Here is a 72,089-nt window from a genome sequence, read left to right on the forward strand (position 1 = left end):
CACGATTCCTGGGGATTCGTTTTGAAGGAGGACGTCTGAAGGGGGTCTGCACCACACAGGGATGAAGCTGGCAGCAGCGACAACGACAAAGATGTGCTCATTAAAAACAGGAGAGGCTTAGCAGGTGGCTATCCGAACCACTACAGCAGCGTGCAGCGATTTCGACCACGGCGGAGATCTCTGGCTGAAGAAGATGAGCTGGTTATCCCCACCAGGCTCAAGGGAAGAAGACTCCGGACTGGATCTTCTCTTAGTCGTCGAAGGGTAGATAGCTCAGGACTGCAGCATGTCTTCACTGGGACGGGGTAGTTGAGGCAGCCGTTGTTCTCTCCGCTTCTCTTTGGTTCCTTGTAGTTCCAGAGGCGACTCTGACTTCTAGCCCAAGAGACCTGCCTTTTATGCGCAAACCCCCATTCACACAGCCTGGCTGTCAATCACGCAGCAGGGGGGTTGTCCGGCCGGGACAACCACCTCTGCCAATCATGGCAAAGTGCGACTTGGGTTTCTTAGGATACCCTGTGCAGGGGTGACTACACCCCTTCCCCACATTCAGTCTACCTAGACACCCAGGCGTCAAGAAGAGGGCTTCTCTGCAGAAGCCCGCCAAAAGACGGTGAACAAAGAAGGTGAACCTAGTTTGCTGCGCAAAGTAAAACACAAGAAGGACTTTAACAAAAAAGAAATGGCGAATAAACCCAACCGGAAACAAAAGAAAGACGATTTGGTCAAGCGGGTTTATGTTCGAGGCTAATATAATAGCCAAGAACAGTACCACGTTTATCTAATATAATTGCGGTAGAAAAGTTAGGGTAGATACCACTGCCACCAGCCAAGTCTAAATGTTAAAAGAGCAAAACGATGCTCAGGGAGGCACAGACAGAAAAGGGGTACAGATTAGCCCTTTCCAGTACTCCATGTAAGATGGGGTGTACTGGGTCTGTGGTAAAAGTGACTATGTAAAGTAAATGGCAACTTTACCTTTCTCTGGGGGACAGGAGTCAACCCAAGCGAAATGGAGTCAGAGGGAAGTCTAAAAGACAACCCAGGGTTACTACACTAAAGGTGCTGTGTAACCCATACAAGAACAGGGGCACTTGGAGTGGTGTGCTCCAGTGCCCAAGATCACACAATGAGTAACAAACAACACATAGGCCAAAACACATGTAAGAGTGAAAAAAGGATGCACACTCTTACCATGTGGAAAAATAAACTCCAGAAATCCTGCAAAGCTGCTGGGGGACTCACTAGGTGAGGGAAATTAGCCCTAGATGGAGAATTCTCCCTAACACTCCACCATCATTGTAGCAGCCTCTAATGGGGACAACGTTCTCTTTGAAGTAGTAAAGCATTGTAACATTCGCTCACCCTAGTCCGAGGTATCGGCAACTCAGGAACAATTTGCAGAAGCCACGTTTTACTTGAAATAATTGACAAAATGCAGCAGATCATCAAATAAGCCTTCAACATCATTGGCCTACTCTAAACCCCATCATGCACAATGCCCCTCTGAACCACATTATCTCCTCTATCTCTCCCCTAGATCTAAACCTACCTCCAATTCTTACTATATCATGCTGGCCTCCATCATTAAATAATTGATGAGCCCGGCACTCAATGCTCACCTTCACATCATTAATGCCTGCCTCATTTAAGGGTCATTCCCAGATGGCTTCAAGGCTGATCTCATGCAACCATTTTTGAAAAAATGGTCACTCAAACGTCCTGGCTAACAACCAGCCTATTATGAACCCGCGGTTTATTAGCAAATTATTGGAAAAAGTAGTCACTACACAACTACTTGTCAGAATTGAACAACTAAGCCTTCTAAATGACTATCAGTGAGGGTTCCATCCCAATTGCAGCTTTGAGATAGCCACCAACGGGGTGGTGGATGATACCCTCCATATCATAGATAAGGCAACTCATTCCTCCTCATTCTCCTTGACCTCTTGGCTACATTCGACACAGTCGACCACCAAATTGCCCTTTCCCTCGTCTTGGACAGGATGGGATTCTCTGGCACTGTCCTGAATCGGCTTTCCTCCTAACTCTCAAGCAGACATCATATTGTGCTCCAAGCGACTCCCAGTCTCCTGCGTGGTCCCCCAAGCGTGCATCCTTTTTTACATTTACATGGTGCCTCTGGGGATGCTCCTCAAAGATCCTAATATAGTCATCCACAAATACACACATGATACTCTGTTGTACATGACAGTAAAACACCAAAAGGACATCAGTAGTCTTCACGATTATCAGCCCATCATCCATTCATGGGTGTTGACTGCCTACCTTAAACTTAACCCCACCAAGACAGAATAAATCCTCACTGGTCCTCCCGCAAAACAACAACTTGCCCAACAATGACTTAGAAGTATTGGACCCGCAAATTTCAGATTTAGCAAAATCCTTAGGCTTCACTATTGATAGAAGCCCATCCTACCAGCAACATATAGCCAAGAATGCCCAAATGGCCTACCTCAAAATCTCCACCCTTCACAACATCAAAGCATTCATCCTACAGCAGGACTTCTGGACTCTAGTGCAGTCCTTTGTGTTCTTGCACATAGAAGGGGGAATGCCCACTTGATTGGAGTCACAACTACTCACTTGGCTCCACTAAAAGCAGCCCACCATGCCAAAGCATGTCTTGTTAGCAGTGTGCAGAAATTTGAATGAATCACCCCCATCTTAGATGAACTACATTGGTTTCCACTACAGGCCAGGATACTGTTCAAGACAGCATTTATCATAGACAAAGCACGTTTGAGTAACTCACCGGTGTACCTGGCATCTAAGCTTCACATCTCTGGTGGCACATGCTCCTTGTGCAGCAAATTGGCTAACTGGTTTGAATCACAACTCTTCCACAAAGCGAAGACCCACAAACATTCCTTCTCTTCTCACTTAAGCACCCAACTAGGAACTCGATCCTAGTATCATCTCCCACATTTCTCCAGCTTTGCTAATGTCTCAAATTAAACAATATCCCATTGGATGCACAGACTGATGCACAGACTGCAACTCAAAGCATTGTGCTCTGTTAAGCGATGCCAGCGTAAATGCTGGATACCCGCACTCAGCACAATGATCTGCTGCTCTTGAGATAGTTCAACGCTAATGTTTCATTAAGATGGATAGCTCATGGCTGCTATGTTGTGAGCCAGAACTGATCAAGTTTAAAAAACAGCAGGGCTGACTCAGTCCTTTATTCTTCAGATGTCAACACATTCACTGCCATCAGTTGGGTAACAATAATGGTTCAATGTCATTTTTTCACTTTCTGAAGGTCACACATAAAAAATAACGATTTATTTGGTTGATGATGTGTGGCCGTCAGAAAGCGTGAAAAGGACTTGACCGAGGGCTTTTTTGGGGTACATTTAGGGGATTTCAAACACCCGAGCCTCTCTCTGCTCATCACCACCCTTGCTACCCCATACCCCGCATATACACAAATTTTCGCACACAGTTATATATACAGACACACAGACACGGACACAGAGACACTTACCCGGCACTGTCAGCCCCTGCAGGCACTTGTGTGCGACATGGGCATGACAGTTTGATTTATAAAGACCGCTCTGTCCGGTCATGGACCGGTCTTTCTTCATAAATTTTTTTTCCTAACAGGTATTATTGCTCTGCTTAGTAGCCAGTGGAATCCAACTTTAAGTGCAATATACAACCTGATATTAAAGTCTTATTGAGATTTCACAAGATGTACATACTCTCCTTCAAAGCCTGGCGAAAGAACAATGTTAAAGGCAAAGCATGTTCGCACAGAAAATCTTTGCTTCATCGGATCCAATGCTTTTTGCCAAGAAGGGACAATAATGGGCCTCATTACGAGCTGGGTGTTATTCCAGTGGTAAATCTGCTGGAATACTGGCCATCTGAATTACTGTTACTGCCACATGGTCCGTCAGAATTACCGCCGGATTACAAGTGGCAGTGGTGGTATAAATCCCCATTTCTTATGAGTCCATAGGATTGTATGTTTTTTTTTTGGTGGAATTACCATGGCAATAATTCTGCTGCAGTAATTCCACCAATTATGCTGATTTTTCACTGGAGTTTTGGAGAATTTACCTCCAACATGATGCTGGAGGTCATTCCTGCACTCCAGGGCCATACTCATGGAGCGGGAATATTGGTGCTAATTCTGTTACCGCCAAGTTTTTTCAGGATCCGCCATACTTGTAATGAAGCAGACTACTCATGGCGGCCCTTTGTGTTGAGATTTATAGAGATGTTGATGCTCTTGCTATCACGTTATATTGGTGTTTTTTTTTCAGAAGTGATACATCAGCAAAAACAAAGGCTATCATGCTAACACCTTTATTTTTCTAATCTATCTACCTACATATTAAACATGAATGTAAGTCTACTAGGCTACTCAGCCTTCAGCAGCAGCAAGCATCTGTGAACAGCGATCATAGACATTTTCTACCACATTTTCTAGAAGTCTTGCGGTTCCTGCCTGGCTGGCTCAGAACCTTGGGTGTTTTCAGGAATTTGCATTGGTTCCGCTTGGGCCAAACCCAAGGAACGGCAACGTGTCTAATCACAAACTTCATAAACATGCAGGATCGGTAGCAAACCAATTGGCCACAGTAGAAACCTAATTATTAATACATGAGTTTGTAATATCAGCGTGATTTCTTCCTGGGGCCTCTTTCCAGGACAGACACACCTTGCTTTCTTTGCAGAAGGCATACCACCTTTCATCCTGGGTTCTGATTGGTTAATTCTTTACTTCTTCCGAGTATATAATCTGCGGGTCCTTGTATCCATACTGCAGAGGTCAGAAGGAAGAATCATTGGCAGTTGAACAGGACAGAGGCAATCAAACAATTCTCCCACGACCCGAGGATGGATGGCAGAATATGGGTCTTCTTCGCTGCATGCCTCCTGAGCTCCTGCTTCGCGTTACCTGTGCAGATGAGTGCCCCAGAGCAGGTATGTGTGTTTCTAAATATGCATGGCAGACTCAAGGCTGAACCTCACTGTGCCTGTGAATGTGCAGGTGGCTTTTAATGTTTGTGTGGATGACAGGCACTCAGGTGAACTTCATTGCTCGTGTTCATGTGCAGGTGGGAGCGTCATGAATAGTATGAATGTGTATCTGTATTCACCTCATTCTGAGAATTCCTGCTTAAGCCACGGAGTGAATAAGGAGTTTAGGTATAAACGTGGTAGACCCCCAGGTGTACTACACTATGTGTGCACATGTACAGACGAGAGCCTCAGAAAGAGTATATGTGTTCACCTGTATTCATGGCAGACACACCAGTGCACCTCATTGTGAGAATTCCTGCTGAAGAGATGGAGAGAATAAGGAATTTAGGTATAAACATGGTAAACACCCAGGTGTGCTACACTATGTGTGCACATGTACAGACACGAGCCTCAGAAAGAGTATATGTGTTCACCTGTATTCATGGCAGACACACCAGTGCACCTCATTGTGAGAACTCCTGCTGAAGAGATGGAAAGAATAAGGAGTTTAGGTATAAACATGGTAGACACCCAGGTGTGCTACACTATGTGTGCACATGTACAGACGAGAGCCTCAGAAAGAGTATATGTGTTCATTTGACAGTCAGCCAGGTGTACCTGATTGCAAGTACTCCTGAATATCCGCGAGCCTCAGAGAGTGTATGGTGTTTATCTATAAGCATGGTAGACACCAAGGTTTACTACACAAATGTCGACTTTGCCTCCACTATAATTAGTTACCACCAACCTCAACAATATATATATTGACATGTTCCTCTGTAAGATGTCGATGAACCTTTAAGATGATGGGTGTCAATCAATTACCTGTATTGTCGATCTAGGGCCTGTGGTGGGGACACCTGTACAACGTGCTGGTTATGCAAGGCTCCCCTATTGGAAACTACACAACATTTATTGCCTGAATGGAGTATTTGTGAGCACCTGCACAGGGAATATTTAGGAACGTTTGTGCAATACTTAAATACCATTAGGACTAGACAATTCTGGTGCACATGTCTATCAGGTACCCACTTACCCGTATTACTTGCTATAATTCATCTGTGGTACGAATTTGAAGAGAAACGTGTGTTAATTATGCATTATGAGAGGAAATTAAATGAAATGCATTTAATTGTTTGATTATATTAAGTTAATTTAATGAAGATGAACTATGCCAGCAAGTTGCGCATCATAATCAATGCAAGCATCATTATTGTATGCTCCAATGAAACTGAGATGTACATGGATTACTTTTAAAATATAATGTGCTGTTAAACATTTTATAGATGTTACGTGGATTGTATTTATTCAGGATTCTAGCGTGCTTTTAAAGTGTGTAAAGTTTAATTATAAACTGCATCACTCTATTTATTTATATATATATATATATATATATATATATATTACACTAACGTGTACATATACAGGTGTGGGCCTCAGAAACTGTATATGCGTGTATCCTTATACAGAGCAGTTACCCATGTGTACTTCATTGTGAGCATTACAGGTCAGATGAGAGCCTCAGAGAGAGTATGCGTGTGTTTCTGTACACATGCCAGAACCCCAGGTGTACTTCACTGTGAGTAGTCCTGTATATGTGAGTGCTTCGGAAGATAGTATGTGTGTTTATCTGTACACATGCTAGACACTCAGGTGTCCTTCACTGTGAGTAGTCCTGTATATGTGAGTGCTTCGGAAGATAGTATGTGTGTTTATCTGTGCACATGCCAGACATCCAGGTGTCCTTCACTGTGAGTAGTCCTGTATATGTGAGTGCTTCGGGAGATAGTATGTGTGTTTATCTGTACACATGCCAGACATCCAGGAGTACTAGCGCGTTGGTGTAATTTACAGGCGAGGGCTTCAGAAATAGTATGACATGATATGATATGATGTGGCGTTTATAACGCGCCTGTACACAAGTGCCACATTGTGAGTGTTCATGCACTGATAAGAGCCTCAGAGAGTATGCCTGTTTATCAGAGACCCAGGAGTACTTCACTGTGAGTACAGTACAGGGAGGAGCCTCCACGTGAGTATGTGTGTTGATCGGTAATCATGCTAGACTCCTATGCGGGATTACTGTGAGTATTTCTGGACAGGTGACACCATCAGAGGTAGCATCTGTTTATAAATATACCTGGCAGACGCCCGTTTGTACTTCACTGTGAGTTGACATGTACATGCAGGGGCCTTAGAGAAGTATCTGTGTGTATTCAAGTACATGGCACAGTCCCGGGAGAATTTCAGTGTAAGTGTACCCGTACAGGTGAGGTCCTCAAAGACAGTATGCGTGCGCATCTTTGTACATAACAGACGATTTGGCGTATTAAACTGTGTGTTTATCTGTACACACGTGAGCTTCATAAATGCTGTATGCTTGTATATGCCTGGCAGACTCCCAAACCTGCTTCACTTTGAGTGTGCCTCTGCCTGTGAGAGTTTCAGATTGGTTTTGTGCGTTTATCTGTACACATGGCAAACTCCCAAGTGTACTTTTCTCTGGGTGTACCATTTGCAGAGGAGAGCCTCGTTAATGTTGCTGCATGTGAAGGAAACCTCGCAGGTGTGCTATATTTTAGTGGACCAATACAGGTGCTAGACTTAATAACTATGTGATATATACATGCATGTACATAAAGTCTTCCAAGAGATCCGCACAGCAAACTTACATGTGCAGGTGATGCATTAGCTAGAGTACAATGTATACTCGCATATTTCTGAATCTTGCCAGGAAGATGCCCCTGCAAATGAGAGGCGTGACTGCAGTTCTATGTGTACCTGCACGTGTAAGAAGCTTGCCAGCTGTGCACCACTATGGGTGTACCAGTCCAATTGGGAACCTTGGCTGCAGTCTAACGTATAGCTGCATGTATGTGAATCCGCCCAGCTGGCCAACATAGTGGGTGTACTTGTACATGTGAGATCCTTGGTGATAGTATGTAACCACTGTGTTTTTGTTAATTGGCTTTTATTGACTCATGTACTCTATGCGTAGACAGTGAGTGTATCAACGGCAGGCGCCAACTTCCTCTATGCCATTAACACTGAACTCAAGCAATACTTTATAGAGCCCTGGTCGCTTCTATAGCTCGATAAAAGCCCCAGTACATTTAGAATGCAGAGCTGGAAGGAACATCGACAATGCCAACAATGTCGGCATTTGTGTAGGCATGGGAAAGGCATTTGCCAGGCACTGGCATAGTGTTAGAAACTAGCCATCGATGGTAGCAGCTACACAATGGTGCAACTACCTAGACATATAAGAGCAGTTCCTGCCAAATTCCTAATACTTATACAGAAGCCAAAACTGTTGGCTTTGCCAATTATTGTTTTTAACACAATATCCACGAAGGACATGCATAGTGCTTATAAATTGAGCGGTTGAAGGCAGACCTGGTTAAACAATGTTTATTATGCCAGCAGTGTGTTTACAGCTCCAATTAATTCACTAACACACTAACTCTCAGAAGTCTGCAGTGAAAAATCACTGACAGGTATTTCGAGCAGAGAGTTTACTGGTAAGGCTTGATAAAGCTAGCTTGAAGCGACCCCAGGAGGATGTGTGTTGGGCGGGCAGGGGCAGGAAGTGGGTGGGAATGACAATAGGAATTAGCATGACCATGGTCAGCCAATGGGTGGATAAATAACCAAACAACAACTACAAGTTTTGTGTCCCTCCTCATATGCAATTTCTCCCTCCTAGAACTCTAATGTTTTAGCGCCTCCTAGTAGTCAAAACAAACAAAGATATCAGCAGTGACTGGCGTCACCTCATTTCATATCATGTCATTGAAGCAGTGCCATGTTTAAGGTTTACATGGTATGATGGAGTGGCATTAACATATAGAAGATGAGTGAGTGATGGCACATTTAGCAACAAATCTCCTGTGTGGACATATGAGAGACTGACTACACTTGTAGATGCACTAATACCTGCCATACAGGGATAAGTGTGCACTTACATGTGCAGTTGCATATTTATATACCATATGGACATAACTTGAGTGGGAAAATGCAATTGTAGATGCTGGTATATATTGTCCACATGTGCATATGTTGAATGAGTTACGGCACCTGTAGATGCAGGTACATTGTCCAAAGGGCCCTATCCTGAAGGGGTGCCTACACTTCTTGATGCAGGTGTACATTTTATGTGAGCATATTCTGAGTAAGTGACTGCATTTGTAGATGAATGTATATATGCCCTATGTGTCTTTCATGAGTGAGTGAACAGGCATGTGTAAGGTACAACAGGAACCACTTGTGTAACCACTTGTGCAGCCTATCAGACACACAGATATATGTCCTCAGTTTTACATGAGCATTTATCCAAATATGCCCCTCTGAACCAGACCATTAGGTTTCGTTAGAATCATTGTTTTCCAATGTGGATCATTTCTTGGAGGCATTGAACATTAATTTCCCTTTTTTGGCAGATATTCTACGAACTGGAGAAAAGATGTAAGTACACTCATTTAAATGCTGAAAGATGTGTGGGTGATTGTGAATCTCTTGACAGATATTGAGCTGATAATGTACCTTTCCTTTCAGATGTACAGTCTGTCAAACACCAGAACCTGGATGTCTTTGAGATCATCACCAAAGAGAATGAAGGTGAGAGAAAATGGGAGAATAATGGTAAGAACGAACCAAAGAGAGCTATGAGGAGAGCGAATGAGCAAAAAGGGGTATGAACAAACCAACGAGAGGATATTGGAAGATAGGGTGTACTGGGTCTGTAAATTTAAAAAGACTAGTAAAGTCAATGGTAACTTTACATGTTCTTGGAGACCGTAGTCAGCCCCAGAAAATGGAGTTTAAAATGAGAAGTCTGAAAAGACAACCCTGTGTCACTGCACTAAAAGTGCTGGGTGACACAGAGTAAAAAGATGATGACTATGGGGTGGGTGAGACTCCTTAGTCCATGAGCATAAAAATGTAAACACACAGCAAAACACATGTAAGAGTGGGAAAAAAGGCTCACACTCTTACCAGGTGAAAAAATTAAACCCTAGAAATCCAGCAAAGCTGCTAAGGGACTTAAAAGGTAAGGGAAATTAGCAATTTGGAGAATTCTCCCTAACATGCATGATTGATCATACAGAGAGATTTAAACTGGATACCTGCTCTGATGTCAAGCCAAAGGAGACTTCCACACACCAGTGATACCAGCTGAGCATAGGGTATGCCCTTGGCCAAGCAAACTGCATCATTTTTCAGCACTTGCAGCTGGTTGAGCAAATGGAGATATTGAGCCAGCAAAATGGCATTACAATTTTCAAGGTTGCCATTAATGGTGGCAGGGATGACTGGAGCATGAAAAGAAAATGGGTGTCCTCCTCGAACACCTCAAGCTCCTCCAGCGAGAATGTTTCAACTTCCAAAGGTCCTGAACAGCAGGCCATGTATGTCAGGACTTTTTTGCGCAAAGGCCTGACATTAGGACAATGACCATTGATACCAGACGGATCAGACATTCGTGACCAACCCGATCAGGGCCGATCAAACCAATGAACTAGGCAGATACCAGCACTTCAGACACTCAACGACGGAATTACCCCCATTAGGTTGTTTGCCTGTATTCAATCTTTCCTCTCAACAGCTCACCCCTACACAGATGAGTGTGTTGTCACAGGGTTTGAGTTTGGAGCTGCGCAGTTTCTTTTAGAAAAATCAGACTTGCAGCCTTCTTTAATAATAACACAGAGCCAGCCCCTTCAGCATTTTCTCCTTTTTGTTCACCTTCTGAATTTAGGCACTCAGATCAGGACACTCCTCCTGAAATTCTTATCTTTGAAAGAACTAGCTCTCGGAATTCTCTGCACCACAAAAATCTTGGCCCAGGAGAAATACTGCTCTTAAACAGCTCCAAGATTGTAGAAAATTATCAATCACACCTGCCAATGAAAGCAGAGGCATAGTGGTACTGGATACCACTAAACATGATAATATGGTCAATGCTCTCTTGTCTAATACTTCACACTATACTATGCTCATATTAGACTGCATCCCACAAATACGATCATGCTTAGACTACAGGAACTATGTAGAGCAAGAGTGGAAATTGGTTACTTATCATGTCAGGAATCAGGGTTTTTGGCCACTTGGGATGTCCGCACTTCTGTACTATTAAGCACTTCCCAAAATTCACAAGGACCAGGAGAATCTACCAGGATGCCCAATTGTCTCATTATGTGGGTCAGTCCTTGAACCTTGTGGCAAATATTTGTTTTACTTCTTACAACCTTTGGCCATGGGGACGCGATCCCACTTGAAGAAAACCACAGCCGGCATTATGTGGCTGGAGCGTCACCCCTTTGACATTTCCATAGATCGTTTTGTCACTTGCAACATATCAGTGCTTCATACCAACATGTCTCTGGAAGCTGCCTTAGATGTAGTCAAACACCCTCTTGACCAACGTCCACGACACCATGAGGTTCCTACTAGGTTCTTGATGGAGCTGCTTCGTATAGCTCTATATGATAACTTCTTTGCCTTTGGTAAAGCTTTGTTTTTACAAATCAAAGGGACCGCAAACTTCGAAAACATCTACATTGTTTCTAACATTCTCATTTGAATCACACATTGTTGATTGGAAGCGTTATATCAATGAATTGTTTTTCACCCGGCATGCGGACGCTAATAGATTTAATTGACTGGCTCAAATTTGTAACCCAAAGCTCCATTTCACTCACCAGTGGAGTATCGACTAGGTACCATTCATGGACCTACTAATTAGACACTATCGTGGCTGGCTATATTCAGTTCTGTACTGCAAGGAAAAGGATAGGAACATGTGTCTTTTTTTTAGTAGCCAACATTCCAAATCACTCAGTGAAAAGTTACCATGCAGTCAACTAATCAGGGTAAGGCAGAGCTGCCCGTTTAAAGATGATTTCACCACACACACACTAATGACCTTATATCCAGACTAGAATGTAGAGGCTATCCCTTGAAATTATTGAAATACTCAGCCAAATAGGCTTTTTTCACAGATCGCAAATCTTTGCTCTCCAATCATGACAAATCCCCTAGTGATGAGCACCTAATGTGCGTTACAACCTTCTCACGAAACACTACACATATCAAGAGCCTCATTAAAACAGATCAAAATAAAGAGGAAACCAGCAGTAGAGAGAGGAAAGAAAGTGAGAGGGTTGAGCAATAGGCAGAATACTGGTAACTACCATTAAACACAGTTCTGTGTGGAGATCCCCCCACCTGGGCAACCTGTAGAAGAAAGATACAAGCCCAGTCCATATATTGTTCACCCTTAGACTTCCCAATAGTTCGGCAACCCCAAAGTACCTTGGTGTTGTAGCGTTCCATGTCGGGGAAATCGACAACCCTTCTTCAGTGTCCTCCCTTTCAGGCAGGAGTCATGGGTCATCGAAAGTCCGATGGAGAACAGGTCGAGCCACCACGGTGAAGTGGCCGCGTCGTTCCTAGCGGTGCTCGTTGATGGGGAAGAGTAAACGTCCTGCAAGGAAGAGGCGTGCGGAGCACCTCGGTGTCGATAGTTCTGGACCACAAAGAGTTGAAGAACTGTGGCCCAGCAACGGCGTCAAGTCGTCGGCGTCTCTGTGGTCTTTGGGTGGCGGGAAACCCACCGGTGGATGCTCCTCAGCACGTTGACGGTCAGGCCTTCTCCAGCAGGATACAGCGGCGCCGATGCGGACGAGAGCGTCATGGGATCAATGCAGTTTCTTAGGCAACGGGAGCACGGCGGCTCCAGTCGGCGACGGCGGTCGGCGACAGTGGTGGACAACAGTCCGGGCGCTTCTCCTTGGAGTTCCGTAGCAGTCTCCGTATCGGGTTGGCAGCCTGTCGAAGGTCTGTCTACCAGGGAGCTTAGGCAAAGATCAGCTGTGCACGATGGTCCCTCATAGCTCGGGAAGATGGCGCCTTACCAGGTCCTCCCTGGGTCAGTTTTTGAAGCACAGCAGCTTTCAGATTACGAAGGAGAGCAACAGCAATTCTTCTCATCCAGTAGGGCTCAAGGTTAAGCTTTACTCCAGTTACTCGTCGTAGTGGACTTCAGCTTCGGAACACGATTTCTCGCAGTGAGAGGTCCCTAGATATACTGTTGATCTCCCATTCATTCCGCTGGATCGCACTCAAGCATCCAATCACGACTATGGGCATTCATGCAGGCAGGCAGCCAATCAGGCACACAAGGTATTCAGGCCATTCACTTCTCTCCAGACACTCACAACAAGTTATGTGTATTGGGACAAGTACCGAGCCATTCAACACTCCAAGCTGCATTCATATCGGTTTCGGGCAGGGCTGTCTCAACCATTGTGTCAAACACCAGATACTAGACAGTCACTACATAGAATGTATATTTGTCACAAACTCCATTCACCCAGGTCCCACCCACAGGCGTACCCACAACATACGGTCGTTGAGAAGGCTCCAGCCAGTCTGGTCGGCACTTCCCCACACTACCATATATGGAACTTCCACCCAACAGCCAGTCAGGGGGAAGGGACAGAGCCAGGGCTTCCCGGGACTTCAGGAAGATCAAGGTAACAGGTGATGGAAGGCAAGAGGCCATGGGGGCCATTTTGTCTCCATCAGGAATCTACCGATTCCAATGACAGGGCCTGGGCATCCCAAAATGGAGGGCGCTCAGGGCACCAGTCATTTCAGCATGGAGCTGCCAACAGCCTATACCCTGCTCTGTGGGTCACACACAGGTGCCCAAAAACATACACTAGTGGCACAGGGTTGTACCCCTACCCATGGGTGCCATAAGGGTATCCCACAGGTCCGTTCACCAAACCAAAGGAGAGAGACCTGCACCGCCAGGAGTCCCACATGAACTCCTGCGTGGAAAACACGACAGAACACACGATAAAAAGCAGAAAAGGACAAGGATACGGAGGCCCTGTCCCTCCAATGCATTTCCAGCATCACATGCGCCACCATCACTGATTTGACTTTGGATCATGTGGCACTGCGTGTCACCTGACCACTTCATTTTGAACTTGGTTCAATAGGTAATTGGTGAGAGGGAGACTGCCGATGCAATCTTCCCACACTCTGGATCCTACGGACACTTGATAGGTGCACAAAGGCAAAGCACCTTTACCCCTGGGCATGCTGTGTTTCCGCAGATGCTGCGCTTTGCTTCACATGCCTTGCACGACACAGGTTTGTGATGCCTTTGGCATCATTTCCAACTAGATAGCATAAAACGCATGCTAAACGCCTTGTTTTGCATGTGTTTACCACTGACAGCGGCCGAGTGGATGTGCACTGTGATTTAGGTAGAAGCTCCATTGAGAATTCAACGCGCACTGAATCACCTATGTCGTTAAGCAAGCAACTGTCACAACCTGCACTGGATTGTCTCCAATTTGCCCAAAACAGGCAACAATCTACATTTTCTTCTTTGGCATCTGGTCCTTTCCCATTATGACTACATCACTCCATGTTTTGATTGTTATGTTAATAGTGGTGGGACAGAAAGAGGGTCCAACATAGATGGCAAGAAGTCACAACCCACCACCAGGACTTCCGTCTTATCCCCTTTAAGTTCAGCCAATTTGGGCTCATTCAATCAGCCACAGAGAACAAAGGCAAGGGCAAATACAAGATAATAAAGATGAAAGAGGATAACGTTGAAAGCAAGCTCCAATAATACATTTTAAAGAAAACTAGAGAGTCAGTGTGGGAATCAAAGAAAAGAAAGAAGTGAAAGCAAACAACCTAAAATGTATGAGAGTGGAAACCAAAGAGAACAAAGGTGAGATGATGGCACATAGAATAAAGGTTCAAGGAAACCACATTGGAAAACGATGACAGTAAAACAAAGAATGCGGGCAAGAACAAATCACAGAGAATAAAAGTGAAGATAAATCAAAGAGTAAGGGTCAGCGGAAACCACCCATAAGAAGAAAGGTAAGAACAAACTAAAGACTAATGGCCAAACTAATCCACAGAGAAAAAGGTTAAGCACAAATCAGAGAATGCAGGCTTGAGAAAGCATGTAGGGAAAACCAAAAATAATAAGGTTAAGAGCAAACAAATTAGGTGAGCGAGAATTTCAGTGGCCCCTGAGAATGATCATGAAAAATAGTTTCAAAGTGAAGAACCAATACAGGTTAGGCCATTGGAAGATAATGAATTACCCTACAGTCTGCAAAATCTGTACATGCTCACTTGTTTCCAAAAAGGTTAACTTGGCCCACATGCATATACAAATATAACCTTTCGGAACATTGATTTGATTTGTATTATTGTACTCTGCACATCGAACACACACTCGATAGATTTAAACACAGAAGGTGCACCGGAAAATTAATCTCAAATTTCTAAATAAAATTATTATTTGACTGTCAGATTACATAAAACATGTTTTGGAATGTGGCATTAGAAATTAATAGGATCAATAATAAGTGAAGAGTTCTGTTCTTAAATGTATGTATTTAAAAACCTAGGCAAAGGTGGGATATGTTATCCACTGTGGTCACGTGAGAAAGGTGATTATAATGAATATAGGAACACAGTGCTAGATTTGTTTTTTGATTCTATGTTTAAGTCACGGTAAATTGAAACAGAGCTTTTTTATTTATACAAGGATAGTGTAAAGTTCATAATGGATTTCTGGCTATCTGAGCTTCCTGTTCAATGTACACGTTAATATGATGTTGCATGTGAAATATGACATTAACCTCGAAGTTTCATTGCAGTTAAGCAGATAGTATCCATGCTGGTGTTCCAACAAGTTAGGAAATATTGTCTTCAAAGGGCCATACCTGCGTATGTGGTGACATCCTGACAACAGTACTGATATAAGACATTTTCTCCGGACTGAAAAAAACAAATGTGACCGAGGGAGCACCCACACTCTATGAATTGTCAGCACCTATGGGAATGCCTACAATGTTGATATTAAAAGTTCATCCTAAGCTATAGTGTAATTAAACATTCAGCAAAGTATGGGCACCACAACATCGTTCAATGAAAAACAGACTTTTCTGTGTCACGTGGATACACATATGTTCAGTAAAGGCACACCTTTAGCCTTGAAAAAGGCTTGTTTTGGTCGAAACACTTTTAGATTTTTTTTCTCCTTATATTTCTATGGATTGCATTTAAACCAATTTTGGATTAATTATACATAATCTATTACTTTGATTCTATAAAATATTTATGAATGTGAACTTTGCATGTATGAATAACATGTCACATGTTTGGTGCATTTAACTTCAGGTATAATAAGACGTATCGTGACAGACACCCAGGACACTTATATCATTAATTACACTTTGGTTTTCTGAACAGACAATGCTGTAGCCACCAAATCTGTAATTACTTCCATTTGAATGGCTTGGGCATTGCAATCTTCTTCCAATTGGCTTCCTTCCCCTGCTGGCGGAGTCCAATTCAACAACCTTGTTACTGTTGGGTCTGGTGTCAGACTCTGCATTCCAACACTCTCTTCTCTCTCGATAGGTAGTTCACAGCAGATGCGTGAGGGGGATATTGCCATGAAACCTGGACGCAGTGCCATGGTATGCACAAACAACAACTGCTTCTGGCCCAAATCCAGTGATGGAACAGTTAAAGTGGCGTACACCCTCAGCTCCACCTACAGTGAGTGACATTCCACACGTAGGCTGCTAATTCGCATACCTCTTTAATTCCTACCTCTGATTTCAGACGTCCCTTCAAAAACTGTAAAATAAATACAACATCTGCATGATCTCTCTTTTGCTCTCAGGTTCTGCAGATGTGAGTGCAATCACTGATGCAATGCAGGAGTTTTCAACACTGACCTGCATTCGCTTTGTGAACCGAACAACGGAATCAAATTACCTGCAGATCCAATCTGTGGATGGGTAAGAACACGGCCAGTTTCAAGGTCTAACACTAATGTTAACAACAGATGGTGCTTTACGAACAAAGGCAAACAGTCAGGAATACTTCTTGGAAGGATAATATAATTATTAGGCAAAAACATGTTCTTTTTCAAGATTTCCTGATAACATAGCTCCCTTTACAATATGTTTTACGATTTAAGTTATCCTTTCAAGGTGGTTTACTAACTTCGTGATATTTTGGAGAAAAGAAAATGTGATTGTCGTATGGTTATTGGATTACTGACTCTCCTTTTTTTTTTAAAACAGTCTCATAGATAGTTCTTGGTAATGCTAGTAATACACGATTGTCTCTAAAGACAGGTCCATGGGAGACTTGTCAGATGATGGGGGCTCCCACTGCTGGACTATCCACAGATCCATAGTGCACTATCGCTCCCACAGCCGCCCTTTAAAGGACCGTCTACTCGTTCAAACATTCCCATTCAATGCTGGTATATTCCATTCAGTGCGTTCCTACTTGCCTTTGGAAACATTTTGTGCTGGACTTTCAATGGCACGAGAGTGTGTGATAGGTTCCTGTTGTTGGATGTTCCTGGTCCTGAATGTTCAATCTTGTTGTCATAAGCTCAGCTGGTGGGACTTTCCAAAACACCCAACATGCAGCCTTCTCATAGGATGATGTTGCGTTTTCTTCAACTTTCACTCATACAATTCTATGAACTCATGGCTAGAGTGTACTTGCATGTGTGGTCCTTACTGTTACAGGCTCCTGGTGCTGCCACCTCCATAGATCCACACAATCCCCTTCATGTTGCAGTATTTCATTGATGGTCTCTGCATGCCTATATACATTCCCTCCTTCTGCCCAATGCCCTGGCACTGGATTCTCCAAGGCTTAATTCAATCTGGGCTCCTGTTTGAGGCTCTCGCTGGTGTCATGTCATATATTTATAAATGCACTCTTGATCATAAAGATTTTCATTGTGGGATACTCAGTAAATTCACTCTAGATAATGTTGTCAGTTGCTAGACCGACCTATTCCATCGCACATACCCTCTTGCTGTTGAAGGCTCTCTTCATGGTACGCTTCAAGGCTCTGTACTTTGCTTCTTACTGGTCTAAATCTTCGGATTAGTGTTGCGTTATATGCACAGATTGCTTTCCATCGGTGTCTGGGAAGCTTGGATAGGCTATGCTGGCTTCGGGAACAGCGACTAATGTGCCCTGGAGATTGGGAGATGTTAAACATCTCGCATTCGCTTTTGATATGCAGTCTGCGCTTTGTTAATGCCGGAACATAGATGCATTTGTGTAGTTCACTAGAACAGGAGACAGAGTCGAATGAATAGCATTCTCTGTGCAGAACTACAGTGCGTGAATGAGTGACATTGCTCATATTACAAGGGTCACAGTGCAGTGATTTATGGGGTTCTGTTGCACATTGTGTATCGGCGCTATACAAATAAACAATCAATCAAATCAATCAATCTTCTGCCCTAGGTGCTGGTCATACGTTGGAAAGTCTGGAGGCGGCCAGGCAGTATCGCTGTCAGGGGGTTGTTTATCAAAGGGAACCATCCAGCATGAGCTGAACCATGCCCTGGGCTTTTACCACGAGCAGAGCCGAAGTGACCGTGATAATTATGTGACTATCGTAACAGCCAACATCTCACCAGGTACAGTGACAAAGCTTGCACTCTCTGCAGTCCCCAACCAAGTTGGAGAATGGCATCACAGTGGACAGTTGGAGCTAGATAACTCACTGGGGTCCATGTGATAATATATTTCTTAAAAATAATTTTCTCGGATAATAAGTATCAGTTTTTAAATATTTTCGCTTTTGTGTGTTAGGCATTGCTATTCCATTGATTTATTTTTAATGATTTGTTTTAAGGTTCACTTTACTTATTAAGGTTTATATTTTCAGGTTTTTTTGTATTTTGTCCATACCTTTCTTCTATACTTGATTGGTGAGCAGGACCTCTCCAACAATTCCACTTTCTGCTTGTGCCTTAAACCTGATATTTATTGATTTATTGATGGGTGATATTTTCCAGGGGGCTATTTTCAAGAATATTATTGTTAAGCAAACATTTTAAGAGTGACTTTATTAGGGAGATGTGCACCATGAACCCTCTTTTGATATCTGCCGCAAAGGTCAGCAGTGATCAGTATTCATTGCCATTTGGTGATATTTGAAGGAGCCGATTATGGGAACCAGGTCCTCCTTGGGCGAGCCTGACTTGGTGATGTCACCTGCTTGGGATTGAGGTTCTCCACTGAGTTATCCCGACATCCCCAAGTGTACCCGTCATTGTCTTATTTATCACAATCTACTCATGGGTGGCCCACTTCACCAGGTGGTATGCCAGGAAATATGTCATTCTCGCTCTGAAGGTCTACCAGGCACAGTTCGTCCTGCTCAGTTCTTAAAGGGGCAAAGGGAAGGTCAACACCTGGGAGCAAGTGGGTCCAAACACAGAGAGGGTGTCTCTGAAGCAACTCTTAGGCCTCCTTAATACAAAGTGCAGTAAATCTGTTTTTCTGGTCTGACTCTGATCGAATTGCATTCTCTCCCCTTCATTGTTATATATGCTTACGAGAGGACACCATTAAATAGGTTTGGTTAGAATACATTTGGGACAATCCATAAAAACACTAACTCTCTAACATAGCGGTGGTAAGGGGCATCTCAAATCTTAAATTCAGTCAAGGTTTCAGTATATAGGGGAAGCCTACTGAGGCCTGCTTGGACCCAACATTTGAGTGCCAAAGCAGCAAGGTGGTGTCACACAATGGCTAGCATATCATATCACAGGAAACATGCTGTTATTCTTAAATTACATTTACATGTTAATGAATTTCACAAGATAAGAAGAAAATAAAAGGAGGGTCCAGCTGTTTGCCTATGCAATGGATTGTCCCTGGAAACAGTGGAACAGTATATGGCAGATAGGAAGCAATGGTTTTGACCACTCCTTTGAGTTGCACTCAGCCTCTGTACTTCTGAGATAACTTCAAGGCCCTGATGTTGTCTGGTTCTATCCAAATGTATTGTGGCTTCTAGGAAGAGGTGCATTAGAGCAAGCCCCTTTTTGGGCCGGTTACAGTAGTACAATGACTGGTGCATAGCCCCAGGATGAGTGAGCCAAGTCACTGGATATTGTTATAAACTAATACAAAGCTTTAGTTATTTGACATACTTAGGATATTTGTATCTTATGAAATGAGATACAAATATTGAAATAAGAGATTAATGGGGTGGGCGAGTAGCATATCAGATAGAGTTCAGTGCTTCTAGACAAATTAGACAGATTAGTCATGATTGTAAATTGAATACATTCAAATATGATATGATATGATATGATATGGCATTTATAACGCACCTTTTCACAAGTCTTTCAATGCATGACAAAGCAAGATGGGAAACAGGGTGAAGACAAAAAACAACGATCTTACTAGGCCTAGTGAAATTCAGATCTCGCAAGTGATCTTACCCTGATACATAAAAGTAAGAGCAACCGACCTGAGCAACCTGTGCAGTTGTTCTTTATAAACCGGTGCTGCTCTTTGTTCTCAGGTTTTCTGAGATGTGTTTCTTACTGTTTGTTTATTTTGCTAGGAAATGGTGGCAATTTTAACAAAGAAAACACCAATAACCTGGGCCTGGAATATGACTTTGCTTCCGTCATGCACTATGGAAAGTAAGTCTGAAATGTTCACCTGAATGATTAAGACAATATTCTATTGAATAAAACCCTTCTCATAAAATCCACAAGGAGTTGAGTAAACATGGCCTAGTCTTCTAATTTTGTTGATCTTTTTGAAAGTCTTGCTCCATCTGAATCTGCAGATCATGTCTATGGTAGAAAAGTGTGAATCAGACTAAGATATAATCCATACACCAGGCACATCAGGCCTAATGGAATTCAATGACGTTTCCAAGATTATATTGTGTCAGTAGTTCTTCCTTCAAAACATTGTCTTCTCACTATGGCTACCTTAACTATTCAAACCACATTCATTCCTGATGTTTTTTTTTCTATAAATCATTTCAAGTCCCCACCTGTAAACATGTATCATTTTTAGTTGTTCATTAGTACCTTTACAACGTAGATGAGTAATTCAAGAGAAAATCCATTACTAAGGAACACAAAGGGCCTCAATACGCGGTGGCGGTAAGGGATTACTGGCACTGGTAAGGGCACAGGTGCCGGTAATCCCTTACCACCCTATTCCGAGGTCCCTAAGTGGGTCCCTTCCGTTAAGGGACTTCAGAGCTAATAACGGTACCGCAAATTGCAGTACCGTTATTAGCTCCATCCCCATTCCCATTGAGCCCTATGGGGAATGGTTCCCGGAATGAGGATTTACCGGGTCCTCCAAGGTTGGAATGGCCCGGTAAGTCCCTATTTCGGGAACCCGGACCCAGAATGCGGTAAGGGGGTAGCCATGGCGCTAATAGGGCCATGGCTGCCGCCTACCGCGTAATGAGGCCCAAAATATGTTCTCACAGTGATCCCTAGAGACCTACTTCATAGATAGCAAAGAACCGTCCCCAATGAGACAGTCAGAAGAGATGGAGCAAGGGCTTGCTCACTTATGTGCTGGTGACCTCCCTGGCCAAGGAATGGAGGTAGGGGTTCTAGCCTGAGCTGGGTAGCATGTGCAGAGGAGTAACGAAGGAGCATGCGTGAAAACTAATGTAAACAATTCTAACTTACGAAAGCATCATTTTTCTGAACAAATGTAGTCCTAATTTCAGACCTCCAATAGAGATATGATATGATCTGGCATTTATAACATGCCTATTCACAAGTGTTTCAAGGCCCGACGAGGCAAGGGAGTGGGTACAGAGGGAAGACAGACAACGATCATACTAGGCCAGGTGTCATTCAGATCACGCAAGTGCATGGGAAGGGGAAAGGAGGAAAGTGCGGGGTGGGTGTGAACAGAGCGGTACATGGGATAATAGAATAAATAACAATAGGTCAAGTACTGCCAGCAGGTGGCAAGTGCAAGGGTAAGTGCAGACATCAGGTGTCAAGTGCTGGTAGTGGGACTGTAGGGATACAGAAAACGATCCCCAAGTGCGAGGGTTGCCAGGAAGGCAGTGCAGGTGTGCCAGTGGCAGGGGAGGGGACCTGGGCCCAAGATCAGAGGGTGGCCACCGTAACCAGTACAGTTTCAGTATCAGCCAGGAAGTCAGCAAGGGAAAAAGGAGGAGAAAAAACAGAAGAAAAGAGAAAGGTTTTGAGGTGCTTCCGGAGCCGGAGATGATTCGCCTCAAGTTTCACCTTAAAGTGGTTTACAATTGGACAATACAGGTTGTGCTTCTTAAACAATTTTTTCATCTCCCCAGATATGCTTTCAGTAGTACGTACGGACAGCCGACAATCATCCCGAAGCCAAATTCAGACACGCCCATTGGACAGAGAAATGGACTGAGCAACCTAGATGTTTCTAAAATCAACACCCTCTACCAGTGCAGTAAGGAGTTTGGGTTATTACGGTCATCCCTTCCCGGACTGAGCTCTTCGATATCCCAAATAGTAAAATCCAATTGGGCTATCAGATTTACCCAAATAAATATACACATTTACAATGTAAATTTTTCTTACACAGTTACACACACTTAAAGCTTCCTAACATCTATCACTGATGGTTTATGAGCATTCATCAGCAAAGGCATACTAACATGATTCCCTGTTGTCATCCTATCTTAAAGCACTGATACCATTCCAGCTTCCACCAATGATGTCTCCACGGCATATATTCAGTGACAGAATTGCACAGTTCCTCACTGATGCCATCAAAAGATCCATCAATGCTGGCATCATAGCAATCCTCACTGATTGAATGTCAGCATTAGTCACACTGCCCATTCTTGCACGTATTCCTTTCTAACATTTCAGTATTAATCAGTGATGACATTCGTGCATTCCTTAATGAAAGAAACTTTCATCAAAAATGACTTCCCAACTTCCTTCAATTGATTGCATCCTAGCCTTCATCCACAGACAGGGCCTTAACATTGAACCACTGAAAGTGTCCCAGCATTCATGAAAGCTGGCTTTGTAGTTTTCTTCACTGGTGGCATCCCAACATTCATCCACTGCCACTGCGAGAGCACATTTATTGCTGGGTGGCCCAGCTTTGATCAAAATTCCTCATACCGGTGGCAGACCCAGAAGGCATTGATTCATGATCCTGATGACATCATATCTCACCTTCCTTCTTCTTCCCTTCACCACTATGCCAACATTAAATCTGGATGCACCCACGCAAGTTGCCTCAAAGTCTTTCTTGCGTGTCAGGGTTGGTGCACATGACTGGAAATCAGTAGAGAACAGTGATGGGGTGTCATTTGATGCGGGCATAACAATATTATTCAAAATACCAGCGAACTGAATTTTGGTCATGTGGCACTGTGCATGAGGTGACATCTGTCATTTCTTGCTCTCTGCACACACAAAAAGCTCAAGCCCTCTACAGAACATTTCTAATGTAAATGTAAAAGTTATAGTCAGTTACACTGCACCGGCTATCATCAAGGAGTTGAGGTAGATGCATAAACCAATTATTTTTCTCCCCATACTTTTGTATTTGTTTGCATGTTTGTTTTCACCGAAGAGCCACTAACTCACTCCCGTTGACCAGCTGCCACAGAGGAGCTCATTTTGCTCACTCTCGGCGTCTCCCATGATCAAAGCTTGTCCTGAAAGTGTATTCTGCAGACCCCTGGATTAACCAGCCTTTAATAAATTACGATGAAAATGAAAACACAAAGGGAGACAAAGAAGAGGGGAAAAACGGGGGATATGGCCATGGTGGTTTAGGAAGATGGGGAAGTGCTCGTTTTTGAGGGGATGTGTGGGGTCCTCCGGTGTTGAAATTAGATTGTTGCTGCCAAGTGCAGACACAGGTTGGCATTCGGGAGCCATTAAGTTACACTGCAGGTAAATGTGCGTTTTGGCATGATGGGCTCGAGATATGTTAATTTGCACTCATCATTGTTTTTATTTTTTTTATTTTTAATGCATTGCCTTCAGATGTGTGCAGCACATTGCTCTCTGATACCACAGGCTCGCTCAAGTCTTCCAATAACCCCTCTGCGTACCCAAACAACGTCAACTGCATCTATCTGATCCGAGTGCCATCTGATAAGGTAAAGTCTTCAGGGGCACTTGAATAATGCTCGTCAGCTACATGCCACTGTGGCACTGAAATCAGCCAGGAATAGTGGTTGTGGGACTTAGTGGCGTACTTAACTAGGCACCGTCCAAGAAGGTAAGGCCAATGCTCAATGGCGTTGACTTTTTTATTGGCAGAGTGGTGGGGAAATGGTTGACCCTATGCATGTTTTGTCTAATGAGTTTATCATCAAGGAGTTGAGGTAGATGCATAAACCAATTATTTTTCTCCCCATACTTTTGTATTTGTTTGCATGTTTGTTTTCACCGAAGAGCCACTATTCACTCCCGTTGACCAGCTGCCACAGAGGAGCTCATTTTGCTTAGGGAGTACCGTATGTGAAATGCGTTAGAGCCCTGCGTAAGGCTTTTACAGATATAGGGGGTAATTCATAGAATTTAACGCACAAGTGGCACATGCATCTGGCGCACAGTGTGCGCGTGCGATTGTCTGCACCAGCCGCGTGCGCTAAAATCCATTTCCGCACCAGCGTATTCATGGATTTCAGCTACCAAAACCAGCCGTAGCGCAGAGTGGCGAAGCGACCCTGCAGCAGCGCCAGTTACGCCCCCAAGAACGCCCCTTGCGCAAGGAAAAGCCATCAAAATCCCCAATCCAGCGCAAAGGGCTGCGCTAACCCTGGACTAGTATACGGGGCCACCACACAGCACACGGCAAACGGGGAACGGGTATTACTGGGGTTTGCGGGAATTTTCACACGCGAAAGGCCCTGTGCGAGTGGGGTACATGTATTACTGGGGTTCGCAGGAAGTTTCACACGCAATAGGCCCTGTGCAGTGGGGTACATTGGGGTTCGCGGGAAGTTTCACACGCGATCGGAGCAGGGTATGTGTATTTCGGGGGTGTGCGTGAAGTTTCACACGCGATCGGAGCAGGGTACGTGTATTTCGGGAGTCGGTGGGAAGTTTCACACGCAATAGGCCCTGTGCGAGTGGGGTACGTGTATTACTGGGGTTCACGGGAAGTTTCACACGCGATCGGAGCAGGGTATGTGTATTTCGGGGGTGCGCGTGACGTTTCACATGCGATCGGAGCAGGGTACGTGTATTTCGGGGGTGCGCATGAAGTTTCACACGCGAAGGGCCCTGAGCGAGTGGGGTACGTGTATTACTGGGGTTCGCGGGAAGTTTTACATGCGATTGGCCCTGTGCAAGTAGGGTACGTGTATTACAGGGGTTCACGGGAATTTTCACACGCGATTGGCCCTGTGCGAGTGGGGTACGTGTATTACTGGGATTCGAGGGTAGTTTCACATGCGAAGGGCCCTGTGCGAGTGGAATACGTCTTTTACTGGGGTTCGCTGGAAGTTTCACACGCGAAGGGCCCTGTAAGAGTGGAGTACGTCTATTACTGGGGTTCGCTGGAAGTTTTACACGCGATTGGCCCTGTGGGAGTGAGGTACGTGTATTACTGGGGTTCGCGGGAAGTTTTACACGCGATTGGCCCTGTGCGAGTGGGCTATGTGTATTACTGAGATTCACGGGAAGTTTCACACGCGAAGGGCCCTGTGCAAGTGAAGTATGTCTATATCTATTACTGGGGTTCGAGTGAGCTTTCACACGTGATTCCGCTGTCAGAGCGGGTATGTGTATCTAGTGGGGTGCACGGGGAGTCCCACGCGTGAATTGGCAGTGTGGGTCCTCCCAGGTGTGCCCTCCACCCCATCCACGGCCCCTGCAGGCAACCCACAACACAGGGGACTACCCTGCACAATTGGCCATGCTCCCCAGCCAGCACACATGTCACCTTCCACTAGTGATCACCAACTCATGTCCCCCTGCACTCCCACCCCCATCAGTCAGGGGCACCTGCCAGCAGGCCCCCACTCATGTCCCAATCATGTCCCCCTGCACCCTCACCCCCCGGCAGTCAGGGGCACCTGCCAGCAGGCCCCCACTCATGTCCCCCTGCATCCCCACCCCCCAGCAGTCAGGGGCACCTGCCAGCAGGCCCCCACTCATGTCCCACTCATTTCCCCCTGCGCCTCCACCCCCCAGCAGTCAGGGGCACCTGCCAGAAGGCCCTCACTCATGTCCCACTCATGTCCCCCTGCACCCCACCCCCGAGCAGTCAGGAGCACCTGCCAGCAGGCCTCCACTCATGTCCCACTCATGTCCCCCTGCACCCCCACCCCCCAGCAGTCAGGGGCACCTTCCAGCAGGCCCCCACTCATGTCCCCCTGCGCCCCCGCCCCCAGCAGTCAGGGGCAACTGCCAGCAGGCCCCCACTCATGTCCCACTCATGTCCCCCTGCACCCCCCCTCCCAGAAGTCAGGGGCACCTGCGAGCATGCCCCCACTCATGTCCCACTCATGTCCCTCTGTACCCCCACCCCCAGCAGTCAGGGGCACCTGCCAGCAGGCCCCCACTCATGTCCCACTCATGTCCCAATGCACCCCCATACCCCAGCAGTCAGGGGCACCTGCCAGCAGGCCCCCAATCATGTCCCCTGCGCCCCCACCCCCCAGCAGTCAGGGGCACCTGCCAGCAGGCCCCCACTCATGTCCCCCCTACACAAAATAAAGATGCACATTCATGGCCCCCTTCTACACCAAAAAACCACATCATGCCACCCCATTCTTGAGACGCAATGATTTCCCAATCCACCCCACACTGACATGCCTATCTCAAGACACAAACCAAAAGTCAACTATGTACATCAACACATGTCCGTCACACAGATACACTGGTTGGCATGGATTGTGTAAACCCACATTTTCACATGCATCAACCCAATGAGCAAATCTCACACATGGAAATAAAATATGAAAATGTATTATGTACAAAAATAAATAAATTAAATTAAATAACACAAAAATACCAAACATGAAATGAAAAGCATGTGCAAAAGATGAGTGAATGAAAATTATAACCAATCCAAAAAAAATCAAAAGAAAAACAGTCCAAACTCTCCCTCCACCAACGCAAATCCAAAGGAAATGTAAAAAAAGAAAATCCATTGCTTCATGTCCATAAGAAAAAAAAAATCAAATTAATCCATGATCAAACTATTCAAAATCCATTGTCCAAAAGAAAATTCCATGATTCCATGTGCAAAATCAAAAAAAACATATCAAATCAATCCATTGTCCAACTATGTAAAGGGTCCATGAGCCCAACCAAACAAATGAAACCTACGTAAGAAACTACCTAAAAATAGAACTATATACAAATGTGTGTGGCATTGTCCATTGACCACAAATAAAAGGAAAAGGAAACCTAACTCTAAAAACTATTTACAATGGCAGCGGGCTAGTCCGACGACTCACTTCCCTATTTCCCGGGCCAGGGCATCATCGAAATCCTGCTCGATGTCCCGGAGGTGATCCTCTTCCATGGCCCCGTGGGTTCGCAGGGACGATGACATGTGGACCTCCAGGTCCCTGTGAATTGCCTCGAGGCACTCGGCCCGCCTCAGAGCCCTACGCATGGAGTTCTCCGCCCTGACCATCGTGAGCCGTGCCTCTTCTGCCCGCTGCCGCTCAGCATCTACAGCATGGCCTAACCGATGCCACACGGAAGACACTTCCAGTCCTGGGTTCTCCTGCCCTCTGGCTGATGCCTGCCCTTCCGATGTTGAAGGCCCCGAACCATCATGGCTCCCACCTTGTTGCTGCTGCTGCTGTGCCTCTGCCTGTGCCCTGGCTCTTGCTGCCTGCACATCCGCCTCCGGCTGGGGTGCAGTTGTTGAGGTGGTCACCCCTGCTGGATGTCCGACTCCCGACTGTGGCAGGGATGTGTCCTCCACCAGCCTGGCCGCAGGGTCAGAGGCAGCTCCAAAGGGTACCCAGGTGATACATGGGTGGGAAGATGGAATGGAGGACGACTGGTGCGTAGGGGGTTCAGGTGAGGAGGGGGTCGCAAGAAAGTCCAGCACATGGAGGAATCCAGCACTGGTGACTCGTCCCAGCAGGTCAACGCGGTCAAAGAGGCACCCGAGATGATGTGCAGTCTCTTCACGAAAAGACTGCACGTCAACTCGCATGCCCCGTTGACGCAACGCTATCCCGGCCAGGACAGGCTCAACACGGTCCCGGATAGCCACGTCCGCAGGGAGAGAAAGGCTAGTTGTTGTGCGCTCATCCCCTCCCTGAAAACGGGTCTGGACGTAGGCATCCCTGTTGGTGCCAGATGATGCAGTGACAGGATTAGGGACAGGATTGCACACAGGCACCTCCCGGTGGCCTGTGCTGCCTCCTGTCCCTGGTCCTGCACTGCACCACTAGCACCAGTGGAATCTCCACCTCCTGACCCCGTGTGTGTCCCTTCCACGGTCTCCTCCTCCACCAAACCCCCACCAACCTGGATGACTATATGCCATCTTCTTCCGTCGGACCCTGTGGCGTTTCAGCTGCCCCTTCTGCTGCCGAGGAGTCCACCTCCAACCTCTGCCTCTTGGACCTACCCTCGGCAGCTGCGGCCTGGGACGCGGCACCAGACTCCTCACTTCCCGACGAGATGACAATCTGGAAGGGGAACCGGGCCTTGCGTCTCCGGCTGGTGGTGCGATCCCTGCCGCTGTGCTCCACAGCACCCTCTCCGCCCTCTTCATCAGTCGACGCTGCAGACAGGGAGAGATAAAACACAGGCATCAGGGCACAGTACATTGGACTGATACACACATGACAGTTGTACATGAGTGGCATTGTCAAACTTCAGACATGGCATCACACTGCATGACACACATGTCATTTTAACTCACACACATGAGCATTTCCACAGCAATATTGCACCAGGCAGCACCATCCATACACATACAACAGCATGTACAGCCAAAGGTGAGCCTGACATCACATGAAACACTGGGAGTGCACTAGACATGCACACACGCCACCACACTTACATGCATGTGTACATCTCCTCCAACTGGCGCAGTGATGAGATCGCCATACATGTCACATCTGACATTCAGCCTTCTAAATATCAGTGTCACGTGCATCCATGTTGCATCACAGTTGCACACTTGTCAAATACACATACATGCACATGTACACAGTGCAGATACATGCATTATGAACCACCATCCATGCCACAACCATGCCAATGTACATTCACAGAAATTCAAACATGTGTGCTCCCACACCTGCATTTGCCCAGCATGCTTACCAACACATACACCATCAATGTGTCTCACACCTGGGAGGACTCACATGTGGCAGCCTCACGCCCATGTTCATACACATCCCTACATGGACCTACAAAAACACATGTGCAACCTGCACACTACTGGCACACCACGACACGCACAGCGTCCAATCACCATGCATGTACACTTACCGCTCGACTTCAGATGGGTCTGCCTCTCAAGGATCTGGACGTAGAGCCCTGGGCATATGCATTCCAGGACCCCCATTTGGTGGTCCGACAGCTGGCCCTTGTGCCCCTTGGCATCCACTGCCTTTGAGAGGTGCCGGGCCTTGTTGAGGGTCCTGGACCTGAAGTCCTTCCAGAGCTTCTTGACATGATGTAAGTTGCGGACTGCCACCCCCTCCGCATTGATGGCAGTCACAATGTCCATCCAGATCCTGGTCCGTCCTTCATAGTCGGCGCGCAAACTTCCAAAGAGGGAATCATACTGCCCCAGGACTTGCTCCACCAGGACACCAACATCCCTGGCACTGAAGCTGGTGGCCCTCTGCCTCTCTGGCTGGGGGTTGCCAGTGGTCTCAGATGGTGTTGTGCCTGACAATGGCAACCCCAGAGGCAGGAGTGGGTGGGCAACTGGGTCCTGGGGCTGGGCTGTGGAGCGACGGAATCCCAGTCGGGAGTGTTCGGTTCCAGCAGGGGTGGTCACAGCAACTGCACCCCTGGCTGGCAGCAAATGACAGGGCACGTGGGCAGCAGGCAGTCAGGCAGCAGCAGATGGCAGGTGGGAGCATGCTCGGGCCTCTGGGGGGAAGTAATTCAGCCTTCTGGGCAGGAGCGTGGTCTTCCGTGTGTTTTTGCGTGGCCAGCTTGATACGGAGTGATTTGGCACATGAAAAAATTGCACGTCAGCGTGTATTGGAGGAAAGGCCCTTAGCGCGTAAGTACGTCAGCACACGTATGCGTTTTCATTGGACCAAAGGCCCTTAGTGTGTAAGCGCTTCTCTGACGTTACGCGCGCAGGCATTTCCCTCGTGACGTGGGCATTTTGTTTCAGCACGGGTCAAAAAACTGCACGTCCGCGTGTGAATGCGTGTAATCTGAGGAAAGGGCCAACGCGCGTAAGTGATGTGACGCATGCGGGTGTTTCCCACAGCACGGTTAAAGGTAAGTGGGGCCAGCAGTTCACTGTGCGTGCCTTTCGTGGAGACCGACGTGTGTAGCTGCTTTGTGTAATTTTGCGTGCCATCACATCTTCACAGCGATCGAGGACGTATCTCTTCTTTTGGCGGGGGTGTTGGCTACACGTGTTTTTCATTATCACGCTAGTCAGGCGGTGAGTCGCGCATTCTATTTTTCCCACTGCGGGTGCCCCTGTGTATCACACCCGTTTTCGAGGTCATAGTAGCCTGCATGTCCCACGCGTATTCATTTTTCGTGTTACTGGGTGCCACCGCGTACTGCGGGAGGTTGATTCCACGCACGTAGGCTGCAGGGTTGCGTGCATGGTTTTACTGCAGTTTTGGGGTGCCTGGGCGTAGCGTGACCCGTCACTACATCAACGGGGTGACATACAGCCTTGCAGGTGCAGGGGGGCTGTTAACATCTTGCATCCCACCCCCTTCACTCAATTGCCCAGGTCAATTGTGGTGTACACCTCCCATTGGCACTACTCCATCTGTGCCGGCACTACTACATCTGTGCCATAGTTGGGAGGCCACCAAAGGTGAGGGGCGCCTCAGCTGGGCGTACTCCTCGTGGCAGGCGTGGTCAGGGATGTGGCCGGGGTGACCAGGGAGTCAGGGGACTCCAGGATGTCCAGGGTGGCTGCAGAGGGGGAAGAGGCAGGGATGCACCACTTGAACATGATGTTGTGCCATGTGTCGGTGCAATCATGCCACCACCCCCTGTGGTTCCGGGAGATGCAGCTTCTGCATCTGGCACAAGCGCCCGTGCGACCCAGCAGTCTGTTTCATCGACTGCCACGGGCCCAAGGGTAGTGGTAGCTGCAGGTGCAGCTGTGGACACCACCACCCAGGGTCAGGGTCTGCCAGCGCAGGCTGCGTTGGCAATTGAAGAGCCCTTGGAAGATTTCCAACAGGACCAGAGGGAAACCGTAGGGGCACGCAGGGCTGCCCTGACCAAGACACGTGCTCCTGGGGAAGTAATGTCATCTGCTGCCCCGAACAGCTGGGTGTTGGCAAATGCATGGGGCAGATGCAGCCAACAACACCCCGGTTGTGAGTCTGCCAACCAGGACAGTCGCGGTCAATGACCCTGCCACAGCGGATGTTGACGCGCAGGGTCCATTAGACGGCACCCAGCTGCCACTGACACAAGTCAGCCCTTTGTTCGTCCCTCCACCTGCCACTCCCTTGGCTCAATCCACCGGTCCCACTGGCCATACTGATCAGGGCGGCATCAGCCAGCCAGGGTCTGCGCCACAATCCAAGAGGAGGAAGGTTGCACCTGCAGCACAGGCTGGGACCCCACACACAGCCACGAACTACTGCATGTTGAGGAAGAAGCCTTTCTGCAACCAGGAACTGAACTTCCTCGTGGGCTACGTGCGGGACCACAGCCGTGACATGCTAGTGGGTGCTAATTGTCAGACTACGGCTGCCCACCGTGATACCCACAGGAAGCAAGTTGCGGAACATGTGAGTGCATTCTGCCATGAGGTGCGCACGGTGCAAAAAGCGTTGGAATGACCTCAAACGCAGCGCTAAGGCTCAGCGTGCATCAAATTACAACTTGACTCTGATGACTGGCGGTGGGCCTGCACCGGAGGAGGAAGACCTCACACCGCATGAATCACTCGTTGCGGAGTTCAGACCATCTGAATCGGTCGAAGGAGTGAGAGAGATGCCGGACTTTGATGCCCAGTCCAGTGAGTGTTGATGCGTGTTTGTCGAGGACGTGTGTGTTTTACTTGTGTGATGTGTTGTGCATGACTGCCACTGCATATCACGTGCACATGGTTATGATATGCGAGTAATGCAATGCTTCCCTGATGCATGTCTACTCTGCTGGATGGTGGACATGTGGAGCAGACGGGGACTGTCCACATCACCACTTTTGCACCCTAGTCACATGCTGGTTACCAGTATGCTCCTCCGGTCCATGTTCCAGCTCACTGGCACTTCTGCATGTAGCGTGGGGTGACCTTCCTCTCAGCCCAGGAACTATGCATAGCATGACTGATGTGCATGTGTCCTCTGCCTGCAAGGGGGTAGCCAATCTAGGCATGCTCCCTTGCTCCTCAACCCCCTGCTCTGCACCCCAATTCCATCTTAGCACTGGTCTGCTACAATATTGCCCTTGGTTACTTCCCTGGTCATGCCTCCTGTGTACATTGTAACATCCAGCGGCCAATCTGCCAGACATATCCATTGAGGTACATCATCAGTACTTGATGCAGGGTGTTTCACTTGGACTGTGCAGAGGTCAGATGCCCCGCAGGGACATGAGTGCCCATTCATGCTCCATGTGCATTTCACGCATGCCCATATGTGTCCACAAGCCCATGATTACCTAAATTGCATGGCATTTCATCTGCCTTCCCATGTCAACTGTGGCTCAGTACTGCGTTGCACACATGTTTATGGTCTGACAATCTGTGTGGGTCACAGGCTTCAGCCTGTTTAATGGACAATGACTCTGTCCAACTGGTGTAGTGTCCGCTTCACACGTGGGTGGACTCCAGAGGTTTCATCATGTGTCCTGCTTACTGTCCCATCATCATTTGCAGTGTTGTCACTTGACTCACATGAAGCTGTTGATGCTAGTCAACACTGTCTGTCAATAAACAGGTCTATGGTCAGCCTTTTGATACCATGCTAGGCATCCCTGCTTTTGCACTTGGGTGGAGGGCTGCTTTGCTTGTAGATATGCTATCCATTGAATGCACATTGCACGTGATGCCTGAAGTTGACCTTGCACTGCCTTCACATTTTCTGACACACACCATGAAGTCCTTGTACATGTAGGTAGTGAGTGACATACATATTTGCTGCACTGCATACAACCACTTCAATGCAAACTGCCAGCTTTCAACAGCTCTGATCACAGAAGCAATTTCAAGTTGACCCAGCATGCATGGCAGGTTCTATTTTGTGTGTCACATGTCTGCCTGATGTGTTTGGTGTCGGTGTGTGTGTGTGTTGAGTGCTTCTAACATCTGTAGTGACCTTTTTTCTCTCTATTTTTCAGATGATGACGCAATGGAGCCGGAGGATGGTAATGTCATGCCAGGCACAGGGTTGTTATCACTACATCAACCCAGCACAAGTGGGGGTAGTGGGGTGATAGGCCATGAAAACCCCCAAGTGCTACAGTCCATCTTGTCTCTGGCTGCCTATGAGTTCAGCCCTGAAGAGCACTCTGACGACCATGTCGAGTTGGAGGCGCATCATGTCCATATGTCAGGGGTGAGTAATTCTGATGTGGACACTCCTCTGTCCGCGACACCTGCACTGAGGGGTCAGACAGTCTTGGAACCTCTGCCCGTGGTGGATCGGGATGCAGGGTCACCCTCCACACTAGCCAATGATGTGCCTGGTGCCAACACAACGAGGACACCTGGTCCTTGGGTCCCGCAGGGGTCAAGCCCAGCAACGTGGTCGCCGCGCGCAACCACTGTATACTGACAGCATGGAGCGTGTGGCCCAATATGTGCTCCGCCCTGCTAGGCAGGTGCTTCTCCAGCAGCAGGCGGCACGGTCCACGGCCCGCTTGCTCAGGCTGGGCATGGCGGCTTCAGACATGGCACGCCAGGTTGAAATGTCATCTCTGCATCAAGCAATTGCTGCTCACGAAGAGGCCCACATGAAGGCCCTGAGGGAGGAGCATGCTTCCCTCAGATCCACTCTGGGTATCCTTCTGATGTCCCAGAGGGAGCGGGCAGAGGAGAGGTTTGCACAGCTTGAGCGTACCATCTTAGCTGAGCTGCATGCTTGCCAGGAGGTGCAGCGGTTGTCAAGCCATGCCTTGCAGGAGGAACTCTGTGTTACACATGCTACCTTGCAAGAGGAAGCACGTGTATCACGGGAGGTTCTGCATGCAGACCTACATGTCATCGCCACACAGAACCAGTCTCACCCGTCCGGCAGACCTGCTGCCGATGAGGGGCAAGCTGCGGCTAGGCGTGGTCATGCTCCTGTGCCACGTCCTCCTTTCCAGGAAGAGCCAGACACGGATGACAATCTATCTCCCACATAGGTCGGGCTGTGCAGGCGTTGAGTCCATGGAGGTTTTTTTTTTTCCTCAGCATCCTCGCATGTGGGTGTTGATCAGCACCCTGTACCTCCCCCCTCCTGGGTGCCTCCCCCCTGGGTCATATGTGGCCATTTTTGATTTTTCTTTTAGTTTAGTTAGTTAAGTTTCTGTTTGATAGATAGTTTAAATAGGTAAAGTAGGTTTTTCATAGTTAGTGTAATTAGTTAATATAGTTTAAAATTGCTAGTCTATTGTGCTTTCATGTGATGGTGTGGTGCTTTGTGGCTTTTGAAAGCATCCACTGTCTGTTCCAGCTGGGCCCTTCAAGCTAGTCTTTTGTATGTGTTTGCTGCTTGGGGTCCTTGACTCATATATGCCACTCCTGCTTCCCTTATCCATGGGCACGCAATGATGGTTCGATGTAACAGCCTATTACACAAGGGCAATGGATTGTCATATCTGTGGCATGTCTGCTGCTGTGGAACGTGTGTTAACACCCCTAGTGGGGATGATTGGGGTGTAATTGTCCACTGTTCTTCTTTTGCTAGATGGGTTATTTAATGATTCATGTGTACATTCATTACTATACATTGTGTAGTATGTTTCTTATCTTTAATGAACATGTGCTTGTTTCAAATCATGCCGTAGATAGTGTGTTCCACACTGTTGCTGTGAAAGACGGACTGATGGTGTGATTTCTGATGTACGTCTCTGACATGGTCCAGTCATGTAATGCCTGAAGAGACACACACAGATGAATATTAAGCGTTTCCTGCACTTTCTGAAGGGGGATGAGCCTCAGGACCACCTTTGCCAGCAGACATGGGCCATTGGACGTCTGGAATCATGACACGTTTGGTGCTGCCGACATGCGCCTGTGTGCGCAAGCAGAGGCACAGGGATTGCGATCATACATCCGAAAATCAATGACGTGTTTCAAGGGACTCCAGGCAAGGTGAGTAGCACAGGGGGGTCACAACACAGCAAACCTTCCACCTGGCCAGTTGAACATGCATGCTTAGTAGCAGCACTGACTGTGAATCTGAACAAATATTGGTGTAGAAGCCCACAATACAGCTCAGATGTGTTAGTGGACTGATGGCTAGTTGATGTGAAAGTTGTCTGGGGCACCTGCAGGGGCAGTGGCACATATCCTCCGGTCCACCATGGTCCATTGAGGCACTTGCATTAGCCATGTAGCGTTCCAAGACATGGAATGAAGCAGCTCACAGGGACAGACAGCAAGGGACAGACTCGGGTGCAGTGCATTTCATTTCCAAGTAGAAATTGATACATGCACTGGCTACTTTATTTTGGTCATGGTGGTACAGGACTTGTTCTGAAGTCAGACCTTGCTATATGCATCTGTCTGCTTACACAGGGAACATTGCATGTTGTGTGAATCATGACACATTGGTGTTCCATTTGCCACGCACCCACCGGTGCCTGACTTACTGCATTGACTGTGTATGAACCATCAGAGGGGTAATATTGCGTATGGGTATGAAGCATCCACACAAGTTTGTCTGTTTGCAGTGTATTTTGTTACTTTGGGGCATATTTGGTGGTATGTTTGTGTGTTTTGGGCACGCACAGATTATTAACTGTGGCTCTCTTTGCAGCATTGAAATGCTCCTGTTACCGGACCTGACAGTGCGCAGGCAGGAGGCCAGCACTCACCCCAGAGATAAGTTTCTCTTTGACTTACGTTTGAGTAATTTGGTGCTATGTGCATGTGAACAAGTTTGATCTAATTGTGTGTGTGTTAATGTGTGTACTACATTTTGGTGCATTCCTTACTTTCCCGTGTCAATCCTACTCCCCTCTCCTACCCCTCATTCCGGTTATCCAGTATGCCAATGCATGTCCCGACTGCATATCCCTGACCCTCCTTCCCCACCCGGGTCTCAGAGGCCTGTGTGAGTTAGACCTTGCAGGCACCCAGACCACGGTGGGGGAGGCTGTTTCCTGCCACTCCTGTGCCTGTACACAGGAGCTGTGACAGTAGACATCCGTTCGTGGTGCATCATTCTATGTTATGTGCCACACATGGTTCAGATTTTGTTGTGACATTGTTTTACTGTGCTACCTTGGTTGTTAACATCATTGTGGTAGAACTTGGCCTTTGTGGCATACTGCTACTTCAAGTCATCTACTGGAGGCTGTTCTGGTTTGTTTTGCTGCCTGCAGGCTATTTGCTTGGCTTCTGTGTTGTCCTGCTTTGATTTCTGTTGGATTTTGTGCTTTTGCAAATCTAGGTGGACTCTGAGGGTGCTGGCAACGTTTTACACACAAGGTGGGAGATGGTGACAAAAGGGAAGGGTGATCCTGTGGCCAGGTGGAATTCAAGGATGTCAGATTTATAACCCAGATGCAGTTGTTCAGTGGGTCCTGGTGATTTGTGAGGGGGGGGGGTGTTTTGTTGTTGATAGTTGCCTTGCCCTGCAGTGTGATGGGCACCCTGAAATTGTAATTGTGCTTTCCTATTTACATGATGTATTCTGCTGATCAATGCCTTTTCATGTGTTGTGTTTACCTTTCAGGTGTAAGGGGATTGTTGTGATTTTACATGCTTGGTGTACACATGGTGAATGTTCACATGTGATGTGTAGAGGACACTGATGGTCACTTGATTTCACATGCATATGTTGAGTGCATGTCCCTACTGACCCACACACTCGCACTATGATCCACCACATGTACAACCACCCTTCCATGTCCACGTGTACACTCTGTTTGCCGTCTGGTGCCCACTGTGTCCCTGCAGCACATGTTCTATGACCATTTGTGGATCCTGTACATGCCTATTTTGTTTTTTTTATGTAGTTTGTCACTTAGATGTGATGCTCAGGGTGTGCATCACACACAATGGCTGTTCACTGTGCTGTGCGCTAAGCAGTGTGTTGCAGGAGGTGGACACGGCACACAGTAGCTGCAGTGTTGATTTTGCAATGCACATTGTGCATGTGGACAGGCATTCATTGTTATGTTTAAAATACAACTTTTGGAATGCATTTGGGTATGACTTATTTTGGGTGGGAGGTTGTTGGTCAGTCATTTCATCTGATTCCATGTCAGGCATCATTGTCTGATGCCCATTTACATTTTTTAACATGGCAATGTGCACCTTTTTGTGAATGGCTTTTTGTGTATGGCTATTGCTTGCCATGTCATGTTGTGGTTTGGGAGGGTTTGAGTGACATACCAATGACATACCAATGATAGTCATGTCCTGTTTTGCAGGTCTGTGTGATTCACACCTTGCATGTGTGCCTTTTGGTCACACATGATTGCTTGTGTTTAAGTATCTAGGGATGCACACAATGTGGCAATTCCATGGCAACAATCTCAGGGTGGTAAGGTTGTGACAGTTGACTGCCTCTTTCTCATCATCGATTGTCACCTGGTATGTGCCAGGCCTGTGTGCACTCCGCAGGGTTGGGAGTTTAGGCGAAAAATCTGGCCACAAGCAGGGTCCGGGCTTCCGCGCCACGTGCCCTATCTCCTCCCATGGGCAGCACCTGTGCCTGTGGTTGGGTATGTGGGGGCACCTCCATGTCCACCGGTACGCCCTGCCGTGTTGCAACATTGTGCAGGACACATGCTGCCACAATGATCCTGCACACTACTGGGGGTTTATAGACTAGCTGGCCACCAGAGCGGTCAAGGGAGCGGAAGCGTGACTTGAGCACTCCGAATGTGTGCTCCACTATGGCCCTGGTTGCAATATGGGCCGCGTTGTATCTTACCTGGGGTGGTGTGGTGTGGTTCCAGATTGGCGTCATCATGTGGTTGCTCAGGGGGTAGGCACTGTCCCCTGGAGAGGTGATAATGGTTGTGATTATTGGGGTTTGTGTATTTGTGTGTGTGTGTGTGACATGCATGCATGTGCACGGGCATTTGTACTCACCTAGGAGCCATGTGTCGCCATGCTGCCCAGCTTCCAGGGCCCGGCTCAGGGCGGACATTCTGTATATGAAACTGTCATGGGTGGAGCCAGGGTAGTTTACATAGACAGAGGTGATGATTCCCTTTGCATCTCACACCACCTGTACATTGATGGAATGCCAGTGCTTGTGGTTTTTGTAGATGTGCTCAGTGGCCCTAGGTGGACGTAGGGCCACATGGGTGCAATCTATGGCACTGAGCACTTTGGGGAAGTGTGCCACCCTGTAAAAGTCCTGGACAACGGCCTGCCTTTCTGCGGGTGTTCTGGGCATGTATATGTGCCTGCGGACTGTGGGGCGTGCTGTCATGATTGCCAATACCTGGTGTAGGCAGCGTGACTGCGTGGCCTGTGAGACCCCCCCCACCATGGCAGTAGTCCGCTGAAAAGACCCAGTGGCCAAAAAATGCAGGACATTGAGCACCTTCTCCAAGGGGCTCAATGCTTGGGAGCAGAGGGTGGGGGATGTTAGGTCATCTTCCCACTCCCCGACCAGGTCTAGGATGATATGGGGTGGAAACCTATACCTGCCATAGACCTGGTCGTCAGACATCCCAAAAAGGCTTGTCCGTGGTGAAAAAATGCATGCCCTGGCTATTCTCCTCCTCCTGCGGTGTCCCACGATCAGTGCTGCGACAAATGGGGCATTCATCGTAGCTGTATATACGTGTTTGTTTTTTGCACGCACTTTTATGCTGTGCGCGGGGAGGCTTCCGCCTGCCTTCGTGTGGCGGAAGCGTTGACGCCTGTGCGCGTCTTTTGCCGTGCGCGGGTTTCCCGTATTCGAATCCATGAATACGAGTTGTTCGCGTGCGTGTGGGCGTTCTGTGTAGTTCCCTGCAGTACTTCCCCAGTTACGCCTTCTTTTTCATGCATTATTCCCCATTCCGCTTGTTACGCCCACTGCTCCGCCCACTTTTGTTGTGTGCGCTGCGCTATGTGCGCTTTCGCTGTGCGCTTAGCGCACGCTGTTTGGAGATGTGTGCGCCAGCGTGCGCCATGCACGGATTTGGCGCACAACCAGTGGGAAAGTAGCGCAGCACCTTCCTTGAATCGCACGCTTGCGCATGCGCTTGCTTTCTCCCGCTTGCGCCTCCTTGCGCCTGCTTGCACTGGGATTTTCAGCGCACGTTTGTTCCATGAATCGGCCCCTTAATGCATTGCACTCCATATTTTCATTAATTTGTATGGCAGAGAGGAGAGGCGAAAATCAAACTATGTGTCCATGACCTCCATCCTCTCTGACATAAAAATACTCAAGGATGTGTGCCGGTATGGATTTTCATGCCAGCGCAAATACTGTGGGATTCCTATGGAGTCCTCTGGCTTTTTGCAGTAGCAAATAGCTGGCGGAATCCATGGGATTCCATTGTAAACACTGCCAGGTTTGCGTTCACAATGCATAGATAGCAGGCAGCGTTTACTTCATTGCGTGGCAGAGTGCAAAAGGGCAGCATACAAGTGTGTACGAGGCCTTTTTTCCCTCCCCTTTTGCACATCGGTGTGCAAATGAGGAACATTTGGAGGCAGGGGCTTGTTTACACAGAAGTAGAAATGTAAAGATCCCCCCTACCAGACTTCTCAGGAACTCGAAAATTAGCTACAGAGTGTGTTCTCATTTTTGCCACTTAACATTACCATTTTGTGACTTAACTGTTTTTTTCTCATTCACCACTAGAACATCCCGCGTGGTCATATGGTGATCTTGTTCTCTATATTCGTTTTAGAGCTACCTCTTTGGTACTCTGGAGATAAACAAGGGCTATTCAGCACACATGTGTAACAATTTGACATGTTTATGGTTTCTATGAGCTTTGTGTTCATGTTTGCAAGGCTTCCCCGTCCATCTCTTTAAAGGCTCTTGTTTAATGACTTTCTTCCGGTTATGGATACCAAATGTCCTCAATACTGTCTTCAGTGTTTATAGTGGCTTTAAGATCTGGTTCTTGCTTAGGATATGGCTGTGGGTTTTCAGAGCTATGTGAGTAGGAAGACAACCAGTGCCTGGTGGTCTTTTAAAAGATAGATAATGGTATTAAAATCTGCCATTCAGATTCAGCCCAAGAGCTGTGAAGTCATCTTGATGACACCTGAAGAGTAATGTTGTAGATGTCCACAAATCTAGTGTTTAGCACTATCAAAGTGGATCAAAAACTGACCAAAATAAGAAGAGCAAGACAAAGAGATAAGGATGGGGGCGTAAGTCTTACCCTTTTGAAAGTTAGTATTTCGGAGCAATACGTACAGTTAGAGGGACATTTGGACAGATGTGGAGGTTTAACTAGCAGAAAAAGAAGACAATTTTCTTAATTTACACATTCTTTGAGGAGTGGCCTCTACAGTGCTGCAATAGAAAGTCTCTCTGTCATTCATAAGTGTTTAGGATCTGTTGCTTATCAGATGAAGCAACCTTCAGTAGACGAGGTCAATGTAAATCAGGTTGGGTTTGGTTCTGGACCAGGAGATTATGACGTAGGAGGAGAGGTTCTTGAACAACTCATGGATGTTCTATTTATTATTAGTAACCCGGCGAGAGACAATCAGAAGGCAAGAGCCATTCTGATTGGCTCTCGCCAGGTCCCTACCCGGCCGGGAATCCCTTCATCGGGATTCCACGGCCTTTGTTCCCGGCGGGGGTCGTGTCAGCCCCTCAGCCAATGAGGAGGCTCGAAGCGGGGCCATCCCCGCTCTGAGCCTCCCCGCGGCTGAGAGGCTGCCTTCACCCCCCGCCGGGGACTCGGGTAAGGAATTCTTTTTTTCTAAATCCCCTCCTTTCCCCCGCCCCGCCCCACCCACTTGCCTTCTTGTACCTGCGTCCCCGGCGGGGGACGAGGAAAGTCTACAGCCGTGTGGAGACTCGGAGCGGGGCCATCCCCTCTCCGCGCCTCCACACGTCTGGAGGCTTCCCTCGTCCCCCGCCGGGGACGCAGGTACGTTTTTTTTTTTTTCTCCCCCCTCCCACTCCCGCCCTCCCAACCCCACTTACCTTATTTTTGATCCTTTTTCGGGAGCGGACGCGCTGGGAACACTTGTGTTCCCAGCGCGTCCGCTCCCGATGCCCGCCATGGAAAGGGAAAACGGACTCCATTTTCCCTTTCCATGGCAGCGGCCATTTTCTTGGTCGTTTATATTTCTCCTGAAACGCTGCAGCGCCGAAACGCTGCAGCGTTTCAGGACAAAAAAAAAGCTTTTAGTGCCCCGGTCACGCAATTTGTGACGGCCCGGGGAATTAATAGCGATAAAACCCTCGGGTTTTATCGCTCGGGTCCTTACCTATGGGCCCCGGGGCATTACCTGAGACGGTAATGCCCCCGACGCTCGGGTTCTATTGCTTAAAAAAGCTGTGGATGTCCTCAGTTGTTTTGCATTGTATGGCTGGGCGTGGGCAGCAGACACTATTATAATGAAACCAAGAAATGAATTAACAAGATGCAGACACAACAAGGTGTAGAAATTATTGGAAATCCACTGTAAAGACATTGTGTGAGTTCAATACTAACTACAGTTGTGCAAAATGAGAAAGAAGCTAATGAGATTTAACTGGCAGTCCACATGTGCAATAAATGTTCAGTTACAAATTAATTAATTTCACAAATCATTTAATGGAATATAGCAGTAGAGTCTGTGAAACATACTTGAGGAATAAAATGTGTAGGACTGTTTGAATATTCCAATTCTCATTTCACCCTCTTCCTTGCAGGTTCTTCTGCAGTTTGATGCCTTCGATCTACAGTCCTCTCTAAACTGTGTCTCAGACTATGTTAAAATTTATGATGGTGACAGCAAGACCGCACCAGTCTTACTGAACAAGGCTTGTGGATCTGGATTACCTCCACCTTTCACGTCTTCTGGGAATGAGATGCTGGTGGAGTTTGTCACAGACAACTCCATTACTGGCAGTGGTTTCAAGGCATCCTACAGCAATGGTAGGACTTGCAATGCTTGCATTCTCTAACCCATACGAAGAAGGACACACCTGCCTGTTACATTATTGTCTAAATTGTCTAATAGGGCCATTGGTTGTATCTAAGTTTAGTTTTCTTGGATATTGTTGAGGTCCATGATAGCCACTGTTACAATCATGTTCATACGTTTACAGCACAGGAAGTCACCCAAGCCTAAAACAGGACTTTAGTCTGAAAAGCATAAGCAAATGTATCTTATGAACCATAGTGCCTTCGGCAGGTAAAGACAAATTAATGATTCCTGAATACATTGGTGTAGGGCGTTTGGGGTGTTTGCATCTCTTTTTTTCTTGTAATCATTGCCTGTCAAATGAAAGGTTATTGTCTAAAGTTCAATGTTTTGTAATTAAGTGAAGGGTTGCAGACAATTTGCTAAGTACATTGTGTGGTGTGAACTTGATGGTGCTCAGGGAGGTTGGCAGACTACGCTCCTATGGCTGTTCTTTTAATGAGAGTTCATATAATAAGCCCCAGTGATTTTTATTGTTCCACCGATAACCTATTTCATGGTGGCAGTTGGGTTTCATTCTTACTTTGCTATTGCTATAGAACTAACGCGGCACTGCAAGAATCTCTCTTGGTAAAAGTAAGAAAACTTTCTGCCCAAGCTCGTGCGCTTGACAAGAAATATGGCCGCTTCTCCTTGGTTCCGACAATAAGATTCTACCGAGGTAAGGTGGTTCCCTCTTTGACATATGCCACCGAGGCCATGCCACAGACACCGGCGACCCTTTGGACCCGGCTGGAGGGGTACTTTTGGCGATCTGTTTTGGGTCTACCAAAGTGTTCCTCTATGGTTGTGAGACGAAGAGAAATGGGTCTTCTCTCACTGGCGGCAACCATCATAATAAATAGCATGATGCTATACAGAAAAATTCTGTTTCCGAACTGTCAAACTATCCTAGATATAATTAGGAAAGAAACAGAAGGTATGAGATGCAACATGCTAAAAAAGTGGGAAACTGCTCGCAGATCAAAGTTGAATGAAATCTCGGCTTCTGAAGTGGAGCTCTTACAGAACCCAATGAAAATAAAGAGGAAAATCGAGGAGCTCGACTGGATAAAGACTCTGGAACATGCCACCAAGTTTAAAACTACTAGCCATCTCCCTCCTCAGCCGAGCAAATTGAACTGCATTCCAAACTATTTGACTAAATTCCCCAGTAAACCAATAAGCAACCTTTTCTTCAAGGCGTGACTAAACATCCTTGAAACCAATGAGATTCGGGTGATAAGAGGCCTATCCAGCTCCAAAAACTGTCGCTTTTATAATAAAGAGGAGGAGACTGAAACAATTAGGCACCTGCTTCTGAATTGTCAGGGAACCCAGTCAATGTGCAAAAAATACCTGCTACCGCACTTGTCAGCATCCTATACTCAAGAGGAAGATTTGTGGTGGAAAAGACTAATTAGCGGCGAAAGAACTGCTTGGACTATCGCCACAGCTCAGTCATTGAAACTGATCTTAGGTTCCCTCCCTCCAACACCATTGAGCTCCTAATAGTAGTTTCTGTTTCTGGTTCGAGCCCCCCAATCTCCCTGAGTATTCTGAGTTTCGGGGACGTTTGTTTGCTTGCTGATTGACTTTTTAGAAAGAAAAAAAAAATTCTGAGTGATTGAATTTTCTCTTTATGTATCCGTTGTATCCGTCTTCCTTGTAAAAATCATTAATTTGATTAAAACAAGTAGATAAAAAATAATAATAAAAAAAATATATATAATGTTTTCGAAGAGATGTAAGTTAGAATTTACTGGTCAGTGAAGTGGCAGATGCCGGATGTTACATGGAAACAGGCGGAGGCCTTACTCAGGACCCAGGTGTTAGTCTTTTAGTTTTCCTCAAGTAACTCCAGCGTTGTTGGTGTTCCATCTGTTGCCATTACAAGAGATTGTGCATTAGATAATGTTTCAACATTCCCTAAGGTGATGTTTTCATTTATTTCTCAGTGCAATGTGGCAACACATTTACCAGCTCTCCGGGGACAATCTCATCTCCATTCTATCCCAATGTTTACCACTCCAACATGGACTGTGATTTCTACATATTAGCTCCAGTTGGGTATAAGGTGAGTGGAAAAGATAATTAATGGGCCCCCGGCAATAAGGTTTGGCACACAGCGGTGACCGATACCGGAGAGAATGATGCCTTACAAGTCTTTGAAACTTTGATAGAGCGCTCAGTGTTGCATCATGTTGTGAGATTGAAGATATGTTCTGTATGTTATCCCCCAGCTCATTTCTCCTATCATGTGATCTTTGGAATGCTTGAGTCTGTGCGGTTCCTAATTCGCATGTACACCTGCCAGCAGATCCCACAATCCCTTCCAGATCTTCAAAGCCTGCATACTGCCAGGCTTTGGATCTTGTTAACAGAACCAAAAGAACCATAGGACGCTTCATTTTGCCTTGAACCCTCAAAACGATCCTACACCCACTATCTGAACTAAGGTGTTTGGGTTCTTGAGTTTTCTATTTAACTGACATTGATGTAACTATCCAAGTCAGACAGCATGAAGAGACGAAATGGCTGTGGTGCAGGGAGAGGTGGAGGACTGCAGCTGAAAAACAATTGTTTTTTACATTTGTTAGGGAGAGTTTTGCACAACCCTCTTGTGAGTACTGTGCAACCACCTAACCTAATGGTAGAACAGTATGTCACCCAAGAGACAATGCAACACGTCAGGATTGAGGAGGACTAGCAGGAAGGTACAATTGTTCAAAATAGTTGCTGTTAGGTAAGATTTTGTGATGTCCATCTGGTAAGGGACTTTACAAGACTTACCTGCTTGGTATTCATGACATAACTGTTAACATAGGCCTGTACTAAACAAGGCGGTAGAGTGGCTGAGCAGTAGAGTAGTACAATGAAATTAGTAAAGACAAGTAGTCAAGTAAACACTTACACCCTTAAAAGTTATATCACATGAATTATGTATATATACACAAAGAAAAGGAATCACACTAGGTTATGCAGCAACTAATAGTAACATCAAACAGAATTTCAGAATCAAGTACATACCTTTTGTACTAAAACATTCCCAGCGCACAGAGTGACATCAATTAAGGGCAGTAGTACCACTTATGGTTCAGCATACAATATTGAGTTTGGAAGGAAAACGTGTTAGAGTAGAATAGAACACTGTAGCACTGTAACCATCGTATTTTCTCCCGGAAGGATATAGAAGTCTTTTCCCCAGCAATAAGAGTGTCAAACAATGAAAACCTTTCTAGGCAACAAGCACTGTCAAAGCCAGAAGGGTTCAGAAGGTATGCCTTTAGGGATCCAGGACAGCCAAATTCAATAGGGCAGTTCTAGTTATGACGCAATCTTGTTAGAAAAACTTAGTGGAACAGTCAGTCATTCATTGAAGAAAAATCCAGGAGCTCAAGTGAGCCTACCTGAGGTGTAGAAGATGTGAAGCCTGCACAAGTGAATTGCAGTAATTCAAAAAGAAGCTAGGAAGTACTAGATTTGGCTAAAGGTGGTTAAACTGAAAGCTCCAGGATTTGTACAAAACTGTTGCCCTCATTTGAGCACCCCCCCAGTCACTGCGACTTTGGGGGCGCAGAAAACACTGACTCACATTACTTCACCCAAACAGAGCATTGAGTAACGTTAGACAGGGGTTGCAGGGGTGTGCCCCGCTTGCCATTGTAGGAAGCGGGGGACAAGAAAGTAAAAAAGGAAATAAAAGCACCGTGGGGCATCAGCTCCGACCCACGTAAGTCAGTGCCAAGGGATAGCAGGGAGTCGGCGGCGCACACTTCTATGTGCGCCGCAAAGGTAAGTGAGGTGGGGGGCTCAGTTATGGGAATGCGGGTCGGTATGTCCATAAAGTGATCTATTTGATCACTGCGCCATGCCGTAATTGGCGTCAGCATGTTCATCGGTGCAGTTACAGGCGGTGCAGTGATCACATAGATTCATGACCTACAATACCTTAGAATTGAAGCAGATGTTCCAGCTGGCTTCCTTCTTGATGCAGCGATGCAGACCCTTGTTCCTGGACCTTGGTTGTGGTGACGAAAGGAAGGACATCAGGGACTCTGCAGCAATGGATTGCACATGTTTCAGTGGCTCCTCATGGTTTTGGCGCCTTTTTCTCAGCACACAATAGGAACGAATATCTCCAGTTGGAATATTCTCGTCCCTTGGTCCTGAACTCTGGACAAAGATTCCTGGATTCTGTAAACTCACAAGGATGTCTGCAAAGTTTCTGCCGGATTTATCCTTCGGAAGACATTGCACACATCGATGGTCCAGGTACCCCGGGTGTTGGGAAATTGCATCACAGGAAGGTTGCAGCGACACAGAGGTTGGCCCAGAACAAATCAGGTCTTGAGGCTAGTTGGTCACAGGGGCAACCCATCGAATCCCCCATTGGTTGGTTCTGACTGCGTAGCTATGTGTGGTCACTCATACATATTTGTGGGAAACATGTACACCTCTCCAATTGGAAAAAACACCAGCCAACTCGCGTGCACAGTTGGCAAGATCAGGTTTACAAAATGATAACATAAAAGTATATTTAGATTGTAGCTGCAGTTTCTTATCACTTGCTGCCAACATTACATTACACGTGATGCATTTCCCCACACTAACTCATAGATCAATTAAGAGTAGGCGATTTATGCAGATAGGTTTTTAAAAGGGTTTGGAACATGCCTGTGAATGGCAATACAAGTTACAGATGTGTGGGAGCTTATCAATATTTGCACTGCCTTCCTCTAATCTGGCTTTGACATTCCCCTGGCACTGTCGTCTACTGCAGATGTATGCTTGCCAATTGTTTGCAACTGTATGTACAATAGAAACTTTTTTCAGATGCACAGCATATTGTATATCATTTACACATGTACAAATTAGAGGTGTTCCCGGTGGAAGTCCCATTTATGTCTAGAAACGTGTGTGACTCAGATCCTAAATGTAATACTTAAGAGACGGCATCCCTTTGCAAGGACAGAGAAGGACAATGAATGATAACTATGTAACAATTCCCCCTTTCCTTTCGTCGTGCTACAGGTCTCGTTGAGCTTTACAACTTTTAACATTGAGGCTGATGCAACCTGCGCTTATGACAACCTGTCCATTTTCAACGGAGCCAAGACTACCTCTCAGCGTGTGGGCAAATACTGCAGAACCAACCTCGTCCCACCACCAGTGACCTCCACTGGGAACTCATTGCTGCTCCAGTTCCACAGTGATGAATCCTTGAACTTGAAGGGATTCCAGGCCACCTACACCTTTGGTAAGTTGAACGTTGCAACATCCGCTCGCTCTGTGGCATTGGTGGGAGACCTTATTTCTTACCTGAAAGCAAGAGGTGATTGACCTGTGCAGATAGCGTGGGAGGTGCTCTGTGAAGCAAAGATGCCTGAATGCACTGTAGGCTAGATGCGGAGAATGCACAATTGTAAAACCATTGCGTACATCTCTGTACTCACCACTCACATCCTTGAGATCACAGCCCCTCCCATGTTTAGGGATATGATTTGGCATAAATCCTTTGCCGCTGTCTGATACTATCTCATTTCCCGTGTTGTTCAGCCTGTCCAGAAAAATATGTTTGCTGGCAGGGCACTGGAACCTGCAGGCACAGTCACGAGGAATGAACTACCACTCACCCTCATAGTGGAAGAAAATCAGTTGTTTTGTCGAAAACGTTGAAGGACATGTTTACATTTTCATTAAAAAAGCATTTGACTATTAACATATCAAGTTGCTCATGTCTGTTGCCCACCTATATTGTTGCTACAGTAACTTGTTGAACTCTTGTAATTATCCCACACTTAGCTGGTATTGTATCTGCCCTGCTCCTTTGTTTTCTACTAAATCTTGCAAATACTCACCAGTTATACTCCTCTAGCACTAGCACTCTCCCCCAACTTTGCACTTAACTGATATGATTGTTCCAAAGCAGTGAGTGATCAGAACCTGTCGTCCTCCCTCCATTTTCCTTTTCCTTTTGGAGCATTTAGTGCCTTGTAAATCACCAATAAATATGACCTGATTCATGAACGTATTTTATAATGGTGCAATACAATTGGAAACACTCTGTGAATCAGGCCCATAGTCTACTGACAAAGCTAGTTGCTACTAGCCTAAACAATCACCATCTTGCTTAGGGCACTACGGCCTTGTGGCATCCCAGTCGATGTGGGAGTAGGGGTATACCCAGCCTGTGCTATATATAGATAAACCCTCCATATCTCAGTGTTGGGGAATGACAGAGGCTGCCATAGATCTCTGTGCTCCTCCCAGAGCATTATTGTCAATTTAGATTGAACAATGTCATAGCCTTTTCCATGTGACTGGTGACGGAAAAGTTGATGTAACAACCTTGTAAAATTGACTGACACTGGAGATTAAAGAACACAAATGACAGATTTTCATTGAAAAATGTGAAAGGGGACTGGGCCTTTATCAGTGACACTGAGTCTGGAGCGAGTCCCCCTCTGGGTCTGAGAAGAACAGCTCATTTCAGTGGCCCATAGGGGCCTTAATGCTGCATATACCGTGACATGCTTCCACCCACCGAAACATGCATGACTCCCTTTGGGGATGCAAAGATCTTCTATCAAATCTATGGTTTATATTCATCTCCCTTTCTTTACCCTAGTGAAAGCCTGATCCAAGAGAAGGAATCCTGAAAGAATGCAATTGGATTATAGCATTGAACCGTGTGATGTTCCTGAATTCACATTTATTTCTCTCTCTTGTTTCATTCTCTACTGTAGTCCTTTTTCTCAGAAGGAGTCGTTAGTTCCCTCGTTATATATGTGGTACATGTTGGTATGTGATGTCTTAGCATAATCTGTTTTTTGAAAGTCTGAGAGAAGTGTAAAGTGATCTATTGAGATGAAGTGATAAAATGAAATAAAAACTAAAACCTGACCCTGAATTCTTTGATTTCGTCACAAATGACATTGCTAGAATACATATAGTGAGGAACCTACCCTCGATGACCAGCAGTCTGTGAGTAACAGGCCCTGCTTGGCCATAAATCATTTTATGCCTATGTCTGATCACTTGATCTTTAAGCAGCAGCCTCCACCAACACTGCAGTTTGTCTCTGTGAGTTGCCTGCAGGCTTCCCCAGCTTGTTTGACCCCACTGTGTGTCTGACTGCTGCTCCCATGCAGCACACAGTCACGCCTTTGGTTGGTGAACTACTGCAAGGTCAGACCAGTGGCAGATATACTTGATGGTATGGCAGGGGAGGGTAATGACTAGAACAGGTCCCATTAATAAGGACACTGCTATGTTTCACAACGTGTGGCCTCCTTTTGGGGATTTCCTTGCGCCTCATTTCTGTGAGGTGGCCATTTACCTTTGCACCTCTCGAAATGGACAGCATCAATCAGGGATCTTTGGAGGACTTGAAATATAGAGTGCACATTATTATCTAATATCTCAACAGCTCTGCTCTGGATCTATGTCAAACCTGTGGCTTAAAAGCACCATTAATCGCCAACAGGTAGCTAGGTCGAACATTCAAGCTAACCACTAAGAATAGGTGGAGCATTCATGATGTACAATACTTGTGCAGAGTTACAATGGCAATAAAATAATAAATGTTTAGATATTTTACATATAATCATGTGAAAATTAAACATGGTTGCAACCTGGAGTTTTGCCATAGCGCCTGCTAACAAATGAAAACAATTCTAGAAGATTCTATCTCTTTCTCGTCGAGGCTACATGTTCGTGCCACATGGACCATTTTGTCTGTGCCTACAGCTCTTTTGGCGTTTGCATGGGAAAGGAAACACTGCCCTCAGAACTCAATTATTAAGACCACAGAGCGGTCACACCTACAGCAGAGAGTGCTGACCAATAAATCCTGCTATCCTTGTTTTGGAAAGGCAGTAGTGCAAGGCTCGCAATCCCATCCAGGGCTCGTGCAAGACATGGTGCAAGGCCTACCATAATTACAGGGTTTTCTATCTACCAAAGACTACAGAAATCGCTGAACAGCGTTTGAGAACAAAAACTAGCTGGGTGGTCACACCAGAGGAGATTGCAACCATTCAAGGAGACGTCAGTTGCTGGGAGGTAGAGCCAAGACACTCAATAGCAGCAGCAGGTAGCGCTACTTTCAGAACTAGCCGGGTGTACTCCCCTGTAGACTTGCTCAGGGTCTGTATCCTCAATGTATGGCATTGACCATGCCGGCAGCTAGAATGGGCCACTCTAATATCATAACCACATAGAAAGAGCATCAGCTTAAGGGCTAATGGTTTTCACAAGAATAGCTAGGGGCAGCCAACCCAATGGCTGGTGCAGATGCTGGGAGTTATTCACATGGGATTCCAAAACCTGGACTGGCCCAAGACTGAAACGTCCATATGCCAGTCTCTGTAATGCCTGTTAATAGCAGTGCTGCGCTGCTTCATAAGGAATCTGCAGCTCTAGCTCACAACTGGGGAGTTATATCCTAAAGCAGAATAGTGGAATTGTAACCCTGAATCTAGCACAAGAGGAGCATGCATTACACTTTAAATGTACCTAGATTGTGAGGAAGGTGACATGGTTGGAGTGAATCCGTAGGTTGCCCTTTTTTGGCATATGCAAATTTCGGTGGAGACGTAGGCAACTCAGGAACTAAGACATTGAAACTGTTTGTAGGGTGGAAGAGGTGAGCAAACACATACCAAGGGCCTCGTTTGGCCTCTGAATCTCTTCGATTCTCATGTAGTCTGCAAACGCATCCTGTAACCGAAAACATGTTAAAATATCTGCATGAGATTTGCCAACACTATTGGTCTATTTATTGCTTTAAATGGCATTCCCAAGGGAAATGGTACGTCTTTTTGATTGGAAGGTGCAAGGTACAGCGTGTCTTTGCAAGTTCATATTATAACACGCTGCTCAGTAGACCGATGCCCCTGAGCGTTCAAGCTATATTGATACTGTGCACGAATTTTAATAATTATCCTACACATCAACCTAGATCCTCCTTTGACTTTGGAGTTATCATTGCCATAGACAAATAAACAGAAGCACTTAAGCAGAATCTGATACACTGTATCCAAAAGGGCCTTGGACACAGGACAGCGATATGGAGGTCAGGGGCCATATGTTGTTTGCCGACTTGCTAGGAAGAAACCCATGTATTGTTTTGAGCCACCGCAAGACGACATTCACCGGGTTCACCCTGAGGGTCTTTGTGCTTCTTGGGTATTCGGATGGAATTCGACCTCCTTTATATTATGTATGTAATCCCGCTTTTGGATTTCCTTTTTTATTTCATTTTCTGACAGTTCAAGACATACATTTGAATTTATTCAATCAATCTTACACAATGCATTTTTTTCCTTTTAAGCCTGCAATTATGGATTTAATAAGTGGGAGAGTCGTGTTGATAATTAAGTCAACAACAACTCTTTGTATTGGGACCTTGTTTGCAGTAGTGTTCTGAGGACACAGTGAATGCATCAAATTGAGGCCATACCTCTAACGGACATCAGTGTCAAGACGTGATCAAAACAAAGCCCAAGTCCAAAGTACTTTCAGTGTCCAGAAGCAAGTCCGGGTCACCAGAGCACAAGGGAACTGCAGAAGCTATCCAGATAGAAAAAGCCAGAGTAAAACATGTCAGCCCACAGCACCATAATGGTCTGCACTAAAGGCGGCTACTGGGTCACCGGCAGTGGCACCCGTAGTCCACGTGGAAGAGAGAGGGGGCTTCTCGGTCTGTCAAGACGTGATCTCCTGAGTGGACTAAATACCTCCACCCCAAAGTACCTGTCAGAGAAGCGAAAACAACTCCCTTACCAGTTATTAGGGACACAGGTGGACTGGAACTGCATCACCGGATCCCCAGGCAGCTTGAAATAAAGCGACAATATTAGAACACAACAATTTGCACTACCACAATGTATGGGAACACGTTTTGTAACCTACCTAACAAGGCACCAGAAGGAGGCAGAATGGAGGAAAGGGAAAAACCCAGACATGGGAAAACCTCCCTCAGGGATGAGTGCGCAATAATGGATATTGTTCCAGTCAGTGTTCCAGTAGAAAGTTCCAGGGAAAAATCCAAAACAAAGCCCAAGCCAAAGTACTCTCAGTGTCCAGAAGCAAGTCTGGGTTGCCAGATCACTAAGAAAATCCCGAAGCAATCCAAATAGAAAATGCCAGATTAATAAAAAAAAAGTAGAAAAATCACAAGATCAGCCAAAAATCCACAGACAATCCAAATGCAATTCAGTGAACAAAAGCCAGGGTCAAAAACCACACAACAGGAAACCAGGAAACAACACCCAAAAACACCACTCACATGAACAGCTGAGAAGCACTGAAGGAAAAATGGTTGGGGCTTTTATGGGCTGCTTCCTGGTTGTGTTTTGTCACATGACCTGGTGCTGGTCGCGGGAGAGTATCACGTTTGCTGTGCATCCTGGAGTCGCCATGGCAATCACCAACAACGCCGCAATGAGTGCCGTGTAGAAACGTCCGTAGGCAAGATTCTGCCCATGATACTGGCACGGGAGGTGGCACTACTATTCAAGTAGAGGGATGGCATGGTTCCAGAAGGGAGGTGTGAAAGACTGGATGGATATGCCAAGGCGGCAGGCACCACTAGCTGAAAAGAGACTGGGTTGATGACCCTGGTAATTCGATACAGGCCCACAAAACAAGGAAGAAGCTTGCGGTAACCCGGGATACGAAGATGCCGTGTAGATAACTAGAGCCTGTCACTGGTCTCAAATATTGGGGCTAGGTGTCATCGCTTGTCTGCCGAGCGACACATGGTAGCCTGAGCATCCTGAAGATGTGACAGTATCTGCTTTTGTGGCAGATCCGATACTGGTAGGGTGCGGGGATGCTGACCATACAAAGAAAAGAAAGGAGAGAAGCCAGTGGAATAATGAGGTGCAGAGAATGCACACAACCGGTCTTCATTGGATGGTCATATTTCTGCGATTATGAAAAGAAATAGGTGGTAGCCCAACATTCTCTTAACATTTCTAAATGCCCAGTAATTGTAATTTCATTCATCTCATAATAAATAGAGGCAACCTTGCATCTTAATGAAATAGGGATTTCTGAAATCTGTTATCATCGATATTCATTCTCACTTCAAAATCAACTATTTTTTCAACCTACAATTCAACAAATGTCAATCACAACTTGTATACACTAATGAGACTATACAACGCCATATTATTCCACACACTAATGCAACTTCTCACACTACTACACAATCACGAGTAACTTGTCTATAAAAGCAAAAATATCCTGCCTGCATGAATCTGTCATATAGATCGAGCCATACTTGTGATCAATTACACAATCTGGCCATGACATTACAGGATGCCATGGTTGATCTTTTGATTATGCAATGACTAGATATTTCCAGCAATGGTCAATGAGGGATCTCCAGTCATGAAAAGATAAAATAAAGAATATTGTTTAAACTATTGAACAAAGATGACCCACTAGATGAATTGTTACAAAAACTATGCCTGACATTCACAACTAGAGAGGAGAAGAAAATTGTTGTGCACTATTCTGCCCATCTCTTCTTTCACCTTAAGATGTAAAATGGTGGATGGTGGGTTGGCTGAAAATGTACATGATGTGCACCAATGTAAAGAAAATGCTCAAAAGACCTCCACAGAATGTAAGCTCATGCAACCAGTTGTTATCAGTGCAAGCATGAGATGAAATAAATGATTCTTTGGGTGACAAGTAAGTGTTGCTACCAGGGGTGTTGCGAAGTCTGGGAAAGATCCAGGACAATGCTAATTTCTGGACTGTCAGGACTCGGGGGTAGCTAGCATTTTGGTTGTAGCCCCTGAGCTTCAGTTTGGGGCTACAACTCAAGTTCCTGGGGCTATAGCCCACTCAACCCCCAAGCCACACCAGTGGTTGCTACAGAAACAGCACACTGTAATAGAAGCAATTCGGGATGAGCAGCATGTTCAACCTTGAGAATGAAACTAATAATTTGTGTCAATATGTGAAGATGTGAATATGCTGCACTAGAGACTTTATTTATCTGGTAGATATAAATTATAAGAAGCGGTGAGAGGGGAGATACCTGTTGTAATCCAAAACCTAAATTGATGGGCTTTGAGGTAAAGTTTACAATGTTAAACATTTGGACCCTTTCAGATAAGAAACTCCCAAAACATAAAACCATAAAGGTGTGAAGTAATTCGTCCCTGTAAGGCATTTCAGACGAGACACTGAAATAGAATGAATCTAGGTATCAAACATGGCTGATAGGTCTGGAATGGCAAGCAATAAAAGATCATCCTTGTCAGTATGAGCAAGAATATTATCCTAGGATCAATGCTCACTCCATTCAGTACCTAGGTTGAAAGCCATATTGGTATGTTTTCAAGATATGTTGCTCCACAAATTGTAGTTGTGTGGTAACAATCGTCACCAGTGGAAGATCAGAATAATTTCAAATACATATTTTAAAAGGTGGCCATATTAAAATATTTGTCAACTCACAGAAATCCACAGGGAACCCTTGACACAGACTAAAATTGAATGTGTGCTGAGGATCAGTCACCTGGGGAGTTTGCTTAAGAACGGTGCAGATTTGCCAAGATTTCTCAATGTGTTGATGCCAAAAGCCTATATTTAAAAAATACATTCTTCATGCTCCTCCAAAATATGTAGTGACTCAGTTAGTACATGATTATGATTAGTGAGGAAGTCAAAAGTGCATCATCACACAAGCTGCACAGAACTATAAATCACTGAACCCAACAACCACCAATGCAAAACAAGAACCCCAAATAAATACCTTAAGCTAAGAGTACTCCTTAGCTGAACTTAAAGGTGTGGGATCAAGACATTCCTACGCTGTTAAAGATCTAAACATATAGAGAAGACCCTCTATTCAAGGTCAGCTAACTAGTCCTCCAGCTGGAATGCAAAATACAGATCCCACAAATACTGATCCAACAAAACAGACTTACATTAGTCTTCAATATTTAGGTTCAGGCCTATCCTGGGCTAAACATATTCTATTCTTTGAAAGAGAAACAGTTAGAACCCAGAAGTAGGTTGCTAGGGAAATCAAAATCAAAATATTTCCAGAGACATAAGTCAATCCCCACCTCCCTGAGCCAATTATTAAGACACATTATCTCCATCTCCTCCTAGGGTCCAGGATAATTGATTCCAGTACCAGGGTGAGTAAAGCCAAGACATCCATATGATATCATTTATCAGAACTATCAATACTAATCTCCTAGGAGAGGTAGTTACCCTTCTAGGGAACAACAGCAATTTTACCAAAGACCACCCCACAGTCTGGGAGGTAAAGAAAGATTTTCTCAAATTGACCGACAGGTTAAACATTTGACAGCAAGTATTTGCCAAATCATGAGATCCTAACTGGGAAATACTGATTCTAACACTAACAGAAACCTTGGACAGAATGACTAGACAGGACAGAGTGGATGATGGCAAGAGAAACGGTGTCAATTTTAAGGAGCAGGGGACAAGAGGGATGCGACGGTAAAGTTATGCCAGGTAGTACAGAAAGGATCGTTAACCTTATTCTCTTTATTCCTTGTAAGCAAATCAGTAAAACATAAAAAAGTGAAGTTTAGTGAGAAGAAAAATGTGATGACTACACCTGGAAGAAACGGAACTCTTTTGAGATAGAATCCAGTATTTCCTCTTTGAAAAATGTGACACATGCTCCAAAAGTGCAGCTACTCTGAGTTAGACAAACAGAATGAAAAGAAAGAGTACAAATGAAACCCATAGACTGGAGACACAAAAAGAAAATAGTAAGTAAATCTGGACATCTAGAACAAAAGTCTTTTCTTTCCTCTGCAGATTTTTCTAGTCATTACAATACAACCAACAGCAGTGACTTGGAACTCATGGAGGGGGGAAGTACCCATGCCAAAGATGATCTCTGTTGGAAAATGTATCTAGAACACTATCATAGGACTATGTGCTTCCCTGTTTTTCGTTTGCTAAAGTATTTGGAACTAGTTCATGATTGTCCCTTTTTAACATGGGACACTTGACTAGGGAAGTACCAGACTTAGTGTACTGCCAGGCACACTCATGTTTCACATTGGTAATACTGATAACCAAACAAACAGATCGCACAACGATAAAAAACACACACAGGTTCTATGTTTCTTCCCCAAGGCACTTTATAATCTTTCTGCAGACTAGAGCAAAACACACAAGAGAAATATTACAATGGGCATTCATTGGTACAACACAGGAATAAAAGCATCACAATCTGTAAGGGCAGTGCATTTACATTTGAGCTTATTGGTTCAGCCTGCTAGGCATCCGGCACCCAAGACAATTACTTTCTCTATTGCCTTCAGCGCAATTAGCCACTCCCTAGAGAACCTGGCAGAATATGTGCATACTTCATACATAATCTTGTAAGTTTCAATGATAAACTTTAGCAGTGCTGCAAAACACTCTTACAGACCACCCCTCCTTTCCAAAGAATGTTTCTTTTCACATGGTGAACACAGAGCAAATGTTTGTGTCCCGTTCTGCTTGTTTGTCCCGATTTGGCATTCCATGGATCAGGCTATGAGGTGCCTTTGCAACACTGGCACTGTCTCCCCTTCTTTTCTCCCACTCTGGCATGCCGTCGGAGAACAGCAGTGTCTCCTGGCCCCTCTCACACCTCTTTCTGCAGTGCTGCCAGCCAGTCTCCTTATCAATGCATAGCACAGCCAGCACGCCAATGTCTTTGTTGTTTTCTTTTTCCTCTCTGTCCTCTTCTGTCTTTCTTTGCTCCATCTACAGCCAGACTGTTTCTTTCCTCTTCTTTCCTCTTCCCTGCACTTTTAAGCTTTCTTTGATATCTCTCCTTTCCCTATATTTTCATAAAGAAAGCATATTGTTTCACCACCAATTTCCATACATTCTGTTGAGAGGTCATCAGCCAATCATTACCTCCCCTTTTAGCCAACACCAGTAATTTTCCAAACCCTTTCAGTTTCTCCATAGTGACCTTTATACAACACTCTTCTCCACCCTGGATTACATGTAACATATCACAATGACATCCTCCCATTTAAACAAAGGGTTTTTCTTTTGCAAAGCATGTTCTGCTGTTTCATCGCCCTGAACCTCAAGGCCACAAAGCACATTGCAGTTCAGCATTCAATTCCAGTGTTTATATTGTACGCCAACATTGTGGTGTGTCTTCATGCACCCCCATCCTGCAGCAGATCTATAGCCTAAGCAAACCCACTCTCATCACAATAATTACAAATATTAGTTGTTTTAAGATTAGTCATTAGTCGTCCTACTGTTTAGTTTTTTTTAATGGTTATTAGGACCCACACTATAATGTGCTATGCCAAATTCCAAATCACCACCTCTTCAGATTGCCCTCAGTGCCTCACATCATCACTAAGTCACAAACCTAACACATGCTGTGACATTAGCATAATTTCTAAAGTGATACAAACAAACTCATACAGAAGTCAGTGGTGCCGCTAAAATGAGTACATGGTTGAAATTTGAGTACTAATTATCCTTAGATCCCCAAGTGCATTTTTATCCCTAAAGAGTCCTTGACTAACCCACATGAACTTGATCCTGGGAAGAATGAGAGCTGTCTAAGCTCATGAAATCCCAAACATCAACAAAATGAAATCCAAATTTTCCACTAACTCTTTCATGAAAAATGAAAGGCGGAGTGCGTAGCAGTGTTGATTGTGTTGGAGGCTGTCGCTACATTTCCAGAAACTCTTTTGAACTGCTTTCACTACAGTGCCTTGTGTGACTGTCCACGTTGTTTTGAAAAGAGGAGGAGCAATCAACAGTTTAAAACCCCTACCTCCATCGCAGAGTGACACGGAGTGCGTAGGAGTGTTGATTGTGTTGCAGGGGAGCGCAGGAGCAGGTATGATGGCTGGCCGTAACTCAACAAAAAAGGGTGACTCTGCTTACACCGCCTGCAATAAAGACAGCATGTCGGACGAGGCAATAGCTTTCATAAATCAAACATCTGTGCAAAGTGTGCCTACTGAACTTGCTGGTGACATGACTGGGTGCCACCCCTTAACGAGACGACAACTGCTATTTCTGACGGCAAGATCGGAAGAAATAAGGAGTGTGCGAATCCCTGCTGCAGTAAGTTCAAAAACATTTACCTTTACTTCTGCCTCCACTTTAAATGACGTTTCCCTGGACTGTTTGTCAAATCATCCTAACAGTCCGGTGTTTGCCGCTGCTGAAAATGAATGTGAGTCTGCGCACAGTGTAACGAGTGAAACGCAGGTAAACACAGCAAACCATAATAGCAAAGCGCTGCTTACAGTGAACAATACGTATTTGACCGACAGAGAGAGCACCTCTAATGTGCATGGCAATAGGGAACCTCGGGGAGTGTAGTCACTACAAACATTAGCCCGGATTTCAGCTGGCTCTGTACACATGTCAGTTGCAGTGAAAAAGTGCGAGGCAACTTCGAAGGGCCCCATTCCATGCGATTATAAATTTGACTCTCTACTACACTTAGAGAAAAAAATACTCAAACAAACATACGAGAGGATGAGTTTATAATACAGTACTCTCACACTGCAAATTCATTCAACTGTGGTAGCAACATGGATGTGCTAGCTATACCGTCAGAGCAAGCAGGTGTGTGCACACTAACCTCAAGCATGAATGTCTCTGTAAGCGAAACACGCAAACTCGAACAAGAAGAGCAGCTCCGATGCAATTCGATTGTGATTGCGGAAAAAATTCTGGGTGATCTCATTGCACTTCACTTTAAAATTGGGAAACAAAATGTACATGAGTCCATCTGTCAAGTGGACGAAATCACTAAAACAAAAGCATAGTGCAAACTGGATCAGCCAGTGGATTCCCATGAAGAACAGGAGCTGTCATCTATAGAAAATTTGGAACCAAGCCAAGGACAGTCGCCTATGATGTCACCCACAAAACAAAAAAGACTGCCATCTAGCACTGAACGTCATATCACCCACTCACAGAAAAGGCACAATACAAAGCACAAATACAAACGAAAGAGACCATTGTAAATGAAATAAGCGACCCTGACTCATCATCGGATAGCTAAACTTCAGACTCGTCGCAAGTGAGATACACAAATAATAATCAAAAAAGACGAGCTACACACCAGAATACGAAGAGCATGCCTGTATCCCAACATGAAGAGTTGGTTAGAAATCTTACTGTGCAGTTGACCAAGGACTTAAATCCACTGATAATGGCAGCACTAACAATTTTGTTGTCACCTTTCACCAAACTATATGAACAAATAAATTAGAGTCTGAAAGACCAGAACACACTGATTGCTTTAATTAATACAAGAATGATAATGGTTGAACAAGAACTTGCCATAATCAAACAAGTGTTGACAAACAAAACCAATAGAAGCAAAGCGGGTACAAGAAGTAATGATGGAATTAATCAAAAGTAGCGCTGCCGACAAGCGCCTGCTAGCTGAAGCTTTAGCACTTGGCGACGGTAAGATGACCAATTCTCAAACGGCACCTGTGGAAACCACAAAATCCCATGGAAAGGGGGTGGTACCACATCCCAAACAAGTGATTATTGACTTAAGAGAAAATGAACATCAAAGAACTGATGATGATGCCCTTAATATCACCTTGGACACTTGTCAATGTAAAATAAGAGATGAAATGAAGCTTCTTAACAAAATAGTCCCTAAATGCGCCTAAAGATCAGGAATTGAGTGCCTCAAAATTACTGTCTGCGGTCAAGGATGGTAGACCCAGACTGGGTGTTGGTCACAACAACCTTACGCTGTGTTCTTCCCCTCAAAAAGAACAAAGAATCAGACATGTTGAGACTGATCTAATGGAGTGTTTGCCCTCCACCTCAGCAAACGCAGATGGTTTAGTTGGAAATCCAGATGATACAGGAATGTACAAAGACATCTCTGAGACTCATGCCGTGCCCCCTGCACTAATTAAAACACCAGTTGAAATTGCACCAACTGAAAGTGAAATTCACTCGATATTTCATCCGAGTCGCAAAGAAGCAAACAAAGATCTGTGGTCAAAAATTCCATGGTTAAGAAAATGAAAAACATGACAAAAAGAAATCCACCACACAGAAATAACTCCAGATCATTTTTGAGGAACATCAAAACCTTTCAAGCAATGGCGATGCTAAGTAATATATGTGATGAAAAAGAGAACAAAAGTGATAAATCTGGATAAAAAACAGACAATAGTGATACTACTCCGTCCAAAGCAAGTACTTCTGCTGAGCTAATGAATTTATCAACATACGAGGAAAGCGATCACCAAAGCAAAGCATATGTCATGGAGTGCCTACCAGTTAAGACTGATAAAAAACTTCTCAAAACAATCAGAAGAAGAGACCTGGACTACCTAAGTGCGCAACAGAATCTGAACAAAGCGACATAAGAGTTGTCTTCATAGAAGATGAAGACCGCCAGACTAGTGAGGGAACAGAACCTGCACAAATAGAGACATTTCCCCAAAAATGTCAAACCCTGGATGAGAGAAGAGCGCAAATCAAAGCTGCAAATACACTAAAGCGCTAAAAAACTGATCTGAGTGTTGACATTGACCCAACAAAAAGATAATTTGAACAAGCTTCACAAAGAACTGTCAAAAGTCCCTTGAGATCTAATAAGGTCTCCTTTGACCTACCCAAACATAATCGAGGGGAATTAAAGACACTGCAGACCTCCAATACGATTAACAAAAGACGTGAAGCATGTCAACCATGAAATACAAAAAGCGTAGCACATCATCTGCTTCATTTGGAACGGCTGGGCAAAGAGAAGGATGGCCTGATAATGAAGAGGAAAAACGTATTGAGATTGCTTCATCATATTCCACAGCTGAGAATGGTGACCTCTGATGACATCCAAACAGTTGAATTTGAGGATGAATCCACACATGATTGTGTAGTTCTACACATTGCCTCCAAAATCATTTGCAATCTGCTATTTGAAACATCTCCCTTTATCATCTCATTGGGATTCAATCTCACAAAAATTACTGAGAGGAACGAGTCCTCAACATCACTTCATGTTGACACATCATCTAGTCGTAGTACGGCTGAGAAGAACGAGTGGGAGAGACTCTCAATTGAGCTGCTGAGATCTTCTGAGAAGCTGAGCTCTTCTTCAATCCACAAACAGAAGAGCGATGAGGATGAAATGAATGAACCTAAAGGTAATAGTAAGATTCAAATTACTATAACGAAGACTAACCGAACAGATGAGAATGCTACTGTCGATGATGATGATGAAGAAAACTGGCATTGGGTAGCTAAGTCCCTAAACTGTTATAATAAGAGCTAATGGCAACTATCACAACATAAGGAACATTTTTACATCGGATCCTGGAACACAAGAGGACATGCCCACCTCTTTAATGCCGAACCAACAACCCTACGAAGTTTAAATATCCTGTGTTTACAAGAAACGTGGCTCATGAAACTACCAATTGCAGTTGGATACGAAACTGCATTTAATCCAGCCTCAAAGGGCTTGAAAGGTCGACCAATGGCAGGACTTCTCATGCTTATAAAAGTAGCGAGTGGGGCTTGTATAATATAAGATGAAAACTTATCACCTTATCTGCAAATCGTTACCATTCTCCTACCATCTTATATGTGTAACATAGGTAAAATCGTAGTAATAATAAATATATACTGGCAGCATGAGGCAATGAGTTGGGGAAAGCTTACAAGTCAAATTTCAAAGGTGATATCAGATAACTACAAAAAAAATGAGGATGTAAATATAATAATTTGCGGAGACCTCAATATCAATTGTCAACAAAAGAATAAGATCATGAAACAAGATTTAAAATCAAAATTCAGATATCGAGCTGTTGAAGCCTGGATGTGTGAAATGTAATTCTGGAACTTGAAGATGTTAAATGGGAAAATCCCAGGTGATATCCCATCGCAACCGACGTGGCATAGAAAAGATCAATCGTCAACAATTGACTATCTGTTTGCATCAGAAAAAGTTTCAGTCCAGATTGACAGGATGCAAATAATAGAGATACCCCAAAGTGACCATCGAATGCTCAAAATCGACATCAAAAGATCCCAGAGAAAGAGAGAAAATGGAAAAATCATGAGGTCAGAGCACTTGGAGGTGGAACCGGGATGTAATAGTCTTAAGATAAATGATTCAACAAGATTCTCCCTTCTGAAATCTTTAGAAAAAGAGAAAGAGGAAGATTGGATTGAATATACCACACTCTTGGAAACATACCGAGAAATTGATATGAGGAGAGGTAAAACTGACTTTAAAAAAACTAATTTCTGAGATGCCGAAGTAGCCAGAAAGAAAAAAGAACTGAACAAAGTTGTCAGAATAGCCAAAAATCTCCCATTAGAAGAACGCAAAAGAGTGACCAAACAAGAAAAGCAGCGTTATAATAACTGGATAATTAGCCATAGATCTATTATGCTGCAACGTGATGCGGAGCTCATGATGGAAACACTTGCCAAGAGAAACACAACTGCCTTCAGGAAATACTTAAATGAAATGACAACACCACAAGGGGTGTTAATAACTAACATGGTGCCCACAAATAAATGGGTTGCCCACTGTACAAATACATTTACAACTAAAGGCCCAAACATCATTGACCAACCTTTACCTGTATATAAGTCGGCAATTAATACTGAGAAGGGCGACATAATATCATGCAACTGAGCTCCTATAGAGCGCCCGGACCAGACAGGCTTACAAATCATCTTCTGAAACAACATCTGAATTTCTGGACGGATTTTTGCCATGTCTTGGTTGAGTCAATATTACGTCATAGAAAGATCCCGACATCATGGAAAAGCGCTATCGTTGTGCCTATTTTTAAAAAGGGCATACGACGGAACCCAAGAACTATCGTCTGATCACCCTCCTTGATGTGCTGGGCAAAATATTTGCAACACAACTACAGAAACACCTCCTAAAGTGGACTCAAGAAGATATGAGATTTGACCCAAGACAATCAGGGTTTGCAAAAGGGGTAGGCTGCGGTCTAAATTGAATCATCTTAAACATCTTGGACATGGAAGCTATAAGAGAAAATAAGAAAGTCTACCTAGCTTTTGTGGACCTGCATTTGACACAGTCAATCGCATTACTATGGGCCAAACTAACAAAATGGCGATGTCCAGAAAAAACTTCTAGGGCCCATTAAAGCACTTCATACAGACACACAAATAAAAATTAGACTAGACAATCTGGGAACCTTGAGTGCACCGATAACGACTAATCACAGTGTCAAACAGGGATGCCCGTTAGCGGCTACCCTATTCTGTTTATTCTTACTTGACATCGGAGAAACACTAAACACTGTTAGTTCATTCCCTCCAAAAATATATGGGGAAACGCTAGATTGGATACTTTATGCAGACGACATAGTCCTGCTGGACGTGACGCCGATTGGGCTCAGAAGAAAACTAGTAGCCCTAGAAAAATATGTCTCTGAAAACCAGCTAAAAATAAATCCAGCAAAATCTGAAATTCTGGTGTTGCACGATCTTACAAAAGCAAAAAGATGCCGAAAAACCACAGATCCAATATGGAGGCTGAAAACAGAACCGTTGAAACGTGTAAACAAGGTTAAGTACCTTGGCATGTGGCTAAATAGTAACCTGAATAACAACCCGTGGGCGGAAAACACAAAGCAAAAATGCAAACAACTGGCGTGCCAAGGTGCTATCCTAAACAGAAAATACTGCAAATTTTCCTTACAGCCCATAATTGCCCACTACAACCAGAAAACGGTTCCAACCTTAATCTATGGAGCAGAATGTGCGCTGGGTGTACCTTATACGCTATGGCAGAGTTCAGAAAATATATATTGGAGTCGCATATTAACTCTATGAAAAGGACTACCTGCCGCATGCGTGCGGTACGAACTAGGTTTGATATCGCTAAATGCAAGAGTTCTCTGGAATATGCTCTCCATATATAGAAAGACCATCATTGATAATCGTCCACCACAGTTTCATATTCTTGCCGATCTAGCTAATGGGAATCCCGACTCAACTCCTACGAAGTGGGCTAAGGCATGTGTCAACCATCTAAAAGATTTATTAACAGACTGCGAAACACTGAAAACAAATCCTAATCTGGTGAAAAAAAACTATTGGATTTGGACTGGTGTACAAGAATAGCGGATAGAAACCGCTGCAAACTGATGGAAGACGCAGCAAAAGAAGAAAAAAGAAGGAACATTTTGCCTCCATATATGGTGAAATCTCCAAGCAACAAACATCAAAAAATCATGTTAAAGTTCCGCCTGAACTTGTTTGACACGAAAGTGAGCCTAAAAAGGAGATTTAGAAACAAAGATGTGAACTTGACATGTTGTTTTTGTAAATCACATCTTGAGACACTGAAGCACCTAACCTTGTATTGTATTGTCCAGGTTTAAAATCGATAAGATCAATACATTTAGGTAATGTGGTAGTGCAAAATTCAACGCTTAGTGGAGAAGAAATGTGGATGATGTTTGCAAATCCAAGTAGCATATGCTCTGGTGAACTTTTTATGTTAAATGAATTTGATGCCGTGGATTCACATGAGAGTGATATGAAGAAGTAATGTATATGGATCATAAGTATTGGAAACAAAAAATGAACTTGGAGGCCTAACGTTGCTAAGTAACAACTGTGGTAGTTTAATTAGATGAACTGATGTCGAATTCTTTTTAAAAAGTTTGTTATAAACTAAATGAAATAAAAATAAATAAAAAAAGATGTTTTTTCACATATATTCAAGATCAAGGACACTGAGACTTACTGGATCTCATAGATACACTGGGCCTCATTACGACCCTGGCGTTAAGAGGTTAACGGCGCCGCAAAAGGTGGCGGCGCCTGTAACCCCTTAACGCCTGATTACGAGGTCACTTTGCGGGTTGGCGATATTAACACCTGCTTTTTGCAGGCGTTAAAATCCAACCCGCAAAGGGACCTTGGTGCTAAGTACGGTGCCGCAATTTGCAGTACCATACTTAGCGCCTTCCCCATTCCCATTGAGCCCTATGGGGCAAAAATGGGAATGGGGAAGGGCCCATGGTGAATGGGGAATTACCGCCCCGCCAACCTTGGAATGGACCCCGGCATGGACCATGGTGCTAATAGCACCATGGTTTTGCGCCGGGGTCGTAATGAGGCCCACTGTGTAAGGCTACCTTGATATCTCGAGAAGAATGTGAAACCCTGAACCAAAAAAGAGGGGAGAAACATTGCACTATCCTTTGGGAAGTACATCATTTTGATGGATAGGAAATACCAATGGATGGGGTAATTGAAGTGGAAATCTAAATAGGGCAACGTAGATACACACATCTGATGATAGCCGTGGCTCCAAAGGGTACACAATTTTTACTGGGAAAATACATGCTTCAGAGGCTTTCATCTTTAATAGATTGCATGAACCAGGTCCTCTAGACTCAAATCCTTTGGCCAATCTAATTAGAAAGAAGGGTCAACTATGGCAGTTTTAATCAAAACTGTCACTTGACTGAAAAACATCCTGATCAAATGGAGATTCATTTTAAGAACACTCAGGTCAAAACATCACTATCCTATCTGAGAACGAGCAAGATGATAGTGAAGGGACTCCCAAAGATCCTTGTACAATGCATCAGTTCTCTCCAATGTTTGTTAATCTCAAGAAAAAGCTTCATTAGTGAAAGCTTGCTTAGGTCATTACAAAAGTATCAGAACATTTACACGTTGAATATGATGGATAAATGGGAAACTGCACTTGAGCAGTGGATTAATAGCACATGATTACCAGCAGGTGTATGGTGGAGATTACATTTGTAAACAAAAAGATACATCATAATTGTTTGGTCATGAGAAATGTTATTTCTGATGTCTTATATTGGTAATGGCATATTACATAGAGTCACAATTAATGTGGAGCTTTTTGATAGCAAAGCCTAGTTCAGAAATGGGGGATGCCGAATAAGATTCAATGATAATGAATAAGAATTCAGGTCAGCTCATTGCTTCCTTATGCTGCGGTTGTTCAAATCAAAGAAGAAGTCACTTTTCCAGTTAATATTTGACAATATATTTTGCCAAATAAAGATAAAAAAGGACAAACCTTGTTTAATGAAGAGGCTGTTTTTAATTTAAATAATATTTTTCAGCAAATTTAATAATATTCTTCAGCAACAAGGTCTGTCTTTAGACTCAACTCCATAAGTAGACTTCAACGATGATGGTGTTCAATATTGGTTAATAATAATGATCCACAGAGCATACGTTTAACACATACCACCATTGGAATGGCTGTTCAGGCACCAACACATTTCCATGAATTTAACCAATCACATCATTGGTCCAATACCCGAGGATGGTTATCCCAATACTGATGGTAGCAGACCAGGAACTATTTATGTTTGACAATGGGGACATTTACAGGGTAATTCATAGAATTTCGCAGAAAAGTGTCGCAAGCGGCTGGCGCAGAGTGTCCGCGTGCGATTGTCTGCGCCAGGCACGTGCGCTAAAACCGATTTCCGCGCACAGCGTATTCATGGATTTTAGGCTCCCAAACCAGCCGTGGCGCAGAGTATCGCAGCGACCCTGCAGCAGCGCCAGTAACGCCCCCAAGAACGCCCTTGCGCAAGGAAAAGCCATCAAAATCGCTAAATCATCGCAAAGGGCAGCGCTAACCCTGGACCAGTCTACAGGGCTGCCAAACAAGGAACGCAAAGCGGGTAACGTGCATATCAGGGGTACGCGTGAAGTTATACACGTGATTAGCCAGGGTACGTGTATTACAGGGGTACGCGTGAAGTTTTACACGCGATTAGCCAGGGCACGTGTATCACAGGGGTACGCAGGAATTATCACACGCGATTTGGCTGGGTACGTGTATTACAGGGTTGCGCGGGAATTATCACACGCGATTTGGCTGGGTACGTGTATTACAGGGGTGCGCGGGAATTATCACACGCGATTTGGCTGGGTACGTGTATTCCAGGGGTGCGCGGGAATTATCACACGCGATTTGGCTGGGTACGTGTATTACAGGGGTACACGGGAAGTTCTACACGCGATTCGGCTGGGTACGTGTATTACAGGGGTGCGCGGGAATTCTCACATTCGATTTGGCCAGGTACGTGTATTACAGGGGTGCGCGGGAATTATCACACGCGATTTGGCTTGGTACGTGTATTACAGGGGTGCGTGGGAAGTTCTACACGCGATTGGCCAGGGTACGTGTATTACAGGGGTACGTGGGAATTATCACACGCAATTTGGCTGGGTACGTGTATTACAGGGGTACACGGGAAGTTCTACACGCGATTCGGCTGGGTACGTGTATTACAGGGGTGCGCGGGAATTCTCACATGCGATTTGGCCAGGTACGTGTATTACAGGGGTGTGCGGGAATTATCACACGCAATTAGGCTGGGTGGGTCCTCACAGGTATTCCCTGTACACCCTCCACGGCCCCTGCAGGCAGCCCACAAAACAGGGGACTACCCTGCACACCTGCTCATGTCCCCCTGCACCCCCACCCCCCAGCAGTGCAGGGGCAGCCTCCACCAGGCCCCCACCGATGTCTCCCACCACCCCCACCCCCCAGCAGTGCAGGGGCACCCTCCACCAGGCCCCCACTCATGTCCCCTATCACCCCCACCCCCCCGCCACCAGGGGCACCCTCCACCAGGCCCCCATCCATGTCTCCCACCACCCCCACCCCCCAGCAGTGCAGGGGCAGCCTCCACCAGGCCCCCACTCATGTCCCCTATCACCCCCACCCCCCCCGCCACCAGGGGCACCCTCCACCAGGCCCCCACTCATGTCTCCCACCACCCCCACCCCCCAGCAGTGCAGGGGCAGCCTCCACCAGGCCCCCACACATGTCTCCCACCACCCCCACCCCCCAGCATCCAGGGGGAACCCTCCACCAGGCCCCCACCCATGTCTCCCACCACCCCCAACCCCCAGCAGTGCAGGGGCAGCCTCCACCAGGCCCCCACTCATGTCTCCCACCACCCCCACCCCCCAGCAGTGCAGGGGCACCCTCCACCAGGCCCCCACCCATGTCCCCTATCACCCCCATGCCCCAGCCACCAGGGGCACCCTCCACCAGGCCCCCATCCATGTCTCCCACCACCCCCACCCCCCAGCAGTGCAGGGGCACCCTCCACCAGGCACCCACCCATGTCTCCCACCACCCCCACCCCCCAGCCACCAGGGGCACCCTCCACCAGGCCCCCATCCATGTCTCCCACCACCCCCACCCCCCAGCAGTGCAGGGGCACCCTCCACCAGGCACCCACCCATGTCTCCCACCACCCCCACCCCCCAGCAGTGCAGGGGCAGCCTCCACCAGGCCCCCACTCATGTCCCCTATCACCCACACCCCCCCGCCACCAGGGGCACCCTCCACCAGGCCCCCATCCATGTCTCCCACCACCCCCCACCCCCCAGCAGTGCAGGGGCACCCTCCACCAGGCCCCCACCCATGTCTCCCACCACCCCCACACCCCAGCAGTGCAGGGGCAGCCTCCACCAGGCCCCCACTCACGTCCCCTATCACCCCCACCCCCCCGCCACCAGGGGCACCCTCCACCAGGCCCCCACTCATGTCTCCCACCACCCCCACCCCCCAGCAGTGCAGGGGCAGCCTCCACCAGGCCCCCACTCATGTCCCCTATCACCCCCACCCCCCCGCCACCAGGGGCACCCTCCACCAGGCCCCCACCCATGTCTCCCACCACCCCCCAGCAGTGCAGGGGCAGCCTCCACCAGGCCCCCACTCATGTCCCCTATCACCCCCACCCCCCCGCCACCAGGGGCACCCTTCACAAGGCCCCCATCCATGTCTCCCACCACCCCCACCCCCCAGCCACCAGGGGCACCCTCCACCAGGCCCCCATCCATGTCTCCCACCACCCCCACCCCCCAGCAGTGCAGGGGCACCCTCCACCAGGCCCCCACCCATGTCCCCTATCACCCCCACCCCCCAGCCACCAGGGGCACCCTCCACCAGGCCCCCATCCATGTCTCCCACCACCCCCACCCCCCAGCAGTGCAGGGGCAGCCTCCACCAGGCCCCCACTCATGTCCCCTATCACCCCCAGCCCCCCGCCACCAGGGGCACCCTTCACAAGGCCCCCATCCATGTCTCCCACCACCCCCACCCCCCAGCCACCAGGGGCACCCTCCACCAGGCCCCCATCTATGTCTCCCACCACCCCCACCCCCCAGCAGTGCAGGGGCAGCTTCCACCAGGCCCCCACTCATGTCTCCCACCCCCCCACCCCCCAGCAGTGCAGGGGCAGCCTCCACCAGGCCCCCACTCATGTCTCCCACCACCCCCACCCCCCAGCAGTGCAGGGGCACCCTCCACCAGGCCCCCACCCATGTCCCCTATCACCCCCACCCCCCAGCCACCAGGGGCACACTCCACCAGGCCCCCATCCATGTCTCCCACCACCCCCACCCCCCAGCAGTGCAGGGGCACCCTCCACCAGGCACCCACCCATGTCTCCCACCACCCCCACCCCCCAGCCACCAGGGGCACCCTCCACCAGGCCCCCATCCATGTCTCCCACCACCCCCACCCCCCAGCAGTGCAGGGGCACCCTCCACCAGGCACCCACCCATGTCTCCCACCACCCCCACCCCCCAGCAGTGCAGGGGCAGCCTCCACCAGGCCCCCACTCATGTCCCCTATCACCCCCACCCCCCCGCCACCAGGGGCACCCTCCACCAGGCCCCCACCCATGTCTCCCACCACCCCCACCCCCCAGCAGTGCAGGGGCACCCTCCACCAGGCACCCACCCATGTCTCCCACCACCCCCACCCCCCAGCCACCAGGGGCACCCTCCACCAGGCCCCCATCCATGTCTCCCACCACCCCCACCCCCCAGCAGTGCAGGGGCACCCTCCACCAGGCACCCACCCATGTCTCCCACCACCCCCACCCCCCAGCAGTGCAGGGGCAGCCTCCACCAGGCCCCCACTCATGTCCCCTATCACCCCCACCCCCCCGCCACCAGGGGCACCCTCCACCAGGCCCCCACCCATGTCTCCTACCACCCCCACCCCCCAGCGCTGTGGGGCACCTGCCAGCAGGCCCCCACCCATGTCCAACCCATGTCTCCCACCACCCCCACCCCCCAGCCACCAGGGGCATCCTCCACCAGGACACCAACTTCGCTGGCACTGAAGCTGGTGCCCCTCTGCCTCCTTGGCCGGGGGTTGCCACTGGTGCCAGATGTTGTAGTGCCCGACATGGCAACCCCAGAGGCAGGAGTGGGTGGGCAACTGGGTCCTGGGGCTGGGCTGTGGGGCGACGGAAAAGCAGTCGGGAGCCTTTGGTTCCAGCAGGGGTGGTCACAGCAACAGCACCCCTGGCTGATGTGCAGGCAGCAAATGGCAGGGCACGTGGGCAGCAGGCAGTCAGGCAGCAGCAGATGGCAGGTGGGAGCGTGCTCAGGGCTCTGGGGGGCAGTAATTTGGCCTCCTGGGCAGGAGCGTGGTCTTTCATGTGTGAACGCGTGGACAGCTTGATACGTAGTGAGTGATTTTGCACGTGAAAATCCCACACGTCTGCGTGTAAATCGATGAAAGGCCCTTAGCGCGTAAACGCGTATGCGCGTCTATGAAGTCACGTGCACGCGTAGGAAAAAGTTGCGTGACACGTCCAAGTGTCAAAGCGTGTAATTGGTGCAAATGGACCTACACGCAGAAGTGTCAAAGCGTGTAATTGGTGCAAATGGACCTACACGCAGAAGTGTCAAAGCGTGTAATTGGTGCAAATGGACCTACACGCAGAAGTGTCAAAGCGTGTAATTGGTGCAAATGGACCTACACGCAGAAGTGTCAAAGCGTGTAATTGGTGCAAATGGACATACACGCAGAAGTGACAAAGCGTGTAATTGGTGCAAATGGACCTACACGCAGAAGTGACAAAGCGTGTAATTGGTGGGAATGGGCCTAGCACGTACACGCCGCGTAAGTGACGCTGTACGTGTGGGCCTGCATATAAGGTACGTGTAGAACACCAATTCCTTGTACTGCTTTTCGTGGAGAGCGAGTGGGTGAATTCTGTACTTCTTGTCGTTTCACACGCGATTTACTTCACAGTGTTTCAAGTTCGTACTCCCTGTTACCTCTGACAGCTTTTTCTATATTTTTCTCTTGTACTGGTTTACCTGGGCCTGTTCCCTCAAACAGTGTTCCCTTCTACTGTTGTCCTGTCTCCTCAGACAGCGTACATATCTTCTTTTGGCGGGGGTGTTGCCAACCAAATGCGCTCATTTTTCACACTCTTTTACCTGGCAGACGGTGAGTCACGCACGTATCTAACATCTGTGCTTGCCCCGTGTGTAGCCTACCCCTTCAGAGGTCATTCTAGGCTGCGTGTGACACGCATACGTTCATTCTTGTGTTACTGGGTGCCACAGCGTAGTGCAGGTTTTTCTTTCTGCACACGTGGTCTAGGAGGGGTTGCGTGCACGTCATCTCCCTTTTTTGGGCCTCCTGTGCGTTGCGTGACCCGTCATCTTTCCCCAGGGGTTACATTCAGCCTTGCTAGAGCACTAGGGTACAATTACCATCTGGTACCCAACCCCTTTGACCCCCAATTGCCCAGGACAATAGTCTACATACACTCCCATACGCACATTAACATCAGTGCCATGGCTGGGAGGCGAGGATTCCGTAAGGGTGGCAAAGGTGGAAGAGCCACAAGTGGTGGCCGTGGTGGATCCGGTAGGGGACGTGGTCGTAACTTGCAGGGTGAGCCTGTCCCCCCATGTGTGGAGGACCAGTCACGGGCACCCATAATCCCCCCCTCCCCCCTCCCGTT

At 46.4% G+C, this 72,089-nt stretch overlaps 1 protein-coding gene across 1 annotated transcript; it reads left to right on the forward strand.

Moving 5' to 3' along the window:
- The first annotated feature begins 4,872 nt into the window (after nucleotides 1-4,872).
- On the forward strand, nucleotides 4,873-58,629 carry LOC138504995 (embryonic protein UVS.2-like). The gene is made up of 13 exons (XM_069625356.1): nucleotides 4,873-4,959; nucleotides 9,438-9,462; nucleotides 9,553-9,615; nucleotides 16,471-16,611; nucleotides 16,739-16,856; nucleotides 18,340-18,515; nucleotides 20,462-20,543; nucleotides 22,202-22,329; nucleotides 23,892-24,007; nucleotides 42,002-42,227; nucleotides 44,214-44,332; nucleotides 47,290-47,515; nucleotides 58,007-58,629. Exons 1-13 carry the CDS (start codon nucleotides 4,873-4,875, stop codon nucleotides 58,627-58,629), a joined length of 2,130 nt encoding a protein of 709 aa, XP_069481457.1.
- The last annotated feature ends 13,460 nt before the right edge of the window (nucleotides 58,630-72,089 follow it).

This window comes from Ambystoma mexicanum, chromosome 11 (assembly GCF_040938575.1).
Source record: "Ambystoma mexicanum isolate Mex_15411 chromosome 11, UKY_AmexF1_1, whole genome shotgun sequence".
Classification (NCBI taxonomy): domain Eukaryota; kingdom Metazoa; phylum Chordata; class Amphibia; order Caudata; family Ambystomatidae; genus Ambystoma; species Ambystoma mexicanum.

Bases quoted from the DNA above. Each gene is read 5' to 3' on its own strand.
- LOC138504995 (XM_069625356.1), top strand. From the start codon at position 4,873: ATGGATGGCAGAATATGGGTCTTCTTCGCTGCATGCCTCCTGAGCTCC. The intron at 9,616-16,470 runs GTGAGAGAAAAT...CTCTCTCGATAG, and splicing joins CATCACCAAAGAGAATGAAG to GTAGTTCACAGCAGATGCGT. The intron at 20,544-22,201 runs GTAAGTCTGAAA...TCATCTCCCCAG, and splicing joins TCCGTCATGCACTATGGAAA to ATATGCTTTCAGTAGTACGT.